This window comes from Somniosus microcephalus, chromosome 3 (genome assembly GCF_052327205.1).
Source record: "Somniosus microcephalus isolate GS21.2 chromosome 3, FLI_Smic_1.0, whole genome shotgun sequence".
In the NCBI taxonomy this organism is placed as follows: Eukaryota; Metazoa; Chordata; class Chondrichthyes; order Squaliformes; family Somniosidae; genus Somniosus; species Somniosus microcephalus.
The window spans coordinates 249,211,001-249,283,089 of NC_140989.1; the positions used below are offsets into that span (position 1 = coordinate 249,211,001).

General features: G+C 44.4%; 1 protein-coding gene across 1 annotated transcript; it reads right to left on the reverse strand.

The window, feature by feature from the left end:
- Positions 1-18,446: 18,446 nt before the first annotated feature.
- On the reverse strand, positions 18,447-56,160 carry LOC147121817 (podocin-like). The gene is made up of 8 exons (XM_085982325.1): positions 55,033-56,160; positions 47,909-48,012; positions 47,440-47,512; positions 46,380-46,462; positions 29,920-30,123; positions 24,471-24,526; positions 23,059-23,137; positions 18,447-19,024 (listed from the first exon to the last, which is right to left on the reverse strand). Exons 1-8 carry the CDS (start codon positions 55,373-55,375, stop codon positions 18,743-18,745), a joined length of 1,224 nt encoding a protein of 407 aa, XP_085838451.1. The 5' UTR covers positions 55,376-56,160; the 3' UTR covers positions 18,447-18,742.
- Positions 56,161-72,089: the final 15,929 nt, after the last annotated feature.

Consider the following 72,089-nt stretch of genomic DNA (forward strand, 5'->3'; position numbering starts at 1 on the left):
ATGTCACAAGAAGACCATCAGTTCATGGATTTGATGACAAGGTCTACACAGTTCATTGATGGCCACTATCACATTGGTTTGCCACTGAGAAGACAGACCGCGAAGATGCCGAACAATCGCTGCATAGCAGAGCAACGCGCCATCAGTCTAAAGAGAAAGCTGAACAAGAACCCTGACTTTCACGAAGACTACAAAGACTTCATGAGAAACATCATAGTGAAAGGCTATGCTGTAAAAGTGCCCGAAGAACAGTTGAACAGAGACGATGGAAGGGTCTGGTACATTCCTCATCACGGGGTGTATCACCCAAAGAAGAAAAAGATCCGTGTAGTGTTTGACTGCGCTGCCTCATTCAGAGGAACTTCACTGAATGACCAGCTGCTTCAAGGTCCTGATCTTACTAATACCCTCATTGGCGTCTTGACTAGGTTTAGACAAGAGCTCGTTGCCATGATGGCAGACATAGAATCAATGTTCTACCAAGTCAGAATCCCTGATGAAGATGCTGATCTTCTGCGTTTCCTTTGGTGGCCAGATGGCGACGTTAGTCAAGCGATGGTGGAATGTAGAATGGCCGTACACTTGTTTGGAGCCACATCATCTCCCAGCTGTGCAAGCTACGCTCTCAGAAAAACTGCAGAAGATGGCAAAGGCAAAGCACCATCAGAGGCTGTGGAGACAATCTTCAGAAACTTTTATGTCGATGACTGTCTGAAGTCCGTGTCACCAGAAGACGATGCCATCGCACTGTCAAGAGACCTTAGAACTCTGTGTTCGAATGGAGGATTCCATCTGACTAAGTGGATAAGCAACAGCAGAGCAGTTCTAGCTTCTATCCCAGAAAAGGAAAGAGCCACTGAAGTCAAAGATCTGGACCTGAGCCACGATGTCCTTCCTATCGAGAGAGCTCTTGGTGTACAATGGTGCATCGAGTCAGACACGTTCAACTTCAGGATAATGGTGAACGAAAGACCATCCACAAGACGAGGGATTCTCTCCGTGGTCAGTTCCATCTACGACCCTCTCGGATTCCTGGCACCACTCATTCTGCCGGTGAAGCTGATGCTACGAGAGCTGTGTAGAGACAAGAGAGGATGGGATGAAGATATCCCAGAAGGTCAAGCTCAGAGATGGCACAGATGGCTGACAGATTTGCAACAACTTTCTAGCTTCAACGTCAGTAGATGCATCAAGCCCGCGAGTTTTGGAGTTACAAGGACGGCTCAACTACATCATTTCTCGGACGCCAGTGAGGACGGCTATGGCACGGCTACTTACCTCTTGCTGACAAATCAACAGGGCCAGAAACATTGTGCCTTCCTCATGGGGAAATCCAGGGTGGCTCCGCTGAAGCAGGTCACCATCCCGAGACTGGAATTGACGGCAGCGGTTGTCGCAGTTAAAGTTGACCAGGTGATGCGTAAAGAGTTACAGCTCCCATTAGAAGAATCTGTCTTCTGGACGGATAGCACGACGGTGCTGAAGTATATAGAGAATGAGAAGATACGCTTCAAGACCTTCGTAGCAAACAGAATCTCATCCATTAGAGAAGCTACACAACCATCTCAATGGAGGTATGTAAACACCTCATTAAACCCAGCAGATCAAGCCTCACGGGGATTGAAGGCTGAAAACTTCACGAGGAGCAAAACTTGGATACAAGGCCCAAGTTATCTGCTGGAAACAGAGAGATCATGGCCAGAAAGACCAGATATGCCAAGTCAGATTGCTGAAGACGACGTCGAAGTCAAGAGATCAGTCACAGTAAATCTCATAAATACGAAAGAGAACTTCGACACAGTGAACAAGCTTGTTAACCATTTCTCAGGATGGCACCAGTTGAGGAAAGCAGTTGCATGGTTTCTAAGGTTGAAAGAGTTGCTGCTACACCTGAGCGGTGAGAGAAAAGAGTACCGAGCCACTATCAGTCAGTCTGAAAGTAACCCTGATAAGCAGAGAATGCTTCTACAGCAGTACATGCATCAGCACAAGACCACATTGGGCAAGAATTCATTGACCGTGGAGGATTTGGCCAAGGCTGAGAAGGAGATAGTTCGCTTCAGTCAAAGACAAAGATACCCAGAAGAAATCGAAGCTCTACAGCGAAATACTCCAATCAAGAAAGGTAGTCATATCTACAAGCTGGACCCTACACTGCAAGATGGAGTACTGACGGTGGGAGGGAGACTAAACAAATCTGCTATGCCAGAGGAGGCCAAGCATCCTGCTATCCTTTCTAAGGACCTCCGGGTTGCTACTCTCATTCTTCAGCATATACACCAGAGTATTGGACACAGTGGGAGGAATCACGTGCTTGCGAAGCTAAGACAAAGATACTGGATTCCAGGAGCTAATTCCGTAATAAGAAAAATACTCTCTGAATGCATTGTTTGCAGACGGTTACACGACCCTGGAAAGACCGATCACAAAGCTCTGCCTGCTACAAGAAGTAGCGTGAAAGGTTCCTGAACGAAAAAAGTGGACATTTATATTGTAAATATGTTGAACTCATTAGTTTATGACTCTTAAGAATGTTTGAGTAATTGATATGCTTCATGTGCCTAGTCAATTAGGGGCCGGAATGTAAGAGCCATAAAAGCTTAAGAAAATACTTTAAAATAGTGGCTAAATGGCATAATACAGTTAATTTACCTGACCGACTTATTGTATTAAGAAACCCCCTATTTTCTTGCTCCAGTAGTATAGTCCGACACCCCCTTCATTCTTGCCACAATGGAACAGTCCCTAAGCCACACATGGGTGCAGCCATTTTACAGTTTAAACTGCACGTGGTGAAAGAGGCAGAAGCTGTGAGGTTTGGAGCAGTACAGTTTTTGACCGTATTCGTTTATACGTGTTTGCTTTGTAATTCCGTTTGTTAAGTGTTATAGTAAACAGTTTAAAAGACAAAGCTACGTTTGGGAACGTTTTATTTCGACACGCGTCTACTCGTTGTTAAAGGCCCCACAGCTCAGTGGCCTGCCTGTTTGGAAACTAAGAAGCGCCACTACAACTACTCTATCTTGCAAATGCCCCACTGAGGTATGTCTGCGCTGGTGCTGGGTGCACTGAATTCTGCTGACGCTGCACCCTCAGAGGTTGCAGCTTCCTCTGAGGAGTCTGGAAGCTCAGGCTCTTCCGCCTGGACAGTGGGGACGGGGGCTTTCGATGGTCCTGTGGGGGAGTAAAGGAGTTAGAGATGTGAGGTCAAGGTTACATGCACATTGAATAGTGCAGATGATCATAAATCAATCTATTAGAGCATCAGATTCATTATCAGTGACTCATGCAATATCATTGAGAGAGATGCCAAACTATTCTGTCACCAGCTTGCTGTGATGCGCCCGTCTGTCTGTCCCCCACTTGGGAATCCTCCTCGATCCCGGCGATTTCCAGGGCCGCCTCCTCCCAGGCGGTGAGCAGGGCTACTGAGGGTGGCCCTCCTCCTGTCGTAGCTCTTTCCCTCTTATTATGGGCTCTCTTTTCCTGCAATGAGTTTGAGTGAGAATGAAGGAGTGAGTGTAGAGAATGCATAACATAGATGCTTAGAAGGAGACAAAGGGCCCTCCCTGTGTGTTGTAAGTTGTTGTTGTTGTTACATCACAGTGATAGGGAGTGTGAGGGCTACATGGTAGAATAGTTAAGTATTATGTCCATGTGTAATTGAGACACGGACTGCAGGAGTTGGTTATAACAGGTCTTTACTGAGTGGAGACAAACTGGAACTAACTATGCAAAGTTACTACACAGGCTTATATACAGGGGTGGTCACTACTGGTACTGCAGTATACAGGGGCTGCAGAATATAGTTCCTTCTGCAAAGTACATACACTACAATTCCTCCCCTTTTAGCTAAACAGTACATAACATTCGATTAATAATTAAATAACATATTTACAATTACAGTTGTCATATACATTAGCTGAAATTAAGCAATTATAAGTTCAGTCTTTGAGGAGGCTTCCTGATTCTGTCTGGATAACGCCTCTTTGGGGTATCAGGTTCTTCTGGCAGCGTTGATTCGGAATCAACGTCGTTGTTGGGTTCGTCTGCTTCCAATATTCCCGATTCTGAGGTAGATGCAATTGGTACTTCGGTTTCATCACCAGGTGTATCGGATCGTGGTGTGGAATTGACGTTTTCCAGTGACTCTAGAATCTGGTCAGCATGGCGTCTTACAATGTTCTCTCCAACGTCCACGGTATACATTAGAGGTCCTTGCTGTGTACAGATCGTTCCTGGCTGCCATTTCTCTGTGCGGTAGTCCCGGGCCAAAACTGGTTGACCTATCTTAAAACTCCTGGTCGGCCTTTCATTCATATTCTGAAACTGCCTGTTCTCCACATCTCTTCTGATGTTTGGCTTAACCAAATCCAAGTGGCATCGTAGTCTTCGATTGAAGAACATCATGGCTGGAGTTTGGTTGGTAACCGCATGTGTCGCATTCCGGTAGGCAAACAAGAAGTTATCCACCTTGTGTTGTAGGGGTATGTCTTCATTACACATTGCCTTGATAGCCTTCTTGAATGTTTGAACGAACCTCTCAGCCAATCCATTGGTGGCTGGGTGATATGGGGCGGATGTGTAATGCTTAACACCATTGTTCTTTAAGAACCTCCGGAACTCTTCAGACACAAACTGTGGTCCATTGTCGGAGCAAATCTGTTCAGGCAGCCCATTTCTGGCGAATATGGTTCATAAGACTGTGATAGTTTTTTCTGTGGTGGTTGAGGACATTTTTATTACCTCTGGCCACTTTGAATGTGCATCCACCGCAATTAAAAACATCGAGTCCATAAATGGACCAGCAAAATCAATGTGCACCCTTTGCCATGGAGATGAGGGCCACTCCCATGGATGTAGAGGGGCTTGTGGTGGGGCGTTTTGGACCTTCTGGCATCCTGTACAGCTCTTGGTCATCTCTTTGATTTCTCTATCGATTCCTGGCCACCACACAAATGCTCTGGCTAAGTTCTTCATTTTTACCCCTCCCAGATGACCCTCATGAAGCTCATTGAGCACTCTATCCTTCAATTTGGGTGGAATTACTACTCTGGATCCACACATCAAGGTTCCTCTGCACACTGACAGCTGTTCTCTTCTCGGCGAGAATGCTGGCAGCAGTGGTTCGCCATGTGCTGGCCATCCCTTCACCATTAAATCATAGACCCAGGAGAGTGTCGGGTCATTTCGTGTTTCCTTTTCTATGTTTGCATTCGTCACAGGTAGACATTCGACTATGGCCGAGTGGAATATCTCCATTGGATCCACTGCAGGTGCTTCTTCCACCATCGGCAACGGTAGGCGCGACAATCCATCAGCATTCCCATGCTGTTTAGTTCCTTTGTACTCGATGTCATATTGGTGTGCCCCTAGGAAAAGAGACCACCTCTGTAGCCGTTGTGCTGTCATTATCGGGACGCCCTTCTGAGGGTTGAAAATGGAGACAAGAGGTTGATGATCAGTTAGTAGAGTAAATTTTTGACCGTGCAGGTAGTGATTGAACTTCTTCACCCCCCACACCAGGCTGAGGGCCTCTCTGTCAATCTGGGCGTAGTTACGCTCGGCTGAAGTTAACGAGCGTGATGCAAAAGCTATCGGCCTCTCTCAACCATCAAGGAATTTATGTGACAGTACCGCTCCAATGCCGTAGGGAGACGCATCACACGCCGGTCTGATCGGTAGTGATGGGTTGTAGTGAGCCAATACTTCTCTTGAAGTGATTAGGTCTTTACTCTTCTGAAAGGCCCGCTTACATTCATTGCTCCATTTCCATGCTACTCCAGTTTGTAGTAGGGCGTTCAGTGGGTGCAGAATTGTGGACAAATTCGGCAAAAACTTACGGCAGTAATTCACCAATCCGAGGAATGACTTCAGTTGTGACACATTTTCAGGCGCTGGAGCCTTAACTACCGCTTCAATTTTGTCAGGGGACTTATGTAACCCCTCTTCATCAATCACATGGCCACAATACGATATCTGTTTCTTAAAAAACTCGCACTTGGGGCGGTTGGCTCGTAGCCCATGTTCTCTTAGTCTAGTGAGCACCTGCTCTAGGTTGGCAAGGTGTTCACTGTCATCTTCACCTGTCACTAGGATGTCGTCCAAGTAACACTGAGTCCCCGGAATCCCTTGCAGGACTTGTTCCATCGCTCTTTGCCATATCGCCGGAGCTGATGCTACTCCGAATACCAGTCGATTATACTGGTAAAGACCTTTGTGAGTGTTTATCGTGGGATACTTCCTAGAGGATTCTTCAACCTCCATCTGCAAATATGCTTGTGCTAGGTCAATTTTTGTAAAACGCTTCCCTCCAGATAGTGAGGTGAAAATATCTTCTATCCTCGGGAGAGGATATTGTATTGTGTGAAGGACTGGGTTCACCGTCACCTTGAAGTCCCCACAGATGCGAACCTTCCTTGGCTCCTTAGACTTATTGTTTAACGTTTTTTTCATGACAGGAACGATGGGTGTCGCCCACTCGCTCCAGTCTACCTTAGATAACACGCCTGCATTCTCCAGATTCTCCAGCTCTGCCTCGACGGCTGGGCGAATTGCATATGGTAGCGGTCTTGCTTTGAAAAACTTGGGAATTGCATTCTCTTCTATTTTTATCGAGGCGGTTACGCCTTTAAGAGTTCCCAGTTCTTGTTGAAATACCTCTTTGGCGTTAGCTAAGATTTTTGACAATCGTCCAGCTCTGACGTCGCCATCCTTTTTACCAGCCACCGTCAGTGCCTGAATGGAGTGCCAGTCTAAACTTATCTTTCTGATCCATTCACGTCCCAATAACGGTGGTCCACCATCCTGCAGTATGTACAGATACAATTTCTGTATTTCCTTGCCGTTGTATTCGACAGGCACCCTTATTTTCCCTCTGGGGTATACTTTTTGCCCCGTATACGTCTTCAAGACAATGGATGGCTCTTTCAAGGGTATGTGTGAGAATAGCCGCTCGTAGTCTCGTCGATTCATGACGGTCAGGGCTGATCCTGTATCCAATTCCATTTTGACTCGGGACCCTGCTATCGTGAGGGTGACCCAAATGGTTCGGTGATCCTCTTTTGCAATTACGTTGTGAAGTTTGAGACAGCTTAGTCTCTTGTTCCCGGATTCACTATCGCTCATCTGGTCTTCGGAACTACTGTCCGTCATCTTTTGTACTTTCCTGTACTGTTCCTTAGTAGCCTTTTTGTTGTCGTTAGTCTTCTTCCCAGACCTGCAAACTCGTGCAATGTGTCCCATCTTTCCGCATTGCCTGCATATTTTGTCCTTGGACCAGCAGTCCTTCTGGTCATGGGTTGTTCTGCCGCAGCGATAGCATTTTTCAAATCCCCGTGTCATTTCGTGGGTGCCGTATTCCTGTGGCTTTTGCTGTATTTCCGCAGCTCCCCTTGCTGCTGCTTCGTATGATACTGCCACGCTGAAAGCCTTATCTAGCGTCAGCTCTTTCTCTGAGAGTAACCTCTTCTGGGTTCCTTCACTCAGGAGTCCACAGACAAATTTGTCCCGTAGGGTATCAGCCAGTCCTGCTCCGAACTGGCAGTGCTTTGATAGCTTGCATAGTTCCGTAAGGTAATCAGCATTGCTCTCATCTTTATGCTGATTTCTCCTGTGGAATTTAAATCTTTCTGCTATCAGCAGCGGTGTAGGATTTAGGTGTTCCTGTGGGATATCAACAATTTCGTTAAAACTCTTCGCCATCGGTTTGGCTGGAGTAATCAGGTTCCGCAATAGGCCGTACGTTCTTGCGCCCATTAAGTTTAGTAGTACCGATGCCTTTTTCTCATCGGCTACTTCGTTTGCCTCGCAATATACTTCGACTCTTTCCACATACGTGGTCCAGTCTTCTATTGCATTATCGAAGGCAGTGATATTGCCAGTCTACGGCATCTTGGAAATCTAAGATGGCGCCTACCGTGCTTTGCCTTCTTCCCCGATTTAACAAAATGGCGCCTCCCGCGCTTTGCCTTCTTCCCCGATTTAACAAAATGGCGCCTCCCGCGCTTTCCGTCTTCTCCGCTGCTGCTAGCGCTGTTGCTGGCGTTTTATGCCTTGATGGCGACGCTCTATGGTCTTCGTGCACTTCCCCCCGCGCTGCTGCTAACGCCGCTCTCCACGGTTCCCGTGGCAAACGGCAGCTCCTCGCGGCTTTCTGCGCTTCTAATTTCTTTTATTTCCCCGTTGTCGGAGCAACCCTGCGGGACACTTTCCTCCCTGTTCTCGGGTCTGTACGCTGCCCGGCTTCGTAGCACCGGCCGCGCCCTGTGTGCTCCACCCTCTCTCTCTCCTCTTCGCAACAACGCTGCTCGGCCCCGTTGAAAAGCCACCCGATCGAGCTCTAGCCCGCCGCAGCCCAGGAAGGACCAGTGTACTATCTGCCACCAGCCCGATTAGCTGGAACACCATCGACAGGATAACCAAGCCCCGCTCTCGACAGCCTCTCCTGCAAATCTTTCACTCCGATGAATCAGAGGCGGTTACCCCACGGTCGACGCCCGTTTCTTCTGATCGTTTTATTTATTTATTTATTTTTTCTTTCTTCTGGCCTCGGCCTCTGACAACTTCGCTTCAGGGATGGATCCCCATGAGGTGGTGCAGACTGTAGGTAAGTTCGGATCTGCTCGTCGCCAGTATTATGTCCGTGTGTAATTGAGACATGGACTGTAGGAGTTGGTTATAACAGGTCTTTACTGAGTGGAGACAAACTGAAACTAACTATGCAAAGTTACTACACAGGCTTATATACAGGGGTGGTCACTACTGGTACTGCAGTATACAGGGGCTGCAGAATATAGTTCCTTCTGCAAAGTACATACACTACATTAAGTAAATAGAGAGAGAGGCAATGGGTAAGGGAACAGGGATGTAAGTGTCAAGTGGGATGTGGAGGAAGAGGTTAGCAAAGCAGAGTGCTAGTAAGGAGAGGCGATGGGGATCAGATTGAGGGAGATGGGAAAGTCATACTCACTTTTCCTGTGCAGAGATGGCCATGAAACCTCTTCCTGCATTGCAGCCAGGTTCTGCGGCTCATCGATATGGAGTTGACCTCCTGGGCCACTTGCAGCCACACAGCTTTAGTCTGCTGGGGTGGCTTTTTTCTCCCTGAGGAAGGGAAGAGCACCTCCTTATTCGATCTTGCTCCCTCCACCAGAGCTTGGAGGGAGGGCTCATCAAAGCGTGGAGCACACTTTTGCCTGCTGGTGGACATAGTCGATCAATGAATTCCTTACTACAATCACCATAAAGTTTGCAGTCTCCAGAAGAAGCGAGGCTGCTTGCAGGCCTTAAATCCAGCAGCATTGATGGTGTCATCGGAGGCGACTTTCTGTATGAAGACTCTTTGGGCCAGGGGTTCCCACACGCTGGAAATCAATTGTCCAATTAGGGGAAAATCACACTTTTTACCCACTTCACTTTGGAGTCCGGGTCCTGACACGAATGCCACCTGACACACCCCAGCCTGCCCACACTGGCAAAATCAAGCCCAAAGTTTCATTAAGCACAGCAATTAAATTAATCACTTAGAATCTTCCAGTTCAACTAGTCCATTTAACATAATGATTAGAATGTATAAATTACTCAGGATACAGTTAACAGAAGACTGGCAAATCCCCCCTGTGCAAGTACAGCTTTAATCAGCTACTAATGTTTCACATAGCAGTAACTGCAGGTAAGCTCCATTTAATGGGTGGGCATGACCATTTTTATTGCACAATGTGTGAATCATATTTGCCTTAAGAAGTTGGATATATAGGAGTATAATTTCCTGTGAGGGCGTAATCGCGAGGTCACAACAACAACAACTTGTATTTATATAGCACCTTTAACGTAGTAAAACGTCCCAAGGCGCTGCACAGGAGTATTTTAAGTCAAAAAATTTGACACTGATCCACATAAGGATAAATTAGGGCAGGTGACCAAAAGCTTGGTCAAAGAGTTGGTTTTAAGGAGCGTCTTAAAGGAGGAAAGAGAGGTAGCGAGGAGGACAGGTTTAGGCAGGGAATTCCAGAGCTTAGGGCCTAGGCCACAGAAGGCACGGCCACCAAAGGCTGAGCGATTATAATCAGGGATGCTCAAGAGGGCAGAATCAGAGGAGCGCAGATATCTCGGGGGACGGGGGGGGTGGGGGAGGGGGGTTGTTGTGGGGCTGAAGGAGATTACAGAGATAGGGAGGGGCGAGGCCACGGAGGGATTTGAAAACAAGGATGAGAATTTTGAAATCGAGGCGCTACTTAACCGGGAGCCAATGTAGGTCAGCGAGCACAGGGGTAATGGGCAAACGGGACTTGGTGCGAGTTAGGACACAGGCAGCTGAGTTTTGGATGACCTCAAGTTTACGTAGGGTGGAATGTGGGAGGCCATCCTTGGAAGTATATCGCCGTTCCTTCATTGTCGCTGGGTCAAAATCCTGGAACTCACTCCCTAACAGCACTATGGGAGTACCTTCACCACACGGACTGCAGCGGTTCAAGGCGGCGGCTCACCACAACCTTCTCGAGGGCAACTAGGGATGGGCAGTAAATGCTGGCTTGCCAGCGATGCCCAGATCCCATGAATGAATTTTTAAAAAGTTTATGCCAAATTTTGAACTCAATCTCTCCATGGATGTTGCCTGGCCTGCTGAGTGTTTCCAGCATTTTCTGTTGTTATTTCAGATTTCCAGCATCCACAGTATTTTGCTATTGTATTAGTGTTTGGTTCACTGCCACTTCTCTTCTAGGAATGCCCACCTTGAAGAAGTTCTGCTCTTCTCTCCGACGGGATTTCAGTTTATCTCTTCAACCTTGTTCATCTTCATTGCTTTCGGTTTCCCTTCTCGTGTTTGATCAGGTATCTGCCAAGACTTGTTTTCACAGCCACATCTCTTTCCTCGGCAACTTTCTCTGGTTCCGATTTATTCCACGTGGATTCCAACTGAAATTCCACCCTTCGTGTTTCGGATCCACCCAGGATTACAAATATCTCCAAGATATTCAGCATTCCTCGAACTACTGCTCTCGCCGCATCCTGAGACCCACGCTCAACGCCATGCACCGCCACATGAACACTCTTGACCTCTCTCTTCAGCAGCACCGACATACTCTATCTCAAAGCTATCCTGGTCCACAGTTCCATTTCATCTTTCGACTCATCCGGCACTTCAACAAAAAACTTTTTTTCTTCCTTTAAGATGTCAAGGATCGCAAGCTACAACAACTCTTGGACACCAATGCCCCTCCGGAACCTTCTTCCTCTTCACTTTCCTCTGACCCCATCCCCTCTTCCAATCTCACCCCCTGCCGTGTTTTCAATATACCCTCTTACCTTCCCCTCTCTGACCCCGAACGATCAGTCCTCAGCAAAGGCCTGAGCTTCATCACCTTACACCCCCATCTCAATGAATTTCGAGCTCGGCACGATGCTGAGCTCTTTTTCCATCGCCTTTGTCTCCGTGCCCACTTCTTTGGCTAGGAGTCTTCCCCCCACACGGCTGACCCTTTCTCCCGCTTTCAGAATTCTCATTCTACCTGGATCCCTTCCTCTGGCCTCTTACCCTCTCTAGATCTTTTCATTGCTAACTGCCGGCATGACATCGACCATCTCAATTTCTCTGCTCCCCTCACTCACTCCAACCTACCTCCCTCTGAACTTGCAGCACTCCGTTCTCTCCGATCCAACCCCAACATTGTCACTAAACCTGCTGACAAGGGTGGTGCTGTTGTTGTTTGGTGAACCGACCTCTACTGTGCGGAGGCTGAACGCCAACTCTCTGACACCTCCTCCTACCTCCCTCTGGCCCATGACCCTATCTCAACTCTAATTTTTCTCCCCTTGTCCAGTCTCTTCCCACCTACATTCGCGACTCTTCCGACGCCCTCCGCCACTTTAACAGTTTCCAGTTTCCTGGCCCCAGCCATCTCCTTTTCACTATGGATGTCAAATCCCTCTACACCTCCATCCCCCATCAGGATGGCCTTGAGGGCGCTCCGCTTCTTCCATGAACAGAGGCCCAACCAGTACCCATCCACCACCACCTTCCTCTACCTGGCTGAACTTGTTCTCACATTGAACAACTTCTCCTTTGACTCCACTCACTTCCTCCAAATTAAAGGTGTTGCTATGGGAACCTACATGGGCCCTAGCTATGCCTGCCTTTTCGTGGGATATGTGGAACATTCTTTGTTTCAATCCTACTCAGGTTCCCCCCTTCACCTCTTTTTCCAGTACATTGATGACTGTTGGTGCTGTTTCCTGCTCTCGCTCTGAACTAGAAAATTTCATTCACTTTGCTTCCAATTTCCACCCTTCCCTCACCTTCACATGGTCCATCTCCGACTCTTCCCTTCCCTTCCTTGACTTCTCTGTCTCCATTTCTGGTGATAGGCTATCAACAAACATCCACTACAAGCCCACTGACTCCCACAGCTACCTGGACTACACTTCCTCCCACCCCGCTTCCTGTAAGGACTCTATTCCATTCTCCCAGTTTCTCCGCCTCCGCCGCATCTGCTCTGACGATGCCACCTTCCATACCATTGCTTCCGATATGTCTTCCTTTTTCCTCAACTGAGGGTTCCCCTCTACCGTGGTTGGCATGGTCCTCGACCGTGTCCGTTCTATTTCCCGCACTTCTGCTCTCACCCCTTCCCCTCCCTCCCAGAATCACGATAGGGTACCCCTTGTCCTCACCTTTCACCCCACCAGCCTCCACATTCAACGTATCATTCTCCGCCATTTCCACCACCTCCAACGTGATCCCACCACCAAAAGCATCTTCCCCGCCCCTGTCAGCATTCCGAAGGGACCGCTCCCTCTGCAACACCCTGGTCCACTCCTCAATCACCCCCAACAGCCCCTCCCCTCCCACGGCACCTTCCCATGCAAGCGCAGGAGATGCAACACCGGCCCTTTTACCTCCTCCCTTCCCACTGTCCAGGGCCCCAAACACCCCTTCCAGGTGAAACAGCGATTTACTTGTACTTCTTGCAATTTAGTATACTGTATTCGCTGCTCACGATGTGGTCTCCTCTATATTGGGGAGACCAAATGCAGATTGGGTGACCGCTTTGCGGAACACCTCCATTCAGTCCGTAAGGGTGACCCCGAGCTTCCGGTCGCTTGTCACTTTAATTCTCCGCTCCACTCCCACTCTGACCTCTCTGTCCTCGACCTCTTGCACTGTTCCAATGAAGCTCAACGTAAGCTCGAGGAACAGCACCTCATCTTTCGATTAGGCACGTTACAGCCTTCTGGACTCAACATAGAGTTGAACAATTTCAGACCATAATTTCACAGACCTGAAACGTTAACTCTGTTTCTCTCTCCACGGATGCTGCCTGGCCTGCTGAGTGTTTCCAACATTTTCTGTTGTTATTTCAGATTGCCAGCATCCGCAATATTTTGCTATTGTAAGCTGTTATCTTGGTAGAAATTATGCGGAAACTCCAGTCCAGTATGTTTAAGAACGTGCAATCATGGAAGCTTATCAATTCTTAATGTGACTCATACTGATGCTATAAAAATGCATTCAAAGTAACAGAAAGGAAACTCCAGTCCAGTATGTTTAAGAACGTGCAATCATGGAAGCTTATCAATTCTTAATGTGACTCATACTGATGCTATAAAAATGCATTCAAAGTAACAGAAAATACAGTGCAGGTCGCAAGTAAGGAGAAATTTTAAAAATTGGAATAAAACACCAGGAAAATTTGTTTCCAGCTGTGCCTAAAGTTCTGGCCATAATTTACAGCCCTTTTGAACATAAGAACATAAGAAATAGGAGCAGGAGTAGGTCATTCAGCCCCTCGAGCCTGCTCCGCCATTTAATGAGATCATGGCTGATCCGATTTTGGCCTCAACTCCACTTCCCTGCCTGTTCCCTATAACCCTTGAATCCCCTGTTGCTCAAAAATCTGTCTATCTCAGCCTTGAATATATTCAATGACTCAGCTTCCACAGTTCTCTGGGGTAAAGAATTCCAAAGATTCACGACCCTCTCAGAGAAGAAATTCCTCCTCATCTCCATCTTTAATGGGCGACCCTTTATTCTGAGACTATGCCCCCTCGTTCTAGATTCCCCCACGAGGTGAAACATCCTTTTAGCATCTACCCTGCCCAACCCCCTCAGAACCTTATATGTTTCAATAAGATCACCTCTCATTCTTCTAGTATAGGCTCAACCTTTCCTCATAAGACAACCCCTTCATCTCAGGAATTAACCCAGTGAACCTTCTCTGAACTGCCTCCAATTCAAGTATAACCCTCCTTAAATAAGGGAACCAAAACTGTACGCAATGCTCTAGGTGTGGTCTCACCAGCATAATTTCAGGAAACTCACATGTATGTCTATTCGCCCACCATTTGCAGCCGTGCCTTCAGCGATCTAGCCCCTAACATTAAACATAATTTAATAGGACAGAGTCAGCATGGTTTTATGAGGGGGAAGTCATGTTTGACAAATTTGCTCAAATTCTTTGAGGATGTAACATACAGGGTGGATAAAGGGGAACCAGTGGATGTAGTGTATTTGGACTTCCAAAAGGCATTTGACAAGGTTCCACACAAAAGATTACTGATCAAGATAAGAAATCACGGGATTGGGGGTAATATACTGGCATGGGTGGAAGCTTGGCTATCTAACAGAAAACAAAGAGTTGGGATAAATGGTTCATTCTCGGGCTGGCAATCAGTAACTAGCGGTGTTCCGCAGAGGTCAGTGCTGGGACCCCAACTCTTTACAATCTATATTTACAATCTATATTAACGATTTGGAGAAAGGGACCGAGTGCAACATATCCAAGTTTGCTGATGATACAAAGATGGGAGGGAAAGCAGTGAGTGAGGAGGACATAAAAAACCTGCAAAAGGACATAGACAGGCTAAGTGAGTGGGCAGAAATTTGGCAGATGGAATATAATATTGGAAAGTGTGAGGTTATGCACTTTGGCAGAAAAAATCAAAGAGCAAGTTATTATCTAAATGGAGAGAAACTGCAAAGTGCTACAGTACAAAGGGATCTGGGGGTCCTGGTGCATGAAACACAAAAAGTTAGTATGCAGGTGCAGCAGGTGATCAGGAAGGCCAATGGAATCTTGGCTTTTATTGCAAGGGGGATGAAGTATAAAAACAGGGAAGTCTTGCTGCAGTTATACAGGGTATTGGTGAGGCCACACCTGGAATACTGCATGCAGTTTTGGTTTCCATATTTAAGAAAATATATACTTGCTCTCGAGGCGGTTCAGAGAAGGTTCACTCGGTTGATTCCGGAGATGAGGGGGTTGACGTATGAGGAAAGGTTGAGTAGGTTGGGACTCTACTCATTGGAGTTCAGAAGAATGAGAGGTGATCTTATCGAAACATATAAGATTGTGAGGGGGCTTGATCGGGTGGATGCGATGAGGATGTTTCCACTGATGGGTGAGACTAGAACTAGGGGGCATAATCTAAGAATAAGGGGCTGCCCTTTCAAAACTGAGATGAGGAGAAACTTCTTCACAGAGGGTAGTAAATCTATGGAATTTGCTACCCCAGAGAGCTGCGGAAGCTGCAACATTAAATAAATTTAAAATGGAGATAGGCAGTTTCCTAGCAGATAAGGGAATTAGGGGTTACGGGGAGAGGGCAGGGAAGTGGACGTGAGTCTAGATTCGGATCGGTCATGATCCTATTGAATGGCGGAGCAGGCCCGAGGGGCCGTATGGCCTACTCCTGCTCCTACTTCTTATGTTCTTATGTTCTTATAAGCCCTGGAAATCCCTCCCCAAACTTCTTCACCTCTCCTCCTTTAAGATGCTACTTAAAACCTACTTCTTTGACCAAGCATTTGGTCACCTGTCCTAATGTCTCCTTCTTTGTCTGTTTATGCTCCTGTGAAGCACCTTGGGATGTTTTACTACGCTAAAGCCACTATATAAATGCAAGTTGTTTTTACGTATTTAGTATAGAGGCATTAAATGAGCAGGGATTGATAGATCGGCATAAATGGTCAAGGAAGTTCAGGTGTAGTGTAATTATGTGCGAGTTTACTCAATCTTTCTTTCTGGGTATTTGTTTTATGCCCTGATCACAAGGAATTCCACCCTATGGAAGTTAATTAAACAAACCTAAGCATGAATTTGTAGACTCCTCAGAGGTCAAGTATTCCAGTAGTCTGAGGCCTAAAACTAAAAATGTAAGTGGGGAAAACAAATCAGTTTTATGATCTTTAAGTCTGATAGACCAGTACATTCTACAGAAAACTCTTTGGTATCCGGCACTGACGGGACAGGGATGATGCCAGTTGATTAAAAATTTCGGATGACAGAGAGGGTTATCTACCGAGGCTATTTTTAACAAACAAAAATAAAAAAATCAAGAAATGTGCAGTATACAGTAATTGGCCAAACGGAAGAGACTACCGGCAGCGCGGAAGAGTCAGACTCCTGTTATTGAGGTGTTCGGACTTCCAACAGCGCCAAGAAGCCGAGTAGTGGCAGTTTGGAGAACTACCCCCACTGACTAACTCGGCCACTGTGGGAGACTCTGACTCGGCAACATTTCCGGTTATTGAGGTGTTGTTTTCGGAGTATGAATTTTGCCGGTTAATAGAGAATTCCGGATATTTAGGTGCCATTTAAACGAGAGTTTCCTATATAATTTGATGGGGAAATATAGACTTGACTACAGTGCATGAGTACAAATGTTGTTATGCATTGATAGCAGAGATATAACCACTCTTTAAAAACAACTTTTCAATATTAAGAGTTGTGGATAAGAATTGTTGCCATTAAGCATGGGGGAAGGAGAGCATTGAAGAAAGATACAGGAAGAATTCAAGATAGATAAATATAAGTCTAATAGTAATATGACTACACAGGACCTTGTGACCTCTTGCAGCTATTGGCTTGTAGAGGATCTGTGATTTATTTTTAGTCACTATTGATTTTGGAACACAGCTCTTAAAATATTGTGCCTGAATTTGCGGTCAGAGGTTTCCCGCAGGCGGATTCCTCTGAATGGCAAAAAATCTACAACCTACCTGATGGCCCTGGATCCATGGAGACTCACGCTCCTGGGCCACTATGCATAGACATGCGTAGAGGCCCACGTATCCCAGGGGTGCAGGCGGTTCGCAAGTGCCCCATGGATCACGTGGGCTGGCCCAACCGATGAAAGAAGGGGATCCCCATTCATGCTTATGGGGATTCCGTACGATAAGCATGAATGGGGATCACATAAAACACATATTTACATATTTTTTTTTTACATATTTAAAATTAATTAAAATATAATTTAATTAAACATTTAAAACAAAAATGTAATTTTTTGAAAAATAAATTTAATTAGGGGGAAAAATTGGGTTGATTTGCACCTCTCGTTAGTGCCCCCGGAAGGCGCTAATGGGGTGTAAATCCCCTAGCGCCCGGGCGCAGCGCTGCTATCGCCTCCCACAAAATCCAACAAACTTAGGTTGCGCCCCCTGACCTATCGCCGGACAATATGTCCGACAGGGTCAGGGTGGCATTTTTGCAGCCGCGGCGGCGCTACTTAAAGGGCATGTGTCGGGCAGCCATTTTTTTTGACCGACTGCCAGCACCTGACCCCTTCCCCTTTTTTCTTTGAGGTGCCGGCTGTGATCGCTCAGCCCGACACTCTTGAGTGCCAGGCTGTTTTCACGGCACCCCGCTCCCTGGTGGTCCAGCAGGGCCCCGGTGTGTGCAGCGCTAGGCTCCTCCCCTTTAATCAGGGGAGGGAGGCCTGCAATGATGCGGTGCTACGTGCCGACGCGCCTGGCGCTGCTGCCGTAACACCACGATATTCAGTTGTAGCGCCCCAAGCAGGAGGTGGAGTGCTTCCTGCTTGGGGCGCAACAACTGAATTTCAGGCGGAGGGGCACTAATTTTTTCGGAGCGCTAAAATTAGTGCCCCAAAAGGGGCGACACTGAATTTTTCCCCTAAATGTTTTAAAGGGGCTAAAAATAACCTAATCTTATTTTACAGGTGTTTTAATGTTTAAATAATTGAAATTTTTTTATTTTTATATTCATTTAATCTCTTACGCTGGTAAAAGCAGGCCTTATGCCTGCATTTACCAGGCATAAGAATTTCACAGACATTCGCTGTGCAGTAGTTGGGCAAATAGCCCAACTCTCCACCCGCGGATGCCCTTTTCCCAAGGATGCAGATGATCTGTCAAGAAGGTTCTTGACAGTTCGCAAGTTACGGGTTTTCGCGCAGGCGCTTAGCACGTGAAAACCCGGAACTTGCAGGGCCCTTACGGGCGTGTACGCACCACATACGCATCCGTAAGCACTGGAAAATACAGGCCAGTGTTTACTCTTACCCCAGTCTCCCTGTAGACATTTATATATTGTAGCAGACATAGCATTTATGATGGTAACAAGAAAAACTTGCACTTATACAAATGAGCCAGGCATTCTAATTGATGAGATTTGATAATATTCTGTTGTAAAGGATCTGCATCTTAATGTTCCATCCTTTTCGGGTGCAAACTGATTGCTTTCTATTGCCTGACTTCACTAAGTACTAGCCCTGATTTTTTTTTAACTTCCATAAACACTGAACATTTCATGCAGAGTATTTGCAATAAAATGTTAATACATGCATTTTGTTGCCATGACTCATAATTTATTTGCAGATGATTCTTCCACAATATTGATGGCTAGCTGTGCACCTCTGTATGGTGACAAAAGTATCTACATATCTGTCAGAAAGAAATGGTATACAATTCTTGTCAACTAGAATTGAGTCATTCCCATCACTATAACATTGGAGAGTCAGTCTTGGCTTCCTGCTGCTGAGGCTCTGCCGTTTTCCGTGTTTCAGCTGCAGCAGTGGCCACTAAAGATTTCTGGCTAACAGTTGACATGATGTTAAGGAGGTCAAAAGGCAGAGGTAAGATAACGGTAGAGGTTTTCTCAGCAGCGAGTGCGTGCAGTGTGTGGAGATAGCGCAGCTGGACAGCAGCAGAAGATCCAGACAGAATGTCCGCTGCAGTTTTCAGGGCTTCTGAGGCCTCCTTCTCAGCTTCAGCCGCAATCACCTGCAATTCATTTACAAGGGTTTGAGAGTTAGGCTCACTACAAATCATTCCGTTTGCAGAAACTCATGCTTTCCTTAGATCTTAGGATGAAGGATACTTCATTAAATTGGTCCACCTGTAAGGGAAAAAGAATTCAGTCCAACTCTGATTTATACAACAGACATATTTTGTTTCTAGAGAGACAAGAAATGTCTATATAATTATTTTTTCTTTTAATACAGCTGCAAGAGGTCTTAAGGGAAAATTAGCCTGCAACCCTTTAAGCGTTATAAAGAGCAATGGGGTACTTGTTGCCATTTCTCAGTTACCATGTGTTATACTATCTTAAGGTGGCTTAGGAACAGAGAATGTTTGTACAACCCCCCAGTCAGTTATAATTGTCCCCACTGACTATCTACCCAGTTTTTCCCCAATTCCCATCTATAATAAATGGTTTGAAATGTTCTCATTTGAATCCAGTGTAGCTCTGTAATATTACCATTCTCCCATAACAAACAAATTACTCACTTACATTGGAGGATCATTTTCAAAGTACGCACTGGCAATGGGAACCCTAGGGCATTGTGCGTGCGTACATATACATGCAATTCTGTATTGAATGTGTACAATAGAACTTTCCTGATCAGTCTGTTTTCAGCTCAACAAGGAAGAAAGCAGCACTGGGCCTAGTTCTGGGGAATGAAGTGTGGCAAGTGGAGCATGTTTCAGTGGGAGAACATTTTGGGAACAGTCATCATCATATCATCAGGTTTAGAATAGTTATGGAAAAGGACAAGGTACAATCAGGTGTAAAAATACTTAACTGGAGGAGGGCTAACTTCAGTGAGTTGAAAAGGGATCTGGTGCAGGTGGATTGGAATCAAAACTGGTAGGTAAAACAGAACATTGGGAGGCCTTAAAAGAGGAAATGGTTTGGGTACAGAGGAGACACATTCTTATGAGGGGAGAAAGGAAGGGCATACAAAGTTAGAGCTCCCTGGGTGAATAAAGATATAGGGCTAAAAATTCATTATAGCCAAGAAATGGGCAGTGTTTAGACTAAAAATGGTTAAGTAGCACCAGCTGAAAATCGTCTAGACTGCATGCAAAATTCGTTCTCACTCATTAAAATGATTGCAGTCATGATTCTCATCTAAAAACCCAAGCTCATTGGCGTTACACTGAAAAGCTGGACCAATATCGGGTGTAGTCTAAACTCAAGTAATGATTGCCACCGGCTTTTTTTACTACATAAAGGGGAGGTTCATTGATGCTGCAGCACCTCATTCCCAGCATTGTTGAGTGTGGAGCTGGAAGAAGAAGAAGAAGAAGAAGAAGAAGAAGAAGAAGAAGAAGAAGAAGAAGAAGAAGAAGAAGAAGAAGAAGAAGAAGAAGAATTATTATTATTATTAATAATCCTGATGGCAGTTCGCCGTGGAAGCTTTGGAGGCATTGGTTTTAGCAGTGGAGAGAAGGCAGGCAGTCCGGTACCTGCCAACTGGCAGGAGGCCCTTGCCACAAGTCTGCCGGACTATGTGGAGGGAGGTGGCACACCACGTCATGGGCAGCACTGTGGTCCCCTGGACCCACACCCAGTGCAGGAAGAAGTTTAACGGCCTCACACGGGTGGTCAGGGTGAGTGAAGGCTTCAACAAATGCTACATACTACCATCTGTACCATGAGCTTCACACACTGCTCAATGTACCACACCCCCAACACTCACCCACAAACAATCTCTACCTAGCAACACACACACCCACATCTCACTCTGCACACAATGACAACTATTCAACTATGGCAAACACAAGGGTCATTAGTTATTAGAATTCATGTCATATGAGTGATAGGTTTATAGATAAATTTATTAAGTGTGTTTGGAATATTTTTGGTCTCTCTCATTTCACCTTTTTGCCCAGGTGGATGCTGTGATAAGCCATGAGACAGTGATTGTAGGATGGGGATCTGGGATTTCATTCATGTGAATCGGACTCTGATGAGCCGGTCACAGACTGCCCATCCAGAAGGCCAATTGTCTTGCTGCCTCCACCCTCCCTCGTGTTCCTCCTCCTCCTCCTCCTCATCCTTCTCCTCATCCTCTTCATTCTCGTCCTCTTCATTCTTGTCCTCGTCCTCTTTCTCCTCATCCTCCTCTACCTTGTCATCCTCCTGAAGTAATCCTGCGATCCTGCAGCCCCCATGACTGAGGAATTGTTGTAAGCAGAAGCCTTTAACAAATAATGAGTGACTTCTGCACTTGAATCAACACTCCCTGTCACCAGAAAAATGTGAAATAACTAAAGAAAGCTGTTTCAGTTGCAGGAAGTAGCAAACAGGCACTGAAACTGCAAAACACTGTCTGGTACAGCTAATTGGGGATGGTGCCTTTAAATATCACTGCTGCAGCCTGCTTCCTGCTGATAGATGCCAGCTCTCCCTGTTGTTGTTCTGTACTGCCATTAAGGTAAGTGGCTAAATCTAATGTTGGAGACTGGGCGTCCAGCGAGCGTTGCGCACACACTGATGTCACGATCTCCATGATGGTGAGCTCCCTGGTGATCGAGTTTACCAGCAGCACTGTCAGCAACCATATGATGTGCGGCGCTGGAACCGGCTTCAACTGTTGTTACAGCTGTCAATGACGTTTTAGCGCCACCTTGTGGTGCTAACGTGTGGTGCAAACCACATGAATTTCTAGCCCATAGAAGTTAAAATGAGACAGGAAAAAAGAGGCCTTTGGCAATTTTAAGGTTCACAATACTGTAGAGAACCAAGCTGAATATAGAAAGTACAGAGGAGATCTAAAAAAGGGAATAAGAGGTGCAAAGAGGGAACATGAGAATAGTTTAGTGGCTAACACAAAAGGGAACCCAAACGTCTTTTTATAAACACATAAATGGTAAAAAGGCAGTCAAAGAAAGGCTGGGGCCGATTAGGGTCCAAAAAAGAGACCTTCTTGTGGAGGTAGAGGGCATGGCTGAGGTACTAAGGAAGGAAAATTGGCTCATGCCCCCTATATACGAATAAATAAAAACTTAAAATGTTGCCAGTCCTCAAAGTAGAAAGGTCACCCTGTTCGGATGGGATGCATCCTAGGTTACTGAGGGAAGTGAGGGTGGAAACTGCAGAGCCACTGGCCACAATCTTCCAATGCTCCTTGGATATGATGGTGGTGCCAGAGGACTGGAGGATTGCAAATGTTACATATCTGTTCAAAAATGGGGAAAGAGATAAACCCGGCAACTACAGGCCAGCCAGTTAGTGGTGGGGAAACTTTTAGAGACAATAATCCGGGACAAAATTAATTTTCATTTGGAAAAGTATGAGCTAATAAATGAAAGTCGGCATGGATTTGTTAAAGGCAAATCATGTTTGACTAACCAGAGGCGACATGAGGAAACTTTTTTTTACGCAACGAGTTGTTGTGATCTGGAGTGCACTGCATGAAAGGGTGATGGAAACAGATTCAATAGTAACATTTAAAAGAGAATTGGATAAATACTTGAAGGGAAAAAAAATACAGATCTATGGGGAAAGAGCAGGGGAGTGGGATTAATTAAGTAGTTCTACCACAGTGCTGGCACAGGCATGATGGGTTGATTGGCCTCCTTTTGTGCTGTATGATTCTATGAATGAACAGCCATTGAATGTTTTATGTAACAAGCTGGTGTTATATTCCAAATGATGTGACAATTCGGTAGAGCTGGGTATCCCAGCCGGTAGAGCCCTAGTAGGTCCTGGGTTTAAATCTATCGTGGCTCACATCCTATCATTCTTCTGAATTATGTAAAGTAAGTGCTTGCCATGCTGTCATAGGATCTGTCTTTGGATGCTCCATGCTATTTGGAAATAGAAACAGGGACAAGTAACCTCACCCCATAGACATTTATCTGCAATGGGGATGGAGTTCCATGACTATTCTTTATCCTCTCTCTCGCTCTCTTTAGGTAATGCCTCCTAGTTTAAAATGGTTTCTCTCTGTTTATGAATTAGAAACAACTGATAAATTGACTTTAATGGTTCATGATCTTTTGTGGAAAATTCAGCATTTCCTTACCTTGGCTTTGGCCTGTCTATGTGCCTCTGCTTCCACCGCTAATGAGTGCTGAAGTTCTGCTGGCATGCGGACATCTTTACTGTGACCAGAGGTAGATAACCATTAACTGGATGTTATGCTTCACTAAATCCAGGCCTGCAATTTCACTCCAATATCAACCTCAGTTGTAACAATTGGCACAGTGAATACCGGTAATTACAATCACGCACTAAAACTATCCTACCTTCAGATGAAGCGCTACCAAAGTTTGAACATTCAGTTGATGTCATTTTTCCTGGCCCCTCTCCCTGCCATAATGGAATGTCTTTCACATTGTATCATCTAGTAACCTGGCTGAAGACAGTTGCCCAACTCCACCAAATGAGCTCAAGTGGCCATTCTTCTCAGGGTCAGTCATTATATTGAACTTTTCACAACGAAAGCTAACTTTACAAACAGTGCAGATGTAAGCCACTGCCCCTTGCTTATCATCACAAATTATAGCTCTGGGATTCACAGGAAAGCATGGGTCAGATAAGCAGCATAATGTTTACAAAGTGCTCATTCTTCACACTGACCTCTGCTGTGGTAACCTAAACTGATTCACAATGGATTGGGCCAGTTTTATTTCTTGATGTAGGGTATGTCAGTGGAGTCCAGGCATTTAACCACTCGTCCAAAGCAAAATATGGAGGAAAAATCAGACACCACTCAGGCTGCCCTTGTGAACCTCCTAGTGGTTGGCTTTGACATGACATGAGGAAGCTGAAGGTCAAGTTACCTTCATGTGTCTCAGTTGAGCTATGGTATGTACAGATTTTCAACTTAAACAAAAATGCTGGCATTTAAAACATATTTAGGGATTTAATTTTTAGAAAGGATATTTGAAGATATTGTAGGGCCTTATCCCAGAGTATTCTTTCAAGCACAAAAATCAACAGAAATTGAAAGCCACGTCTCTAAGCAAAAATATTTTTCTGCAAAAAGAAAGGCAGGTTTTCATTTATATAGAGCCTTTCATGTTCTAAGGACATCCCAATGCCCTTCACAGCCAATGAACTACTTTTTAAACTGTAGTAGTTCCATAGGCAAATTCAACAATTTACACATTGCAAGTTTCCACAAACAGCAATAAGATAAATGATCAGATAGCGAATGTTGGCCAAGACAACTCCCTGCTCTTCTTTGCAAAAGTGCTATGGAATCTTTTAGGCACATCTGAACAGACAGATGGCACCTCATTAATGCCTCCTCTAAAAATGGTACCACTGACAATGCAGCTCTCCCTCATTACTGGTCAGTTTCGATTATGTGCTTAAATCCTGGAATGGGGAGCTACCACTGAGCAAAGGCTGGCACTTGAAATTGATGATATCAATTTATGATTGATTTCTGAACATGATTCCATAGTGAATTTCCTTCTTTAAACCTACATTTCCGCATGTTCCACCTTGATTCCCCAATTGCAGGTTGCTGCATCCAGTGCTACCTGCAAAACAAAATGGAGCAGTGATTAGATTAGAATTTATAGGCCGCGATTTCCCCTACCTCGGCGGGTCCGGTGTGGCCAGGGTCGGTGGCGGATCCAAACCCCGCTGCTGGCTCTAGCCCGCTCTGTGAAATGATTTTACGCTGATTGGGCTTGTTAAGCCTGCCCAGCACGCTTCCCGGCCAAATGAAGGAAGCGGATCTGATGATGTCACTTGACGCGTCATCAGCCAGTTTACTTAAAGGGACCATGTGCGCAAATTGATTTTAACAGTTCTGCTGTCAGTATTCTACAGCACTGAGGTGCTGCAAACACTGACAAGCATTGCACAGAGTTGAACGGCTGCACCCAGGCTCTCCCAAGACTCCCTCCATATGTTTATGGAAGGAGTCACAGCATGCAGGCAGTTCCTCTTCCCTTCCCATGGGCGGAGAAGACCTCCCTAGGAGATCAACGCAGCCTGGTTGCACATTGCACAGAAGGACACAAGCAAGGATGTCGTTAGGAGGATCAGACTGCAGTGGCACAAACCTTTCAATGATCTCAGTAGATCATGAAACATTAGTACAAAGCCACACTTAACCTCATCCTGCTGTGCCACATCACATCCTCATCATTCTGCCTTCCCTACCCTACTCCTGCACATTCTTACTCACACCAACTTACCTTGCACCTCCACCCATCCCTCTCTATCTACATTATCACTTCCCCATCTCACTAGCCACCCCTCACACTTACCCTTATCCTTGTGCAATCATACCAAGTAACAACACACAAGAGTAGGCACTTGGGTGTTTTATCCAATGTTCGTGTAAAGTTTTTGTTAATGTAGTGTCAAACATTGAAATCTTTATTTTCAACACTTTGCGTTCTTGGACAGATGTGTGTGCACCTTTGCAAGTGACTTATTGAGTTGCAGTGAATGGTGAGACATAACGGTACCCCCCGCAATGGTGAGTGTGAAAGGAATGACCTGGGCATTGTAGGAATGCTTTATGGTGTTGGTGTGGGGTGGTGCCAACCTGGCGCATCATGTGGCAGCCAGGGTGTACAGCATCAAGTGAAGTAAATCTGGCTATGGTGAAGCCATCCCTGGAGTCCCGGGCAGCAATGTGGCCGGGTGCTGTTGCCCTCTGTCCTGTGCAACATCAGTTGATTCAGGAGAAGATTGGTGTTGCTGGTGCTGCTGATGTTGGGGCTGATCGTGGTGGAATTCTGAGGACCAAGGTAAGATAGTTTCAAGGGCACTGATGCTGATGGAACAGATGGCAGGTGAAGTTGAGATGACAGAAGCGATCTGCAATGGTGAGAGAGGTTGTTCCAATAAGGTGACACTGGATACAGAGTTTGCTCCAAACACTTGCAAGCTGCATAAAGCTCAATCTGGCTTCCAAATGCAGTAAGCAACAGCTTCTAACCTTGGAAAGTGAACAGCTGTGAAATGGGAGTTTTTATAGAACATTTGCAGCTGTCAAGTTAAGAAATCATCCCATGCTGACACAACTCCCAACCTCCTTACCTGACATGATCCCCAAGCAGTGGGGAAGCCGTGGGCGAATTCTTAAAATCTAAAGGTGAGTTTAAAATAGTTTTTAAGTGCCTGTTAACAAGCTCTTAATAATCTAAATTGCCTCTCCTGCCACTTGGTGTTGGGTCTGTTCTGTGATGACAGACCCAACATCTGGAAGACTAGTGTGGAGGTGGGTTGACAGCGGGTTCCCTACCCGCTGTCAAAAAAAAATTTCCCACCCGACCCGCCATCAAACGCGCCCACTGACCCCCTGAAAAATTCCTCCATAACGTATAAAATGACCAGTTTTTTATGTAAGTGTATGGGGCCAGCTGACTAGGACAGATGACTGGCAAGATCGTTTTATAATCTAGTACACTACCATGGACTGTCAAATCTAGAATTCTGATAGGGTGTGCATTTAGACTCTCTTAATTTTCATTACGGAAATGCTGCAAGCATAATATAATTACCTGGATGTACTGTAAATAATCAGTGTCCATTTAAAAGGCCATTTGACCCATCGTGCCTGTGCCAGCTCTTTGAAAGGACTATCCAATTAGTGCCACACCCTAGCTCTTTCCTCATAGCCCTGCAAATTTTTCCCTTTCATGCATCTATCCAATTCACTCTTGAAAGTTACTATTGTATCTGCTTCCACCACTCTTTCAGGACATGCATTCCAGATCATAACATCTCGCTGGCTGTGTCCTGGAGCAGCTCCTTTCATTTCAACAGGGGTTGGAACCTTGGACTGGGATTTGACCTGGAGAAGCCTACTGCTGTAAAACCACAATGTGCTGGGCACGTCTCTTGTGCCAGTCCAGAGTAAAATGTATCATCTGCTCAGAGTTCTGAACATGTAATTTCTGCACTTATTTCATGAATAAGACAATTACAGAGACATACTTGGCATAATGAGAATGGAGAAGTGCCTCTCCCAAGTCTTGTGGCTATTCAGTTGATGAAGCCTAGCTATTTTCACCTTCTCACAGATTCAGTGCCAATATGAAAAACGAAGGTTGTGATCAACTACAATAAAAGTGGCAGCTTTTCTTTCCATTCTGACATAGCTAAAAATATACTTTGAATTAATCACAGTATAAACTAATTAATTTTAGCTGCAATGAATATGCCATTATAGCAGGCAGCAGATCCTTCCACGTGTGCTCCGCTCTTAAATAACAAACTAATTTGGAACCTGACAAATGGGGAGCAATAAGCTTTCTGCACACTTGCCTCTGCAGTAGAAAAGAAGAAGATAATGCATAAACCATCATACTGTCACAAGAATTGACGTGTGAGAAAGATAATGAGCCAAATTTTGCTGTAGCAGGGCATCTAACGGCATCTGCCATTAGTTAGACTTGCACCTGCACTTTTCAGCTCAAAACATTTTTGCCCACTAAGTTGCTGAAAGTGTGAGCTGATAATGGCACAGTGAGGTAAATGGGGCATCTAGGACCTGAGAGAACAGGGCAAGCAACTGTGTATCTCCTTAACCAATGAGATTGAATGATTGAGAAATAAATAGTGGAAGGATTGAGAAGGAAGTGTAAGTTATAATGTGTGAATTCAATGTCAAATCAGGTACTGAAAGAGAAACAAAAGAGGGAAAGAAAGATAGGATTAAGAGAGAGAGAAAAAAGAGACAGAAAGGAAAAGTTAAAAAAAATTAAATATTAAATTTGATATCTTTAAAATTTCCAACAGCAATTAATACTGGAAGGAATGAGACTCCACATTTGCAATAGTTAATTTTCAGTGCCAGAGAGGTTGATTGGCAGTAATTAACATTTGTAATGAACATAGTTAAAAGGGTACTTACACTTAAAATTACAAGATTTAACTTTCTGTGGCAAGTTTAGTTCATATCTACCGTGCAAATACAGCAATTTCATGGCATCCAATGCATTTCAATGGTGAGGAAGACAGTGAAATGCCATTTTTGCGAAGCTAATGATGGAGTGGTGCAACTCAGACAGCAACTTTTGGGTATTGGGATTTAACCGCGCATCTGCCCCTCACCAGAAATTGCTGTACCTTTAATGCATAAATAATTAGCCTCACCAGTATTTTGACAGCAAAATCTGGTGCAAAGATTTGGTGGATAAGCCTAGCAGCCCTTTTAAGGAAATACATTTTTAATGCTACAGTAATGCTATTAAAATCTTATTGTACAGAAACCCATGGGGCTAAACCTATGATGACTTGCTTGCTGTACTCTAAGCCCCGTTCAACAATTAATCCCATGTATCACAAACAGACCACAGTGTCTGTATAATAATGTTACATTAACATACAATTAAATACTCTTGCATTTTATGATGCTGGCTTTAACAACAACATAAAATGCCTTTCAGAATTGTGAATTAAAATGAGTTTGGTAGGAATCCCTTCTGAGTCCAGAGGTTGCCATAAACAGTGAATCTTACCTAGAAGTTCTAGTATATTGGAGGGATGGGGAGGGTCTGCTGTATTGGAAAGCTACAGTATTAAACCAGAATGAAAAAAAGCAGAAAATCTGTAGGAGTTTATAGAGAAATCCTACCCTACCAATCTGCTCTCCCAGCTGAAGAAGGGTTTGTGAAGGCACAGGGTCAAATGGTATGATAATATCTTTCATTTATATAGTGCCTTTAATGTAGCAAACGTTAAAGGGAGAATGCACAGGATGTCAGAGTTGAAGAATTGAACAGTATAGAATGGCATGTATAGCTGGAGGAAATTGCAGAAATAGGTTGGACGAGGCTGTGGACTAACTTGTCAGTGAGGGTCATGATTTTGAATGAAATTAATTGGGTGAATGTGATAGCCAATGGAGGTTAGTGAGGACAGCAGAGATGGGCAAATGTAATTTACTGCTGGACAGGCAGCACTGATTTGGACAAGTTGGAGTTTGTATTGGATAGAGCTTTGGAGGCTGGTGAAGAGGCCATTGCAGAAGCCAAGTCTGGGGGGGGGGAGGGGGGTGGGGATAACAAAAATATGGATCAGCTTTTCAACCGTGGTGGGGGGCGGGGTAGGTAGGTGTACAGCCACATGACGTTGGAGATGGAATAGACGGTCTCGATAATGGATAGAATATGGAGTTTGAAGCACAGCTCAGGGTCAAATAAGATATCAAACTTGCACACTGTATGCTTCAGTATGAGTGATCAGCCTGAGGACAGGGATGAAGTGAAAAAAAGGGTACAGAGCTGTTGGCAGGAGGAGAATAGGATGGTTTGACCTTGGCAATGCTGAATTTGAAAAAGTTCTGGCTCACCTATGGCTTGATTTTAGACAAGCAATCTGGCAACACTGAGTTGTGAAGTTGAGGGTGGTGGAACTGCAGAGCTGGTTGTTGTTAACATATATGTGGGAGCTTACTCCAAGTCTGCAGATAATATTGTTACATGTAAATGAGAAAAAGGAGGGGGGTCCAAGGATGGAACTTTAGGGTATTCCTGAGGTGATTATGTAGGGGCAGAAGGAGAAGCAAGCATTGGTAGTTCCTTGAAGGTGGACCACACAAAAGAAGCAGTGGATTTGAATGAAGTGGTCAACTGTGTCAAACACGAGAGGTTGAGCAGGACAAGGATGGATAAGTTGCAGCCACAGAAGAGTTCATTGGCAATTCTGTGTCAGTGCTGTGGACAGAATGAAAGCTGAACTGAAGGGATTCATACAGAATATTTTAGGAGAGGTGGACATCCAGGTGGGTAGTGACAAAATATTCAAGAGAGGAAAAGGAGGTTAGATATGGGGCAGTAGCTGGAAAAGGTCACGGTGTGAGGTAGGAGTGAAAGCAGCAGTTTTGAAGGAGAGTGGAGGATAAATTGGGCGAATTCCTACACCTGGAAATGTAGCACCTTCAATTTCATATACCTTGATTTATTACCTTGATTTCATCGCCAATGCTTTTTCTTTCCAGGAGAATTTCATTGAATTTCCGATGTGCTAAGCTCCGTTTAATAATAGTTTGTACCAGCAGTGATACTGAGACAGAAGAGTTGGTGACACTTGTTAATGAGAGGGAGGCATTCTCCACCCGATAATAGCAGATGGCATTCACCTCAGCAGTCACCATGTCCTTGGATATAATCTGTAAAATAAATGCCAGCATCTTGAGTGTTACAACTTCTGCTATTGCAGTGGAGACCACTCAACATCAACTGAACACTAACTGGAACCAATCAAATCCTTCTCAATACCAACAGCTCAACATTTAGAAACTACTCTGAAGGAACAGCAACTTTATTCATAGTAGCTGATCCATAAAGACCAGGAAGGTCCCAGGTTTGATCCCCAGTTTGATTCCAGAAGGTTCCAGTTTGATCCCCAGTCATCTTAGTTGGGGGCATTCTAATTGGATTTGGGGTACAGGGTGTGGGGCAGGGGGAAATTAGGGTTCCCACTCCTTGTTGATATTCAGAGGCCCCTGCTGGACATATTCATGTATGTACGTGGGATTGAGTATGAAGGCTGTAAAGTGCCTAATTGAAAGATGAGGTGCTGTTCCTCGAGCCTACGTTGAGCTTCATTGGAACACTGAGAGGCTGAGGACGGAGAGGTCAGAGTGGGAGTGGAGTGGAGAATTAAAGTGACAAGCGAGCGGAAGCTTGGGGTCACTCTTACGGACTGAACGGAAGTGTTCCGCAAAGCAGTCACCCAATCTGCGTTTGGTCTCCCCAATGCAGAGGAGACCACATCATGAACAGCGAATACAGTATACTAAATTGCAAGTACAAGTAAATCGCTGTTTCACCTGGAAGGAGTGCTTGGGGCCCTGGACAGTGGGAAGGGAGGAGGTAAAAGGGCATGTGTTGCATCTCCTGTGCTTGTACGTAAAGGTGCCGGGTGAAGGGGAAGGGGTGTTGGGGATGATAGAGGAGTGGACCAGGGTGTCGCGGAGGGAGCAGTCTCTTTGGAATGCTGAAAGGGGAGGTGAGGGGAAGATGTGTTTGGTGGTGGGATCACACTGGAGGTGGCGGAAATGGCGGAGGATGATCCATTGAATGTGGAGGCTGGTGGTGTGAAAGGTGAGGACAAGGGGAACCCTATCGTGGTTCCAGGAGGGAGACGAAGGGGTGAGAGCAGAAGTGCAGGAAATAGAATGGACACGGTCAAAGGCCATGTCAACCACAGTAGAGGGGAATCCTCGGTTGAGGAAAAAGGAAGACATGTCGGAAGCACTGGTATGGAAGGTGGCATCGTCAGAGCAGATGCGCTGGAGACGGAGGAACTGGGAGAATGGAATAGAGTCCTTACTGGAAGCGGGGTGGGAGGATGTGTAGTCCAGGTAGCTGTGGGAGGCAGTGGGCTTATAGTAAATGTTTGTTAATAGCCTATCCTCAGAGATGGAGACAGAGAAGTCAAGGAAGGGAGAAGAGTCGGAGATGGACCATGTGAAGGTGAGGGAAGGGTGGAAATTGGAAGCAAAGTGAATGAAATTTTCTAGTTCAGGGTGAGAGCAGGAAACGGCCTGATACAGTCATCAATGTACTGGAAAAAGAGGTGTTAAGAATTGTGCAAGAGGTAACAAGCTTGGGTGAGGACACGGACTATGAGCTTGAAATTTTGAATCAGTACAGAACGGGATTCAGTAGAAAACATCAGAAATTGAAAATTGGTTTAAGGGAAAAAGGATAAATAGTTTTTGATGGAATAAAGAAGAAAAGGGAAGATCATGGGGGGAAAATTCGGTTGGTTTGCACCTCCCTAAGAGGGCGCTAATGGGGTGCAAATCAACTAGCGCCCGGGCACGGCAATGTTTGTGCCACTCATGAAATTAACTAGAGTTTTTGTGGCGACGCAAAAGTTTACCGCCCCGATCTCCTGCGCCTGCAGATCGTGACGTCAGTCAAGCGTGCAACGCCCTGGTGGCGCCTTGGACTGGATATTGAGTGGCACCCCCCTCCTTTCTGCCTGGCACAAGCAACGACAGGGTGACTGAAATGTTTCCCAGTCAGTGTGGGGCTGGGGGGGGGCGCTATTTAAAGGTGCCCTCTTCCTGGCTTTTTCTGTGGTAGACATTTTTGCACCACTCATTCTGACAGAGAGAGAGATTCTGGGAGAGAGATAGAGAGACTTCTGCATAGAGTCAACACTGTGTGAAGTAGTTTTGGCTACTGAGCATCACTTTGCAGGTACTTTTGGATTTGACCTTCATTACTTCGATTGCCAAGAGACTATGGGGGCTGCACTGATTCGGGGCATTGTCCTGCGCCTGCAGAATCGGAGGCAACAGAGATGCAGAGAGAGTGGCAATCATGGCCAGACGGAAGGGGGCCAACAGGCCTCTGCACAGGAGACCTTACCCTCACAGGGTATTCTGAGAACAATTCTCCTACATTAATTTGTCTGAGGTGCAGTGTTTGCGCAGGCTACACTTCAGCAAGGAGGTGGTCACTGAGCTCTGCCACCTGCTGCAGCCAGACCTGCAGCCTCAACTGAGGACCAGGACGTCTCTGTCAGTGGCAGTGAAGGTCACAGTGGCTTTGAATTTTTATACCACCGGCTCCTTTTCAAGCAGCTACTGGGGACATCGGCAATATCTCCCAGTTCGCGGTCCATTGCTGTATCCGTCCGGTCACAAATACCCTCTATAAAAGGAGATGCCAGTACATCTCTTTCCCTATGACCTGGGCCAAATAGCATGAACGCACATTGGGCTTTGCGAGGATAGCGGGCTTCCCCATGGTGCAGGGCACCATTGAATGCATGCATGTGGCATTGCGGGCACCGCATGAGAATGCAGAGGTTTTTTGAAACCGCAAGGGGTTCCACTCCTTAAACGTCCAGTTGGTCTGTGACCACAGACAGCTGATACTCGCTGTCAATGCCTGCTATCCTGGCAGCAGCCACGATGCTTTCATTCTGCGCCAGACTGGTGTGCCAGAACTTTTCCAGGCACCACATCAGCCAAGTGGCTGGCTCCTCGGGGACAAGGGTTATCCACTCTGCACCTGGCTGATGACACCGCTCCATAACTCCAACACGCCTGCTGAGCTGCGGTACAATGAGAGCCATATCGCCACCAGGAACATCATTGAGCAGACGATTGGCATGCTCAAACAACGGTTCCGCTGTCTGGACCACTCGGGAGGAGCCCTGTAGTACTCGCCTGAGCGAGTCTCCCTCTTCATGGTTGTGTGCTGCATTCTTCATAACCTGGTAATCCTCAGGACCCAGCCAATGCCACTAGGCCTTGGAGCACCACTGGAGGAAGAGGAAGAGGAGGAGGATGATCAGCAGCAGCACCAAGGCGGGAGGGAGGCCCACAGTGTTGAAACTCCAAGGGACGTCCGTCAATGACTGATAACAAGCCACTTCTAGGCCCCTACTGAGGAAATGGCTTCTGGCATTGAGAACAACATGAATGAAAGCAACCCGCAACCCCAAAGCCGGCCAAGGCAGCAATGATTCCAAAGACCAAGCCTGTACATTTTGAATACAAAAACATTTTTATTTTACAAACTCTGTGTGTGTCATTTCTTCATGACAAACTAATAGAAACAAACACAAAAAATCATTAATTAACATAACTGGTTCTCACAACCTGGAGATAATGTCCAAAACACTAAACAAAAGTTTGAACACGAACTTCAGCCTTTAATAAAAAAATTCCCAACATTCCGTCACACCGCCTACTTTTTGCCCTTCGAGGGTGATCTCTTTCCCTTGCGTACTTCCCCCTTCCACTCTACTGCTCCTCCGTAATGGGGCCCCAGTGACTGCAGCAAGGCCGGTGGAAGGCTGTTGATTGTCAGAACCAGAGACTACAGATGCCCTTGAAGGACGGCCTCGACCAGCTCTGGGCCTGGAGGGCCCGGCTGCAGACTGCACCAACTCCACATGGGCGGCAGCAGTCTGGGCTACAGGCGGTGGCAAATGCAATGGGGAAGTGACAGTGGTGGCAGCAGGAATGCTGTCATCTTGAGAGAGGACAGCAACTCCCTGCTTGACCAACACACTGGCACTCCCATGGGGCAGCACCTCAGCATCCAGAGCAATCTGCTGGAGCACAGATTGCTGGCCTGCTACAGCACGGTGAGAGCCCCGGGGAAATGTGTCTGAACCAGCGACAATGGCAGCAGTCAGTGCTTGCGAGGCCTCATTCTGAGTCTGCATGAGACCAGTCTGAGATTGGATCACGGCAGCCAGTGACTGAATTGCAGCACTAAGCATTTGCGAGGCATCCGCCTGTGCTACAGCGAAGTGCTCCACACTCCTTGCTAGTGCTTCAGTGCATTCGGGCACCCTTCCCACTGCACCCATGAGCTGAGTGTGCATGTCCACCACCTGGATGTTCATTTCAGCGGTGAGCCGCTCCTCCTCTGTGTCCAGTGCAGCAGGACTCGCTGGCCTACTCTCCCTCAGGGGAGAAGGCCCCCGAGCTTCCCTAGCCACATCATGTTGCTGCAGCCCACTGGGTCCCAGAGCTTCACCCTCATCAGACCCTTCCTGCTCCCCTCCAGGAAAGATGTGGTCCCAGTGTGGGCATGGGCTTCCTCAGGAGAGGGTGGCGCTGATGCTCCAGCTTCCTCTTCCTCCTCACCTGCAGCTTCGCTCCCACTGGCAGCTTGAGGGCCCGTCTCCTCAGCTGGTGAATCACCATTTGAAAGCAGGGAGGTACAAGAGTGGCTTTAGCGTCAGGACAGGGGGCCAGTAAGGGAGGAAGGAGTGGAGCGATTTAGTAAGTTGGATTGAAAGTGTCAAAGGCTGGTGTTGTGAGGGACAGGTGGAATGAGAGAGGAGAGAAAGCTGATGACCTTACCAAACGGGGTCGACCTCTCCAGGGGCGATGGGACCAATCACCTGGCTTGCCACAATCCTGTAGACATGCGCCTCAAGATCGCTGAGGGGTTGCAGCTGAGGCCGCCCTTCACCTGTCCGTTGCTGCTGTCTCCTGTTATGAGATAGCTTGGCCTGCAAGAAAAAGGACGGCGTCTAAGTAAATATACAGCCATGGTCTTGCCTGATGTGCCTCCCATAATTGAATAGCCCTTACTGTATGCAGCCATGGTCTTGCCTGATGTGCTTCCCATAGTTGAATAGCCCTTACTGTATGCAAAGTGTGGAATGTGCATGTGTGTTTCATGAGAGGGCCATAGGTGTTGGATAAGTGTTGGGCATTGGGGTTTTAAGACCCTCTGACCATAGAGTGAGGTTGAAATGGAGGGATAGAGATGTATTGAAAAAAAGCCACTCACCCTGACGACCCGAGTGAGGTCGTTGAACTTTTTTCGACATTGAGTATAGGTCCTGGGCACCATGCTCCCGGAGGAGACGTTCTGAGCCACTTCCCGCCACACTCTTCTGTACTCGCGTGGCAAAGGCCTCCTGCCACTCTCAGGGTAGAATATAGATCTTCTGCGCTCCAACGCACCAACCAGAGCCTCCAAGGCCCGCACGCTGAAGCGCTGAGCTCATTCTCTTCCCCTCTCCATAGTCCTTGGCTGGAAATGTAGTCACAGGTCTCTCCAGGCCGAGATTCAAGGCTCCAATGAGCAGGGTGTGGCTGGAGAGCAAGATCGACCCTCCCCTTTAAGAACTGGCTGGCACCAGTGTGTCTGTGTTCCATCGCTAACTGACATCACCTGCGCTGCACCCGAGCTCTGAGTTAGCGCCTCGCTCCTTGGCCTTTGTGCCTTAAGACAGATGTGCAGCACCTGATTTAGCGCTCCAATCACCTCCAGGGGCGATAAAAGCCAAGTTTGCAGTCAGAGGCGATAATTGGCGCCACGCGCTAAACTTTGCGCCCGTCCGATAATTGCGCCCCAAACGGAACGATACCGAATTTCTCCCCCCATGTTTCGTTTCTACTGATCTGCAGGTTTTTAAAGCTGCAAGAATTTGTGTAACACAATTCAATTCAAATCACTTTATTGGCATGACAAGTTACATCTTATGTTGCCAAAGCATCGAAAAACATTCATGTTTGTTCACAAAAATACAGATCTATCCATACAGTGTATAAACAGATATTTCCCATAGTGTATAAATATACTTTCATATAATTTATATATACTCTTTTCTTATATTTAGTGGTTGTCCCTCTGTTTATGGCAAGCTGTAACATAGTGTGCCGCTAGTGTTACACAATTTCTCTCTTCCCCTAGTAGGTATGGGAGTTTTTGGTCGTCATTCAAATTTCTGAATTCCGGGCATATTTTTGTGAATTTTGGGTAGAAATTCTCCCTTATGCCCTGATATTTTCTACAAGCTGTGAGGAAGTGCATCTCTGTCTCCACCACTCCCTGACTGCAGTGAGAGCATATCCTGTCCTCTCTTGGTAGCCGGGTCTGCCTGTGTCTACCTTTTTCGATCACCAGGTTATGTTCACTAAGTCTGTACATTCTCAAAGTTTTTCTCAGTTTGCTATTTAATCCCTTTCCCGCCTCCAGGAGACAGGACCCGAAGCAGCACATCTTCCCGCCTCCTGGCAAAAGGGCACGGAGGCGGGATGGGGGCGGCTTTGCCATCCGCCCCCACTTTCTGCTACTTTACCAGCAGTCCCGCCTCCATGCCCGCCTCCTCAGGGCTGAGAAAATCCAGCCCATGGCCTTTCCAATGCTATGTTCCAAGACACATTGCTCAAGGGGGACGATAAACGACTTGCATCCAAACACAATTACAACTATTTTTGTCTCTTTCATTAAATCATGAACCTGGACATAATTTTATTATGAAATTAAAATCGATTCGATAAATTGATGTGAATTGCTGTTTAAACACTTGGGAAGGGAAATTTACCTGAAATTTAAGGGGATAATCAAATTTTATTTTTCAAAAGGTCCAGTCCAAACTGTGTATTAAGAAAGATTTTTTGGGGGAGACTGTTGTGTTAAAGATAACTAACACCCCATCTTGCAGACTGAATTGCTCTCTGGCAAATTTTGGGGAATAAAAGGTCCAATAAGAGTTTAAACAGAATGAAAAAAAATGTGTTGATAACTTAGATTAATTTGGAAACTTTTGTTAAGTGGCAATGATCATATTGTATTGGATGGTAAAGTTTCTCCAGGGCTCCTGAATGAGATGAAATCGTTATATAATGGTAATTTTTCTAAAATCATTTTCCTAGGTGATTATGAATGAATTTCAGAAACTTGGGTAATATTACACATCATGATACAAACAAAGAATATCATAATACATACATACAGGAAAAGATGTGTGAGTGCCAGACAGCCAGACAGAGTGAATACACACGCTGAAGATGGGCTGCTGAATTTTTAGTGTTTTTAGTGTTTAAAGTGGGGAAAAAAAAGGTTCATTTCAAGTTTAAAAAGGTTTTAAAGTTAAATTTAGTTCTAGTTAAGTTAGTTTAGTTTGTTTAGTTAAGTTTAAGTTTAGTTTAGTCTAGATTAAGTAAGGAAGGAAAAGACCACCAAAGGAAAAAAAACCAGAGGAAACTAGAAAAAAAAAGCCAAAGAAAAAAAAAAGAAATAAGGGAAAAAAAAAACAAACGGGGCCACAGCAGCAGCAGAAGCAAGGTGACTCGGCCGCATCGGGAACCGAGGCGCGAAGGCCGCACGGAGACGCAGCGGCAGCCGGAGCGAGGAGACTCGGGGAGGCCGCTTCGGGAAACGAGGCGAATCGGGGAGGCCGCACGGAGACGCAGCGGCAGCCGGAACGAGGTGACTCGGGGAGCCCGAGCGGCGAACGAGACACGGCCCGATCGGCGGCCGCAGTCCAGCACCCGAGCGACGACCGCAGTCCAGCACCCGAGCGACGGCCGCAGTCCAGCACCCGAGCGACGACCGCAGTCCAGCACCCGAACGGCGAACGAGGCACAACCCGAGCGGCGGCTGGGCTAGAAAGCCCGGGAAAGGCCCGAGGAGCCAGGCCCAGAGACCTCTGAGGAGAAGGGGAGCAACCAGAAGGCTTCCAGAAGCAAACCAAGACTGTGAGTACAGGGCCCAGGGAGGGAGACTGAAGCCAGGGAAAGGCCCGAGGAGCCAGGCCGAGACAGAGGCACAGAGGCCTCTGAGGGGGAGGGGAACAGCCCGAAGGCACCGGGAAACAGCGGCTCACAGACCCAGACCTGAGAAGGGTGAACCCAGAAGCCGAGGCCCAGGGACCACGGGGTCGGAGAGGGGGACCGGGAAAGCTCGCGAACAGGGAGAGGGAAACACCAAACCCGGGGCCCCAGAAAAGCTTATTCTAAGATCAACAATACTTTACCAAAAATGAGCGAATCAGAAGATCCACAACAGCCCCGCTTCCAGATTCCCCCCAACACTGCAAAAAAAGCTATAAAAGCGATCAAGCATAAGCAGATGAGAGAAAAACCAGAAACACTTTTTGCTGACTGTTACAACAATGGGACAAAAAGTAACCTCATTTTCTACTCAGATCAGCCAGTGGCTTGGATCACAGCAATAAAATCACACTATACCAATGTTAAGCTAGAAAATACCGCAAATGGGTCCATAATGAAAATTAACACACCAGGAGACAGTTCAACTACGACGGTCAACGCGTACAATACCGGGACAATATTAGTGCAAGGCAACCTCGACAAATTTGCAACGGCCTTCAGGACACTGAAAAAATTAACTAAGGGGGGAAGGAACAGCCCCAGAGTGGCCCGCACTCCCCCCAACATTGACAACTTACCAGGAGAAAATCTGCCTGGTCAGGAGGTGAACGAGCCACACAGTTCAAACCAGACACTAACCCCGGGGAACCACAGCCACACGATACAACTGACAAACACCAGCATAACTACCAGGGAGGAAGCCACACATAGTCCCCCTACCATTCCCAGCTCACCAAGAGAAGAGCAGCATAGCCGGGAAGTGAGTGAGCCCTCCAGGGCCGACCAGCCTAGCCAGGAAGTGAGTGAGCCTACCAGGGCCGACCAGACACATACCCCGGGATCACACAGCCAGATACAACCAAAAGATAAATTTAATCAATTAGAGATAGAGATGGTTAAACTTAGAGAGGACTTCCTCAAAATGAATGACAATCAAAATCAGGAGAGGGAGAGACACAAGAGAGAGCTGAAGCTACTTGAGAACCAGGTGAATCTACTTAGGAATCAGGTGAAAGAGCTGCAGGAAAAAGAAGAGAGCCATAGAGGAGAGAAAACACCATTAGACCAGCAACCAGAGGCTAGAGATAAGACAAGACAGAGCCGGACGGAACGGCTGCACTCCCACACGGAACAAAAGCAACAGACACACAATACAAGGGGTGCCACACAGACCGACCAGCATACTGATTCGCAATCTTCCCCCACCACCGTGGAACCACAAGCGGGCCGCTCACAAGAGGTACGCACACACCAGGCACCCCAGCCCAGCACACACACTATGAGTCCAAGCGAAAGCCACCAGACAGTAAACACAAACAAGGCTGACGTCGTAATACTCATAGACTCAAATGGGAAATTTCTATGGGAGAAAAAGCTATTCCCTAGAAGTAAAGTAGAAAAGATCTGGTGCCCAACAACAAACAGAGCCATGGGATGGCTGACCAAAGCCAGATTAGGCTCCCCCCAACACATAATAATACACACGGGCACAAATGACCTAAAGACCCAACAGAAAGAAGTAGCAACATCGCTCAGAGCAATGATTAGGAAAGCAAGCAGTACATTTCCAAACACTAGAATCACTGTTTCCACAATATTGCCGAGAACAGACTTCAACAACAACACAATTCATGAGATAAATGCCAGCATAGCAAGAGACTGCGAATCAAACCACAACGTACACCTGGCCCAACACCCCACCCTCGATGAGGAATGTCTTTACGACCACGTCCACATCCAAAGGCAAAGAATATCGATCCTTGCTAAAGCCCTGAAGGACGTCGCTTTTAACCGGGTCCATACCCAGACTCCAAGAGGACCCCCCCCCCGACCACCAGAGATCAGCGGGGTACATATCAGGAACACTACAAGGACCACCAACACACCAACCGAGACCAGAGAGGATCCCCATGCAAAACAACAATGTCAGACCTGCACCACTCCTGTCCCACAGGGGAATAGGACTGCTCCCAGCCAGACAGAGGGAGAGATGCACAGGACGTACGCAATACCTCAGACAGAAACAATCCATTAAGAGACAATAAGCAGATGTGCAGCAGCATCTACTTCCGCCTTATGGATCAAGGACTAATTAATAGAAAGAACTGTAACCAAATTGTATTAACTTTTGTAGACAACTGATGTGATCTTTTTTTTCCCACACTTAGACACGACAAACACGTACCACTCTTTAACCTATCATAGTAAAAGATCAAACTTAACATGAAATCCTTATATATTTCGACCTGGAATATCCAAGGTCTACGCTCTTCACTGCGAGAAGTGAAAAGTAGGACCCCAGAGTTCATAGATGAAACTAAAGACCTAGATATTATCATTTTACAGGAAACTTGGTATAAAGGAAAAGGACACACTGGCTGTCCCCAAGGGTACACTGAGCTGGTGGTGCCCTCCAATAAATTACCAAGTGTAACCCAAGGCAGAGACTCCGGAGGCATACTGATCTGGTTTAAAACAGAACTTAAGAATTACATCAAATTTATAAAAAAGGGCGAAAACCATATGTGGCTCAAACTTGAGAGGGAGATTATCTCAAACACCCAAGATGTTTACATTTGCGCACTTTATATCCCTCCAATCGATTCCCCGTACTTTAAAGAGGACACCTTCTCCAACATGGAGGGGGAAATTATCCAATACCAGGCCCAGGGGAACGTGTTGATCTGTGGGGACCTCAATTCAAGAACGGGCGAAGAACCAGACTTCACCAATAATCAGGGAAACAATTATGTTTTCGGGAATAACCACTTTGACATCCCTTCCCTTCCATACAGGCATAACTGCGACAAGCAGTCAAATACCAACGGAAAACAGCTACTACAGCTCTGTCGAAACCTGGGTCTGTACATTGTCAATGGTAGGTTCATAGGAGACCTCCTAGGAAGATCGACCTATTGCTCACCTCTTGGCTGCAGCACAGTAGACTATATGATTACAGACTTAGACCCATCCTCTTTCAGAGCATTCACAGTCAAACCACAAACAACACTGTCAGATCACAGTCAAATTACTATGTTCCTCAAAAAGACAGAAACAAACAACATAGAAACACAACCCAGTAAACTGTACAACACCAAAAAATCGTACAGATGGGCCAAAAACGACACGGAAAAATACCAGAAAACAATTAGCAATGCATCAACTCAAGCTCTCTTAGACACCTTTCTGGATAACATATACACTCACAATAAAGAAGGCGTAAACCGGGCAGTTAGTAAACTAAACAATATTTTTGATAATTTGGCAACAAATGCAAACTTGAAAGCTCGCAAGAACAAACCCAAAACAAAAAACTATGAAAAATGGTTTGACCGAGATTGCCATAACATGAGGAAAAAACTTAGAAAAATATCAAACCAAAAACACAGACATCCAGAAAACGAGGAACTACGCCTTACTTATTGTCAGACACTAACACAATACAGAAACACACTCAGAACCAAAAAAGAGCAATATATTAAGAATACACTCAGCTCCATGGAGGAATCCATTGACTCCAATTGTTTCTGGGAAAACTTGAAAACACTACACAAAAAACAACACGACGATTTGGCCATTCAAAATGGGGACACATGGGTAAACCACTTTGAAAAATTATACCAGAAAAACACACTAAGACCAGAGCAACACCAAATATGCAAAAAACTGGAAAAGCTAGAAATGGCCATAAAAGATAACCAAAACCCGCTGGACGCCATAATAACAGAAAAAGAACTTCTTGAAAAACTCAAGGACCTGCGACCAGGAAAAGCCTGCGGGACAGACGGCATACTAAACGAGATGATTAAACACACAGACAACAAAATGAAACTGGCTATCCTAAAACTCTTCAACTTGGTTCTGAGTGTCGGTTATTTCCCTGATATCTGGAACAAAGGACTCATAACGCCCATATACAAAAGTGGGGACAAAATCGACCCAAACAACTATCGAGGCATCTGTGTAAACAGTAACCTGGGGAAGGTATTCTGTAGCATCATAAACAAAAGACTTATAAACTTCCTTGAGGAGCACAATGTCTTGAGTAAAAGCCAAATTGGATTCCTGCCAAACTATAGAACATCCGATCATATCTTCACCCTACAGACCCTAATTGACAAACACGTTCACCATAACAAAAGCAAAATCTACGCATGCTTTGTAGATTTCCAGAAGGCTTTCGACTCCATCTGGCATGACGGTTTATTCCTGAAACTTATCGAAAGTGGGGTAGGAGGGAAAACATATGATGTAATTAAATCAATGTATACAAACAACAAATGTGCAGTTAAAATTGGAGACAAACAAACAAAATACTTCCCACAGGGGCGGGGGGTGACGCAGGGCTCGCCAATCTCACCGACACTCTTTAATATTTACATAAATGGATTGGCAAAACTACTTGAACAATCTACAGCACCCGGCCTCACCCTATATGAATCCAAGGTTAAATTCCTCCTCTATGCAGACGACCTGGTTCTGCTGTCACCTACTAAAGAGGGGCTACAGCAAAACCTGGACCTGCTGGAGTCGTACTGCCAGACTTGGGCCCTGACAATAAATCCCCAAAAAACCAAAGTCCTTGTGTTCCAGCAAAGATCCAAACATCAGGGACCCAAAATAAATTTCACAGTAGGAACAACCAAAATTGAACAAACCACTAACTACACATACTTGGGCTTAAAAATCAGTTCTACGGGAAACTTCAAACTGGCTGTGAATGAACTGAAAGAGAAAGCAAGAAGGGCTTTCTATGCCATCAAAAAATCAATCCAAATAGAAATCCCAATTAGCATTTGGCTCAAAATTTTCAAATCAGTAATTGAACCAATTGCACTCTATGGCAGTGAGGTATGGGGACCGCTAACTCAACAAGAATTTGCAAAATGGGACAAACACCCAATTGAGATCCTACATGCAGAATTCTGTAAAAGTATCCTCCGGACTCAAAGGAAAACAGTAAACAATGCATGCAGGGCGGAACTAGGCCAATATCCATTAATAATCACTATCCAAAAAAGAGCCACCAAATTTTGGAATCACCTACAAATGAGCAATCCCCAATGCTATCACTACGACGCCCTGAAATGCCAAGAGCTGACCATAAAGAAGAATACCCTCAGTCAATTAGTCCTGGGACTCAGTGAAGTAACTACTAACAATACTAACAATAACCAGCCCCAGGACAGTGACAGGGTAACACAAAGAATTCGACCCAACACAATCGTCGCTAAGCAAAAGGAAAAATATCTGACATATTGGGCAGAAACAACAAAAACCCAAAGCAAACTCAATTGCTACTTGGCCCTAAACAGACAATACAACATAGCTGATTACCTGACCATGGTAAAGGATAACAAACTGAGAAGAACCTTGACAAGGTACAGACTTAGCGAACATAGCCTAGCGATCGAAAAAGGCAGACACAGGCAGACCAGGCTGCCAAGAGAGGACAGGATATGCTCTCACTGCAGTCAGGGAGTGGTGGAGACAGAGATGCACTTCCTCACAGCTTGTGGAAAATATCAGGGCATCAGGGAGAATTTCTACCAAAAATTCTCACAAATATGCCCTGATTTCAGAAATCTGAATGACAACCAAAAACTCCCATTCCTACTGGGAGAGGAGAGAAGCTGTATAACACTGGCGGCGCACTATGTTACAGCTTGCCATGAACAGAGGGACAACCAGTAAACTAAGAAAAAAATATATATAAACAATGCGAATGTATATTTATACACTCAGGGATATACCTGTTTATACACTGTATGAATAGAACTGCGTTTATGTGCTAAACCATAAATGTATTTTGATGCTTTGGCAACATAAGATGTAACTTATCATGCCAATAAAGCGATTTAAATTGTAAATTGTAAATTGAGTGCATCTCTGAGTAACATGATACCTGAAAAGATTTCAATTTGGTATCAATGTAAATTCTATTGAAAGCCAGGAAAGTGTAGGTGAGAAACATTAATTGAAAGGTTTCTCTTTGCGATGTTTGTGTCTTTGCCTATACTGAAAACTGAAAAAATGTATTTGATAGCCTGGCCACTACCCTAGACATTGGGACTGTGCAGGAAGAGATGTGAAGAGACCTCCAATCTTTTCATAAGATAACTTAAAAGCCCAGGAATGGCTTGTATCTGATGTCAATTGTGGTATGATATCGGGATACTGTGTGCAAATGTGATATGTTGCGCATGAGGCAACTAGCATTTGGAAATGCATAGTGAAGATGCACTGAAGAACGGGTCTCAGACATGCTCAGTTATTTGACAATAGCACGACATGAAACGGTTAATGTGGCTCAGGGGAGCGAGGCAACTTTTAAAGGCACTGACACATATTCCATAGCGAAACTGAACTTTTAATGAGACAATATAGAACTGAACGCACTGGTACCTATCAGAGGGATTGAAATTAAAGTAAAGAGGGACATAGATCTTTGATTTCTAAAATTCAGGGTGGAGATCACAATGGAATTGGAATAACTGAAGGTTAGTGGGAAATTATATTTAGCAAGAATATCCACAAGATGCATAATTGTAAAAGAAGAGCTGGAGACTTCTTTTAAGTCCATGATTACTTGATCTGTAATGTTCCGTACATAGAATCATAGAAATTTACAGCACAGAAGGAGGCCATTCGGCCCACCTTGTCCGTGCCGTCTGACAAAGAGCTAGCCAGCCTAATCCCACCTTCCAGCACTTGGTCCGTACAATGTATTATGATATTCTTTGTTTCTTTCATGAGGTGTAATATTACCCAAGTTAAACTTAGACAAAACTTCTGTAGTTTAAAAACCTAACATGAAATGACTGACAGTGTATATGATATGATGTAATGCTAATGTTGAAAAGGGGACATCTACCCTCGGAAATCATGAATGGTGGGTGAAAGTTTAAAATAAAGTTCAGCACCTATGGACTAGAAATATACTGTATAAACAGTCTACCTCATTATATGAGCATGCATTAGAAGAAATAAAAAGTGGTGAATATGTTAGACATCCTGGAGAGATGTATGTTGGACATCTTGGGGAGTTAAGGGTTAACAGTCAAACTTCTTTATATCTTAAAGCAACAGGTTTCCCTGGTTTTCCAAGATATAAATAGGGTGACATTTTAGTGTTGTAAAAGGAATGCATTGTCAGGCTTTCCGATATAAAAAGGATGACATTGAAGTGTCGTGAGGAAAGGCCTTGCTTGTTTTCTGAAATGTAAAGTGCTTGTGTAAGAGAATAAGTGTTAGTAATGACATCACCCATGAATGGTTAATGTTTGGTTTTAGGGTAATAAACATGGGAAGTAGATATCTGTTAGATACAGATTGGTCAAAGATGCTAGAAAATGTTATGTCAGGAAGTGTTGTTTAAGGGAAGTGGTTCTGAGGTAAACAATTGCAAACTATTTACATAGATATTCTGTTTTCAAAGGATTTGGGAAATAGATATGTCATTTTGACATTTTCCTTTGATGTAGTCAAAATATGGTGTATAAAAGGTCATGGTTTTCAATAGTATCTCAGAGTGTACTCTAAAGATACAGAACCGGTAAAGTCATTCTCTGTATACAGTTAAATACCGATCACCTTTGCAGTGTATCAATAAAGTCTGTTCCGTATACTCCACTATGAAGTCTCATGCTTACTCGAAATGTGTTGTTGTGAACCAGTTGAGAAAGGAGGTTGACTGCTTAACATCACTGAGCCCAAGATAATATTTATTGTAGACCCATGATACTTGTTAACAGCAGACTGTTCGTATATTTTAATGTAGCTCTCACCTGCTTCAGACTGCTGCTTCCTGCCCCTGTATTTTCTTCTACCAGAAATGCTTGCAATGCATAAAGTGGGCAGACACCTGATGTAAAATTGGGTGAATGCAAGTGGAAAATCCGTACTCTTCTGTAAATAGATTATTCTTTACCAGGAGAATCTGATTAAATGCAATTTGTTTAATTGCACCAGTGTTCCAGTTATCAAGCTGCAGTTTGCTTGGAGAAGTACATGAACATAATATGTTAGATAAGAAAATAACTACTGGTCCATTTAGCCTGTCCAACCAATTATTCTCTCATGTCCCTGTAAAAAATCTCTATATCATTTTCATGTAATAACCATGAATCCCTTCAGATGCCAGGAACTTGTCTGTTTCCTTTTTGAAACCTCTTAAAGTTCCTTGTTCAACCACTTGCACTGACAAGTTTGTTCCAGATGTTGATAGCTCTTCAGGTTGGCTACATGCATTGCCTGGGGCTTGTGCTTTATTCATTGCATTTTTAACATCTCATTGCCTTTTGGCGACTTACTTCATGAAATGGGATCTCCAAGGTTTTGACACGTAGATCCACTTTGTGGTAAGTGTCCAGACACGGCATGAAGAAGAAGAGACCTATAATGAGAACCAATGAACGACCACTTATATAATAAAAATCTTACCCTCTTTCACTGATCTTTTGTATCAGTAGCGGAGCACTTTCTGACTGCTTTAAGAGAAACCCAAGTAATATTGCTAAGACATCTTAGAATAAATTTACTGATCCCACTCTCTTAGTAGGGTGTCACCTTCAAAGGAGCTGTAGATTGAAAATACAGCTATAACATTGTAGCAACAAGTGTCCAACCTGCACGCCCTTCAAGTGCAATCACCTGCTGGGAGCATGGGATCAGTGAAATTACCCTTTTATCTAATGGATTGTCAGTCATTGAGAAACATTACAGCAACATTACAACTTCCTTTACATTGGCCCTCCCTCAGTTCCCTAAATTCTGGGGTGCTCTTCCCTAAAGTAGGAGGGCCTTGTTGATTGTCTCATGGTATTAGTCTTTGCTAAATCCTACTAAAACTGGGTCTGTTTAAAATAATATCACTTCCACTTATCTATGCCTATTAAAAATCTAAATGTCCACTCAAAGTCCAGAGATAAATTGATACTATCCAAATGCATCTTGGTGGACACCTAAGATTGGCAAGTTGCAATGCACTGTGTAGTAATGCTACATCCTACGGGCCCACTGTATTATGTGCATCTAACTAGTTCAATCTAATCCCTGGGTTTCTTAATATTTGTTTTTGGATGTGGGTGTTATTGCCTATCCCTGGTTGCCCTGAGAGAATGGTAGTGGGCCTTTTCCTTGAAACACTGCAGCCCTTGTAGTGATGATGCTTCCACAATGATGATATATAAGTCAAAATTCTTATACACTGAAACTGAGGTTCTGGCTGATAATTCACTGAGTGATATTTTCTCTTTTAAAAGCCAGTATCATCAAGGCAAAATGCCTAAACTTCATCTTGTTTAGAAACAAAATATGATTGACAGCAATGTGCCACCAACGTAATGTGTCACTGAAAGTACAGACACCTACCTGGCCCCCTGGCTCTCCCTGGTAGCAGTCGTCCCAGTCTGAATATCACCGCACGCTCGTATTCTTGGACTATCTGCACCACAAAAGAAAGGATGATTATCACACTGGTGAGCATTAGTTACAGGCATATAATCCAGCCATTTCCTGTTTAGTAAATCACAAGATTTACACAATATTCCTTTTAGATACTGACTGCCTTGCGATGCAATTATAATGTTTTCTGTTTTTATGTCAGTTTTCTTCTGTCTGGGATGGTAATGTTTCTTTTATGTGTAGCACTCCGTAATGTGACATACTGCTGAGAAATTACTGAATGCGCCCAGCTCAGTAAATGATGGCCACCACCTAGACTTAAACACACGACCTACTAGTTGAGAGTCAAGTATTAAACCCTGAGAGATACCTCATACCCACTGAACCAATTCTCCCAAAAATGCATTTTGCAGCCCTTTGATAGCAATATACTTGCCTTAACACAGAACCAGACCGAGACTGGGAATAAGAGAAGAACCAGTAGCAAAGAGAGGAATGTGAGAATACACTCACAGATCCCTGGACTTTGGTGCTTGATACCTGATTAAAAAGAGCAGACAGGCATATTAGATTAATTTCACTACAGTCTGTTTCTATTAAGGTGAAACTATACCGTGCTTAAACATAATCCAAGAACTATCTGCCAGGTTTCCTGTATTATGCTCTACTTGTCCTTTCCCCACACCCCCACAAATTTTGTTCTCTCAGAAGGCTGACTTCAACAGGATGAGACAGAGACTGTCCACAGTAAACCGGGCAAATCTGTTAATGGGTAAAACGACAGAAGATCAGTGGGAGGTGTTCAAAAAAATAATTTAACGTGATACAGAACCAGTTTATACCCCTAAGGGCAAGGGCTCTGCTTGCCAAACAAACACTAAAGAGGTAAGGGACAGCATAAAACTAAAGGAAAAAGCATACAAGAATGCAAAAGATAGCATAGATCCTGGCAACTGGGAGACATACAAAGAACAGCAAAGGGTGACAAAACAGATAGTAAGAGCTACAAAATGGGAGTACGAAAAGAAATTTGCAAGGGATATCAAAATCAACACAAAAAACTTTTACAATTATATGAGGAAAAACAGGGTGGTTAAGAGTAATATGAGCCCCTTAAAAACTGATGACCGTGATATTATAAATGAAAATAAGGAAATGACAGACATGTTAAATAATTACTTTGCGTCAGTATTTACAGTAGAGGAAGATGATAGCATGCCGGATATCCCAAGGAAACTAATATTGACTCAGGGATGGGGACTCACCAAAATTAACGTAAGCAAATTAACAGTAATGAAGAAAATAATGGCACTAAAGAGTGACAAATCCCCAAGACCAGATGGTTTCCATCCCAGGGTTTTAAAGAAACGGTTCCTGAATCGAGAGAACATTGAAGTTGCCCTATCTATGATCTTCCAAAGTTCTCTTGGTTCAGGAACCGTTCCTTTAGATTGGAAAATTGCACATGTCACTTCGCTATTTAAGAAAGGTGAGAGAGAGTAACCAGGGAATTATAAACCAGTTATCCTAACATTTGTTGTCGGGAAATGACTAGAGTCTATAATTAAGAATGGAGTGACTAAACACTGTGAAAATTTTCAGCTGATCAGCGAGAGCTAGCATGGATTTGTAAAGGGTAGGTCATGCCTGATGAACCTGATCGGCCCCGGGACGTCGGTACCACGGCGGCTGAAGATTGTCGGGCAGGAGTGCGGGAAAGGCGGAGTGAGGCGAGAGTGGACCTTATTGTGATGGCGCCGATGAAGATGGCTGCCGTCCTTGCGGGCTCCGTGCGTACCAGGCAGCTAAGTGTCCTTTGTTGCTTGGTGCACTTGGCTCGTTAAGAAAAAAGCATTTCACTAACTGGATTTCACTTGTTGTATTTGGTTATGTGACAAATAAAATTGAAATTGAATTGAAAAATTGAATTGAATTGATTGAATTTTTTGAAGTGGTGACTAAAGTAGTGGACAACAACAACAACAACTTGTATTTATATAGCTGAATGTCTATGCATGTTAATTATATGGACTTCCAGAAGTAATTTCATAAAGTCCCTCATAAGAAACTGTTAGATAAAGTTGAAGTTGAAGTCCTAAACTAATGAAGGGGGTGGGGAAGGATTCAGGAAAGAGTAAATTTAAAAGCAACAAGGGAAATGTCAAGGCTCTAGAGCAGAGCAAAGTTTAGGGTAAAAATAAACAGAATAGGTCAGGAAGGGACAGAGAGAGTAACAAAGGTAATAGGGCATCAGTGACTAAGATGACATCAGGGAAAAATAGAAAAAAGTCAAGCTAAAGGCACTATATCTGAATTTGCAAAGCATTCGCAACAAAATAAATGATTTACTAGCGCAGATAGAAATTAATAGGTTTGATCTAATAGCCATTACGGAGACGTGGTTGCAAATGACCAAGGTTGTGAACTAAATATTCCAGGATACTTAACTTTTAGAAGAGATAGGCAAAATGGAAAAGGAGGAGGGGTAATAAAGGATGGGATAAAGACAGTAGAAAGAAAGGATCTTGGCTCTGAAAATCAAGAAATCAAATCAGTTTGGGTGGAGCTAAGAAACAGCAAGGGGCAGAAAACATTGGTGGGAGTTGTTGATTGGCCCCCAAATAGTCGCCGTAATGTAGGGCAGAGTATCAATCAGGAAATAGGAGACGCATGTAACAAGGATACTACAGTAATCATGGGAGACTTTAATCTACATATAGACTGGGCAAACCAAATTTGCAGTAATAGTGTGGGGGATGAGTTCATGAAATGTATACAAGATAGTTTTCTAGATCAGTATGTTGAGGAACCAACTAGGGAACAGGCTATTTTAGATCTAGTATGAGAAAGGGTTAATTAATAACCTTGTAGTAAAGGGGCCTTTAGGGAAGAGTGACCATAACATCTTAGAATTTTATATTGAGTTTGAAAGTGATTTTAGTTAAGTCTGAAACTAGGGTTTAAAATCTAAACAAAGCAAACTACGTGGGTATGAGGGATGAGTTGGCTAAGGTAGATTGGGAAACTACATTAAAAGGTATGACGGTAGACATCAATGGATAGCAGTTAAAGAATTAATACATAAATATATACATTCCGTAAAGGCACAAAAATCCCTCAGGAAAAGTGGTCCAACCGTGAATAACAAGAAAAGTTAAAGATAGTATTAGATCAAAGGAAGAGGCTTATAATATTGCCAAAAAAGCGTAGTAAGCCTGAGGATTGGGAGGGTTATAGAATTCAGCAAAGGAGGACCAAAAAATTGATAAGGAAAGAGAAAAAAGAAAATGTGAGTAAATTAGCACGAGACATAATATCAGATTGTAAATGTTTCTATAGGTATATAAATATGAAGAGATTAGTGAAAGTAAATGTGGGCCCATTGGAGGCAGAGACAGGAGAAATTATAATGGGCAATAAGGAAATGGCAGAGACATTAAACAAATACTTCGTATCTGGCTTCATGGTAGAAGACACAAAAAACATTTCAGAAATAATGGGGAACCAAGGGTCTAGAGAGAATGAGGAACTTAAAGAAATCAGTATAAGTAAAGACATAGTACTGGAGAAATGAATGGGACTAAGTGGCGACAAATCCCCTGGACCTGAAGACCTGCATCCTAGGGTTTTAAAAGAGGTAGCTGCAGAGATGGTGGATGCACTGGTATTAATCTTCCAGAATTCCCTAGACTCTAGAACAGTCCCCAAGGATTGGAAGGTAGCAAACATAACCCCGCTATTTAAGAAAGGAGGAAGAGAAAAATCGCGGAACAATAGGCCAGTTAGCCTGACATCAGTAGTAGGCAAAATGCTAGAATCTATTATTAGGGAAGTGGTAACAGGGCACTTGGAAAATCGTAATATGATTAGACAGAGTCAACATGGTTTTATGAAAGGGAAATCGTGTTTGACAAATCTGTTGGAGAGTTTTTTGAAGATGTAACTAGTAGGATGGATAATGGGGAACCAATGGATGTAGTGTATTAGGATTTTCAAAAAGCATTCGATAAGGTGCCACACAAGAGATTATTACACAAAATTAGGACTCATGGGATTGGGGTTAATATTTCAGCATGGATTGAGGATTGGTTAATGGACAGAAAACAGAGAGTAGGAATAAACGGGACTTTTTTGGGTTGGCAGGCTGTAACTAGCGGGGTACCGCAAGGATCAGTGCTTGGGCCTCAGCTATTTACAATCTATATTACTGACTTAGATGAAGGGACTGAGTATAATGTATCCAAGCTTGCTAATGATACAAAGTTAGATGGGAAAGTAAGCTGTGAGGAGGACGCAAAGAGGCTGCAGAGAGATAAAGACATGTTGACTGAGTGGGCAAGAACATGGCAACTGGAATACAATGTGGGGAAGGGTGAAGTAATCCACTTTGGTAGGAAAAACAAAAAAGCAAAATATTTTTTGAATAGTGAGAGACTGGGAAATGTTTGCATTCAGCGGGACCTGGGTGTCCTTGTACATGAATCACAGAAAGTTAACATGCAGGTACAGCAAGCAATATGGAAAGCTAATGGTATGTTAGCTTTTCTTACAAAGGGATTAGAGTATAAGAGTAAAGAAGTCTTACTACAATTATACAGGGCATTGGTGAGACCACACCTGGAGTATTGTGTACAGTTTTGGTCTCCTTACCTAAGGAAAGACATACTTGCCTTAGACAAAGGTTCACTAGACTGATTCCCGGGATGGGGGGATTGTCCTATGAGGAGAGATTGAGTAGACTAGGCCTATATTCCCTAGGGTTTAGAAGAATGAGAGGTAATCTAATTGAAACATATAAAATTCTTAAGGGGCTTGACAGGGTTAATGCTGAGAAAATGTTTCCCTTGGCTGGAACACGGGGTCACAGTCTCAGAATGAGGGGTTGGCCATTTAGGACTGAGATGAGGAGAAATTTCTTCACTCAAAAGGTTGTGAATCTTTGGAATTCTCTACCCCAGAGAGCTGTAGATGCTCAGTCATTGAGTATATTTAGGACAGAGGTCGATAAATTTTCTGGGAACTAAGGGAATTATGGGATATGGGGATAGTGCGGGAAGGTGGAGTTGAAGAGGTAGAAGATCAGCCATGATCTTGTTGAATGGCAGAGCAGGCTCAAAGGGCCAAATCGCATACTTCAGCTCCTATTTCCTATGTTCTTATGTTCATGAGGGCAAATTATTCAGGAGATTGGCTGAGCGGCAGGAGACAGAAAGTAGGGATAATGGGCATGTACTCTAATTAGCATGGTATGACTAGTGACATCCCACAGGGATTTGTGTTGGGGTCTCAACTATTCATTGTATTTATTAATGACTTAGATGATGGGACAAAGAGCCACATATCCAAGTTTGCCGATGACTCAAAGATAGGCGGCATTGTAAGCAATGTAGATGGAAGCATAAAATTATAAAGAGACATTACTAGATTAAGTGAATGGGCAAAACTGTGGCATAATGGATTTCAATATAGGCAAGTGTGAGGTCATTCACTTTGGACCTAAAACGGATAGATCAGAGTACTTTCTAAATGGTAAAAAGCTAGAAACGGTGGAGGTCGAAAGAGACTTAGGGGGGTCCATGTTCATAGATCATTAAAATGTCATGGATGGGTACAAAAAATAATGAAAAAGGCTAATGGATTGCTGACCTTTATATCTAGAGGACTAGAATACAAGGGGTTAGAAGTCATGCTATAGCTATACAAAGCCCTGGCTAGACCACACCTGGAGTACTGTGAGCAGTTCTGGGCACCACACCTTAGGAAGGATATATTGCCCTTGGAGGGAGTGCAGCGTAGATTTACCAGAATGATACCTGGACTCCCAACTGTTGCATTACGAGGAGAGATTACATAAACTAGTGTTGTATTCCCTGGAATTTAGAAGATTAAGGGGTGATTTGATCAAAGTTTTCAAGATATTAAAAGGGAACTGATAGGGTAGATAGAGTGAAACTATTTCTGCTGGTTGGGGAGTCTAGGACTCGGAGACATAGCCTAAAAATTAGAGTCAGATCTTTCAGGAGTGAAGTTAGGGTGGTAGAAGATGGGAACTCTCTACTGCAAACGGCAGTTGATGCTAGGTCAATTGTTAATTTTATATCTGAAATTGATAGATTTCTATTAACCAAAGGTTTTAAGGGATATGGGGCATATGGAGTTAGGTCGCAGATCAGCTATGATCTCATTGAATGGCAGAAGAGGCTTGAGGGGATAAATAGCCTACTCCTGTTCCTATAACAACAGTTGCGGCACTCCAAAATAATTAATTGTATACAAAGTGTGAGAGACATACCTGAAATTATGGGGAACCAAGGGTCTAATGAGAGTGAGGAACTTAAAGTAATTAATATTATCATACTATGATTCTATGAATGTACTAGGGAGCAGTCTGCAAGAATGTGAGTCAGAACCTAACCTATATCCTTACATTATTTCCTCATTTAAAGGAAAAAGGGAAAAAAAATTATATAGGGCTAGAAATTCGGCTGCTTTGCGCCTCCCATTAGCACCTGCGGGGGTGGGGGCAGTAATGGGGTGCTAAGGGGTTAGCAACCGGGCGCGGTGAATTCAGCTACGCCCGCGAATTTCTCTGGCGGTTTTGCGCTGGCGCTAACACTTACCGCCTCGGTCTCTAGCGCCCCGTAGATCGTGATGTCATCAAGTGCGCAGTGCCCCGTTACTACCCCGGACGTGAAATTCGCTCCAGCCCTCTGCTGCATCGCTGGGCGTCAACAACAGCAGCAACAGGGGGCGTTGTCACCTCAGCTGGTCGCTTGGGAAACGATAATTAAAGGCAGTGGTGGTCAGATATGCCAAACTTTATTCTTCACACCAGTCTGGATCCTGCACTGCACATTCTCCAGCGCTCTGCCGCTACTGCTCCTCTCACACACTTTAGCGCCCTAAGAGAAGTGGTTAGCGCTTGATTTAGCGCTCCACTTCCCTCTTGGAGTGCTAAAACTGAATTTTGTGGGAGGCGAGAATGATTAGCACCTGGTGCTAAGTTTTCAACGTTTAAAGTTTTAGCGGCCCGAGCGGGGCTATACTGAATTTCTCTCATATGTCTTCACACATATAATGGGAAGTCATTGTACATATTCATGTTATTCTCGTACAGACTTTGGAACATGCTCCCTCTCCTAGGAGACCAAAAAGAGAGGAATTAAATTTAAATAATCAATCTTCATGAGCCAGGCTGTTGAGCATTAAAGAGAGTAATCAGGTAATTTATATTTTTATACAATATTTTTAAAAAAACTACTTTTTACCATAAGGTGCCCTTTTCAGCAGTTGGATGATACCTAAATGGTTTATCATTGAAAGCTGCAGAGTTGCACCATTTGATAATAACTATGTTTAATTCTTGCATTAGTCAACCATTCTCAATTTGAATCTGATGCAAGAGCCTTGTGGACTCGTAGTGAAAAGGATTGAAAATAGCACGTAAAGGGCAAGCATCTTTTGTTGGGGGAAGGGGAAAGACACAAAATCTGATTCCAACCCAACAATTTTTTAGTTATTTTTGAAGTGCAGTCCATTGCTCTCCCCCTGCTCCCTTACCTTCCTCTGGTGTTTCCATTTCAATCTGGGCAATGTGCTCCACATTCTCATCCTCGCCTGAGCTCACTACATTGTCCACGTCCACTACAGTGGAGCTCGTCACCTTGCCATCAGCACTGAGGGAGCTTTCCAGCTGTATCTTCTCATTTCTCTCTGTTTTCCTCTTTGAGTCCTGTCTCGCTGTGTTTCTCGTTTGGATAGTTTTGCCCTTGTTCATACTGGAGCTCCTACTGCCGCTTTTCATGTTATTGTTTTGTACGCCTTTTTCCCCAGTGGAAAAATCTTTTTGTCTTTTTTGTGAATTCTTTGAAGAACGGGATAAAGTCCTGGAGTTCCTTTCCATTGTTCTTACAGATCCACTGGTTGAAAGCTTACCCTCAGTGCAAATTAAAGATGTCCTTGCTATTTATACTTGTGGGCTGTTTATTTTTCATAGGCAGCTCGGACTCTCCTCCCTGAACTGGAAAGATGCCAAGAGTCATATTTGATTAACTAAATACCCAGGTTCGCGTTTTTCTAAACATTTTACTGTTGTGAAAGGGAGTGACTGTCTCCTCAGATTTAATTAAAGTCACCCTTATGAGATAGTGGGCCTCCACTGCTGCACTAAAAAAGTGCTGGATGACTGAAATAATCATGGATAGTTGGGCTGTGTTACTACATTGTATATGAATCTGAGTGTAGATTGGGCTGATGTGTGCCTGACCAGAGCAACTGCTATATAAAAGAAGTATATTTAACTGGGTTGCCAAATAATGTCATAATGCACACTTTTGGGTACAGCTTTGAGCCTGTGCTTTATCCTTTAAAACCACTCAATGGCTCCCCGATGGCTTAGTGGATGAAGGCACTATCTTGTGTGGTACTAAGTCGTGCACATCAAAAGGTGCCAGCTTCAATGCCTGATTTCTGCTGAGCTTTTGTGTGCCCTCTGCTCTTTCAATACTGACCTCCTGTGCAACTCCCACTCCTTCTGTTCCATGATTTATGGCACGGCGTTCATCTATCTTGACCCTACATTTTGAAACTGTCTGCCTAAAACCTTCTGCCTTGATATCTGTCCACCTTCAAAAACCTCCTGAGAATGATCCCTTCAACCATGCCTTCGGTAAGAAGTCACACAACACCAGGTTATAGTCCAACAGTTTTATTTGAAATCACAAGCTTTCGGAGCGCTGCTCCTTCATCAGGTGAAGTGGAGAGATGCCTATAGACACAGATGATATAGTCAGAGAATAATGCCAGATGATTACAGGTAATCTTTCTAACTGCCATTTATCACACCTCGGCAGAGAGATAATCACAGCAATCAAAAGTGTGAATGGTGTCCTGACAAAGGAGCAGCGCTCCAAAAGCTTGTGATTTCAAATAAAACTGTTGGACTATAACCTGGTGTTGTGTGACTTCTTACATTTGTCCACCCCAGTCCAACACTGGCATCTCCACACCATGCCTTCGGTGACCTCATCTAATTTCATCTTCTACTACTGCTAAACATTCATTTCTACCATAGAAATTCCTCAATTGCCCTGCGACATTTATTATGTTATGGGCACTATATAATTGCAAGCTGTTGGTGAGCTATCCAGGATAATAGTTGGAACACTACAATAATGCCCTTGGGCTATGGATGGAAAAATCAGCTTGTGCTCCTGTTCCTAACTAGATTGCTATCTAATGTTCCCTGCTAGAAAGTGCAAAGGTTAGATTTACTGACTGGTTCTCCAATCATATATTAGTCAGGCAGTGTGTTATTAGCAATAAAAGCAGAAAATGCTGTAAATACTCAGCAGGTCAGGCAGCATCTGTGAAGAGAGAGACAGAGTTAATGTTTCAGGTCGATGACCTTTTGTCAGAACTGAAAAAAATTAGAGATGCAACAGATTTTAAGTAAGTGCAGGGGCAGGGAAAGGGGGAGGGGAGGAAAGAACAAAAGGGAAGGTCTGTGATAGGCTGAAAAGCAGGATAGATTAAATGACAAAAGGTATGATAGTACAAAGCAAAAGGAGATGGTAATGGGACAAGTAATGAAACAAAAGATGAGTCTAGATGAGGTGTAAATGGGAATGGCAGAATCAACAACAGCTGCCATGTGAAAAAATAGGGGCAGAAGTTATGGCCTGAAATTGTTGAACTCGATGTTGAGTCCAGAAGGCTGTAAAGTGCCTAATCAAAAGATGAGGTGCTGTTCCTCGAGCTTACGTTGAGCTTCGTTGGAACAGTGTAAAAGGCAGAGGACAGAGAGGTCAGAGTGGGAGTGGAGCGGAGAATTAAAGTGACAGGCGACCGGAAACTCAGAGTCATGCTTACAGACTGAATGGAGGTGTTCCACAAAGTAGTCACCCAATCTGCATTTGGTCTCCCCAATGTAGAGTAGACTGCATCATGAGCAGCAAATACAGTATACTAAATTGCAAGAAGTACAAGTAAATCGCTGTTTCACCTGGAAGGAGTGTTTGGGGCCCTGGACAGTGGGAAAGGAGGCGGTAAAAGGGCAGGTTGCATTGGAAGGTGCCGTGGGAAGGGGAGTGGGTGTTAGGGGTGATTGAGGAGTGGATCAGGGTGTCGCGGAGGAGGCGGTCGCTTCAGAATTCTGAAAGGGGAGGGGAGGGGAAGATGTGTTTGGTGGTGGGATCATGCTGGAGGTGGCAGAAATGGTGGAGGATGATCCGTTGAATGTGGAGGCTGGTGTGGTGAAAGGTGAGGACAAGGGGAACCCCATCATGGTTCTGGGAGGGGAGGGAAGGAAAGGGGTGAGAGCAGAAATGCGGGAAATGGAACGGACATGGTCGAGGGCCATGTCAACCACGGTAGGGGGGAATCCTCGGTTGAGGAAAATGGAAGACATGCCGGAAGCACTGGTATGGAAGGTGGCATCGTCAGAATAGGTGCGGCAGAGATGGAGAAACTGGGAGAATGGAATAGAGTCCTTACAGGAAGCGGGGTGGGAGGAAGTGTAGTCCAGGTAGCTGTGGAAGTCAGTGGGCTTGTAGTGGATGCTTGTCGATAGCCTATCCCCAGAGATGGAGACAGAGAAGCCGAGGAAGGGAAGTGAAGAGTCGGAGATGGACCATGTGAAGGCGAGGGAAGGGTGGAAATTGGAAGCAACGTGAAATTGGAAGCAAAGTGTGTTATTAGCACCTGGCTGACCATTTATGTGCTGGTCATGCCAGATTTTACAGGGTTAGCATCACTTACATACTGTGAGAGAAACAGGAAAGAAAGACTTGCACTTATATAGTGCCTTTCATAACCCTGGGATGTGCCAAAGTGCTTTACAACCAATGAAGTACTTTTTTTTGAAGTGTACTTGCTGTTGTAATGTAGGAAAAGCAGCAGTCATTTTGCACACAGCAAAGACTCACAAATGACCATGAGATGATGACCAGATAATTTGTTTTAGCGGTGTTGGTTAAGGGATAAATGTTGGCCAGTACACGAGGGATAACTCCCCTGCTCTTCTTCGAACTAGTGCCATGGGATCTTTTATGTCCACCTGAGAGGGCACATGGGGCCTCGGTTTAACATCTCTTCCAAAAGACACTCCTTCAGTACTGCACTGGAGTGTCAGCTTAGATTTGGTGCTCAAGTCCCTGCAGTGGGATTTGAACCCACATCCTTCTGACAGAGGCTACAAGCTGACACTGTGGATGAGCTTTTAGCCTATATTGGGACTGGCATAGGGATCTCAAAATAGTGGGATGAGAAATTTCCTGCAATCAGCCCAGCGCTGCCTACAAGGGATGCTGGGTTAATTGGGTAACAGCTGCCTGTCAATATTCTGGAAATCAGTATGAAGGTCTGAGTGTGGAGGTCCTGTAAACAATGCAAATCTTTTCAAAATATACTTACTGCTGCCAGTTTATGATTGGAGCGATAAACAGCATATCCCACTGTTGGAAATGAATTACTGGTGCTTGTTCATTGATGAGAAAATCTAACTCTATCAAGTCGGTGGCACCATGGGTGTTTCCTACCTTTTGCAAAAGCCCAAACCAAATCTTGGATGTAACAGTACCTGGGCAGGAGGCAGGGTCACAGCTTAAATTTTGATTGATGATGAGCATTCAACAAAAAACCCGAAGAACTAAAACCATATCATTAGGCGTAGATAAGTGGAAAGAATACATTTTTATTTTAAAAACCATATTTTGGAAGGCCAATTTTACAAAACTCCTGGATTGCATTTAGCTCTTTGACCAAGCTTTTGGTCACCTATCCTAATATGTCCTTGTGTGGCTCAGTTTCAAATTTTGTTAGCTAACACACCTGTGAGGCGCCTTGGGATGTTTAACTACGTTAAAGGTGCTATATAAATGCAAGTTGTTGTTGATAATGATAGTTACAGGTCAGAAAATTGGCCTCCAGATCTCGTGCATCGGATTTCCAGTGAGCACAATTTTGGGGGCACAAACGAGGTAGCGCTGGAGGCAAAACAAGCCCACACACATACCTAAGTTATTGAAATGAGGTTTCATGTTGAATATTTTGCGACTTTGGGTACAACTCCACCCATCCATCCAACATGAGTTTATGACACTAAAATGGGCCTGGCCTGCTGTGGACTAACTTTCAAACCAAGGTTGTCACATTTTGGAATTTTTGTTGTCTATTTTTTCCACAGTAAGTATTTGGAAATTAGTTACATTTAAGTGTTGTGTTTTACATTAATGTGAGTTCAAGCAGGTTTAAAATTCTGCTTACAGTAATGTGCTGCAGCAGCTGAGTCAATAGGGAGTTTATATGTTAACGTGCCAAGCATTGAATATGTGTTTACACAATGACTAAGGATAATAATTAATTAATTATCTCGCTTCAGATAAGAGGGAGGGAGAAACCAGGAATTATAGACCTGTCAGTTTAACGTCAGTTGTGGGAAAGTTACTGGAATCTATTGTCGGCGGCAGAGTGACTGAGCATTTCAACAATTTAAAAAAAAAAAAATTCCTGGGATGTGGGCATCGCTGGCAAGGCCAGCATTTATTGCCCATCCCTAGTTGCCCTTGAGAAGGTGGTGGTGAGCCATCTTCTTGAACCGCTGCAGACTGTGTGATGAAGGTACTCCCACAGTGCTGTTAGGAAGGGAGTTCCTGGATTTTGACCCAGCGACGATGAAGGAACAGCGATATATTTCCAAGTCAGGATGGTGTGTGACTTGGTGGGGAACTTAGAGGTGGTGGTGTTCCCATGCGCCTGCTGCCCTTGTCCTTGTAAGTGGTAGAGGTCGCGGGTTTGGGCGATGCTGTCGAAGAAGCCTTGGCGAGTTGCTGCAGTGCATCTTGTAGATGGTACACACTGCAGCCATGGTGCGCTGGTGGTGGAGGGAGTGTATGTTTAAGGTGGTGGATGGGGTGCTAATCAAGCTGGATGCTTTGTCCTGGATGGTGTTGAGTTTCTTGAGTGTTGTTGGAGCTGCACTCATCCAGGTAAGTGGAGCGTATTCCATCACACTCCTGACTTGTGCCTTATAGATGGTGAAAAAGCTTTGGAGAGTCAGGAGGTGAGCCACACGCTGCAGAATACCTAGCCTCTGACCAGCTCTTGTAGCCACAATGTTTATGTGGCTCGTCCAGTTAAGATTCGATGATATTAATGCCATTGAATGTCAAGCGGAGGTGGTTATTTTCTTTCTTGTTGGAGATGATCATTGCCTGGATGACGAAAGAAATAGAGAGTAAGATGAAGCTGAAAAAAAGTGCATATGACAGATGTCATGTTGAGAATACAAGTGAGAATCAGGCTGAATAAGAGGGACAAAGAGAGAGAATGTGAATAGATTGGCAGCTAACATAAAAGGGGAATTCAAGTGTCTTCTATAGGCATATAAATAGTAAATGGGTAGTAAGAGGATGGAGGGGTGGTGGCGATTAGGGACCAAAAAGGAGACCTAAGCATGTAGGCAGAGGGCATGACTGAGGTAATAAATGAGTATTTTGCATCGGTCTTCACCAAGGAAGAAGATGCTATCAAAGTCATAGTGAAAGAGAAGGTAGTGGAGATACTGGATGGGTTAAATATTGATAAAGAGGAGGTATTAAAAAGGCTGCCTGCACTTAAAGTAGATAAGTCACTAGGATGCTTCCTAGGATGGTCATATTCTTCCAATCCTCCTTAGATACAGGAGTGGTGCCAGAGGACTAGAGAATTGCAAATGTTACACCCTTGTTCAAAAAAGGGTGTAAGGATAAACCCAGCAACTACAGGCCAGTTAGTTTATCCTCGGTAGTGGGGAAGCTTTTAGAAACGATAATCGGAAAAAATTATCAGTCACTTGGACAAGTATGGATTAATTAAGGAAAGCCAGCTTGGATTTGTTAAAGGCAAATTGTGTTTAACTAACTTGATTGAGTTTTTGATGAGGTAACAGAAAGGGTTGATGAGGGCAATGTGGTTGATGTGGTGTACATGAACTTCCAAAAGGCATTTGATAAAGTGCCACATAATAGGCTTTCCAGCAAAGTTGAAGCCCATGGAATAAAAGGGACAGTGGCAGCATGGATACGAAATTAGCTAAGTGACAGGAAACAGAGAGTAGTGGTGAACGGTTGTTTTTCAGACTGGAGGCAGGTGTACAGTGGTGTTCCCCAGGGTTTGGTACTAGGACCACTACTTTTCTTGATATATATTAATGACTTGGATTTGGGAGTACAGGGCACAATTTCAAAATTTGCAGATGAACTTGGAAGTATAGTATAGGAGGATAGTGATAGACTTCAAGAAGACATAAAGTAAAAGGTTCAATTCTAGAGGGGGTGCATGACCTGTAAGACCTGGGGGTATATGTGCACAAATCGTTGAAGGTGGCAGGGCAGGTTGAGAAAGCGGTTAAAAAAGCATACGGGATCCTGGGCTTCATAAGACAGACTAGATGCTGGAAGGATGTTCCCGATGGTCGGGGAGTCCAGAACCAGGGGTCATAGTCTAAGGATAAGGGGTAGGACATTTAGGACTGAAATGAGGAGGAATTTCTTCACCCAGAAAGTGGTGAACCTGTGGAACTCTCTGCCACAGAGGGCGGTGGAAGCCAGTTCATTAAATATATTCAAGAAAGAGTTGGATATATTTCTTGAGGCTAAAGGGATCAAGGGATATGGGGAGAAGGCAGGGACAGGGTACTGAATTTGAATGATCAGCCATGATCTCATTGAATGGCGCAGCAGGCTCGAAGGGCCGAATGGCCTACTCCTGCTCCTATCTTCTATGTTTCTATGTTTCTATAAATAGAGGCAGGGGGCTTGATTTTAATTGGGCTGTTGAGGCGGGATTGGAGGCGTGTGGGGGATTAAAATCGCGAAATCGGGGAGCACGAACCCATCCCGCCCCCAACCCACCTCCATGCTAGTTTCAAAGGAGGTGGATACCCGACCTGTGCTGGGACCCGCCTCCCCGAGGTGGGAAGGGGATTAGTGCCAATTAACTGCCTGTTAACAGGTAGATAACAGGCAGTTTTTTAGCCTAATCCTTATTTTTATCCCTGAAGTGTGGGATTCCCGATGGCTCCAAACCACTCCAAGTTAGCGAGGCGGACCGTCGGGCTGAAGGGCTTGGAGGGTTCGAGATGTCCGGTGTTCAGGTGAGTGATGTGTGCATGAGTGCAGAGGTAAGTGTGTTTGGTGTGTGTAAAGTGTTTAAAGAAGTTTTACTTACCTTTACAGCCTTCCTTTCTTCAGGTCTCGGGAGTCCCTCATCTCACCGGCACAGAAAGCAGAATGGCCGCGATCTGTCAAAAGTTGCAGCATTCAGCTTTCTGTTCTGGAGAGATCTCTAAATCAGCTTGAGAGGAAGGAATTAACTTAGTGTACAGATTGTCAGTGTTTGACAGCTTCAAAGAGCTGTCAAACGCTGATATTTCATCGGTCAAAAGCTCTTGATAGATGAAATGTCAATCTGTGATGTCACCTGTTGCCGGGTGGCCCTTAATTGGCCTGCTGAGCCCGCTGGGCGGGCTCAACAAGGTCAATCAAGTGAAAATCGCGTGGGTTGGCCGCAACTCGATGGAGGTGGGACTACAACCCCAAAAGTTGTAGTCCTGCCTCCTACACGCCTCCAGTATCAAAATCCAGCCCATAGAGTACAAAAGCAAGGAAGTTATGATTAACATTTATAAAACACTGGTTCGGCCTCAACTGGAGTATTGTGTCCAATTCTGGGCACCGCACTTTAGGAAGGATGTGAAGGCCTTAGAGAGGGTGCAGAAAAGATTTACGAGAATGGTTCCAGTGATGAGAGACTTCAGTTATGTGGATAGACTAGAGAAGCTAGGGTTGTTCTCCTTGGAGCAGAGAAGGTTGAGAGGAGATTTGATAGAGGTGTTCAAAATTGTGGTGGGTCTCGTCAGTGTAGCTAGAGAGAAACTGTTCACATTGGTGGAAGGGTCAAGAACCACAGGACACAGATTTAAGGTGATTGGCAAAAGAACCAAAGGCGACATGAGGACAAACTTTTTTACGCAGCGAGTAGTTTGAATCTGGAATGCACTCCCTGAAAGGGTGGTAGAGGCAAACTCAATCATGGCTTTCACAATGGAATTGGATAAGTAACTGAAGGAAAAAAAATAACAGGGCCACAGGGAAAGGGTGGGGGAGTGGGACTAGCTGAAGTGCTCTTGCAGAGAGCTGGCATGGGCTCGACGAGCCGAATGGCCTCCTTCTGTTCTGTAACCATTCTGTGAGTCTATTGTGTGGTGCTAATGTTACTTACCACATATCAGCCCAAGCCTGGATGTTGTCCAGGTCTTGCTGCATGCGGGCACTGACTGCTTCATTATCTGAGGAATTGTGAATGGAAACGTCTCCACTTCTGACCTTATGTTGGAGGGGAGGTCATTGATGAAGCGGCTGAAGATGGTTGGGCCTAGGACACTACCCTGAGGAACTCCTGCAGTGATGTCCAGGGGCTGAGATGATTGGCCTTCAACAACCACAACCATCTTCCCTTGTAGTTGCTATGATTCCAGCCAGTGGGGAGTTTTCCCTTGATTTGCATTGACTTCAATTTTACTAGGGCTCCTTGATGGGACAGTCGGTCAAATAAAAAAAAAAAATAGTTCCTGGGATGTGGGTGTCGTTGGCAAAGCCAGCATTTATTTCCCCTCCCTAATTGCCCTTAAAGGGGCTGCGCAGGGCCAAGAAAAATTACAGGAAACATAGGTGATGAGTTGATTTCGTGATGTCACATTGGATGGATAGATGTATAAAGTTGGATTGGAAAGTTTGCTTTGTGGTGGCTTTTATTTCAGCATCATGGCCAAGAGGATGTTGTGATGGTCAGTAACAGATGGAAGGTAAGGTGTGGGACTAATGTTGAAAGGGGAATTGGGGTTGTGGTCACTGGTACCACAGGCAGATGATTCCATCATGGATATCCCGGGCACAAAGTGGCTGTCTGGGATGCAACCTTCCTTCTGCTTCCTCCTCTTCTGCTTCCTCTTCTTCTGCTTTTTCCTCTTCCCTCTGCGAGCGGATGCTGTAAATCTGAATTGCCGGCATAAAATGCTGGAAATACTCAGCTGGCCAGGAAGCATCTCGACCTGAGACGTGATTTCTGTTTTTCTCTCCATGGATGTTGCCTGACCTGCTGAGTATTTGTGCATTTTCTCTCTTCTCAAAAGCCTTCATTTACCATCTGAGCCCTTGCAAGAGTACAGCAGCATTCCCTACATACTTAAAAAACTTTTAACATCTATTGCAGCAAGCCACCACTTCAATAAAATCCAAAAAACCCAGTCCAAAAGCTTAAATACAAACTTACCTGAAAGATGTGTGTTAACCTGGCATGCTTAGAACCTAGCACTTAATCCAGCGCTAGGGTTGAAATTTGCATTTGTGACATTAAGTCGGTGTTGCACACCGATTGACATCACAATGTCACAATGTTGTCCAGCATGGCACTGCCAGTTACTGGCAGTAAAAGGTAAGGACCAAAATGGGGGCCGCCGCAGGACTGGCCAGCAGCTGACGAAAAAGTAGTGGCCAGCGTTTTAGCGCCATTTAATGGCACTACCGAGTGGCACTCAGGCCGCAAATTTCTTGCTCATAAACTCTCATTCATTAAATAAATATATCAAGGTTATATAGGGATGGCAGTACAGGTAGTGTGCTGCAACTACAGCATGTGGGAGTTTGTGGAGCGCATCACGATCCCAGATGACCACATCTGCGGTAAATATCTGCATCTCGAGGAACTTCAGCTCAGAGTTTTTGAGCTGGAGTCTGAGGTGCAGACAATGCAGGGCATCAGGGAGAGGGAGAGTTACCTGGACACTTTGATCCAGGAGGCATTCACACCCTTTAGGTTAAGTAGTGGAACAGGTCTGGTTAGTGGTCAGGGACAGGAGAGTGTGACTGCAAATCAGGCAGTTAAGTGGACCCCAGGCGCAGTGCTGGAGGAACCTCGGCTTTTGTCCTTATCCAACAGGTATGAGCTTCTTGCTGCCTGTGTGGATGAAGGCAAAGTCTGCATGGTGGATGAGCAAACTGACCATGGCACCGAGGTACAGGAGAGGGGGAGTGAAAAGGAATATTATAGTGGTAGGGGACAGTATAGTACAGGGGATAGATACTGTTCTCTGCAGCCACGCCTAGGAGTTCTGAAGATGGTGTTGCCTGCCCGGTGCCAGGCTTAAGGATATCTCCTTGTGGCTGGAGAAGAATTTGGAGTGGGCGGGGGGAGGGGGGGCGGCGGCAGCGGGGGGGTGGAGGATTGAACTATGATTGAGGTTCTGCTGAGTGAGTTTGAGGAGCTGGGGTCCAAATTAAAATGCAAAACCTTAAAGGTAATAATCTCGAGATTGTTACCTGAGCCACACGCAAATTAGCATAGGGCCAAGCAGATCAGAGAATTAAATGTGTGGCTCAAAGAGTGGTGTGGGAGGAAGGGGATTTGATTCATGGGGCATTGTCATCAGTACTGGGGAAAGAGGGAGCTGTTCCATTGAGATAGGCTCCACTTAAACTGGGCTGGGACCAATGTCCTGGCAAATTAAACAACTATGGCTGTAGATAAGGCTTTAAACTAAAAAAGGTGGGGGGAGGGATCAGGTGAGAGGAAATTTAGATATCTGAAGAGAATAGTCATGGCAATGGAGCAGTATAGCAATTTGGGTAAAGATAAGCAGAGTGTGACAGGAATGGACAGTGAGTTTAACAGTAATAGTGCATCAGCGAATAAGGTAAAAGCAGGGAATAATGGTAAAACGTTAAAATTAAAGGCTCTTTATCTGAATGCATGAAGCATTCATAACAAGATAGACAAATTAGTGGCACAAATAAAGATAAATGGCCATTACAGAGATGTGGTTGCAAGGTGACGCAGGTTGGGAACTAAATATTCCAGAGTACATGATGTTTCGAAAAGACAGGCAGAATGGAAAAGGAGGTGAGGTAGCCCTGATAATAAAGGATGACATAAGGACAGTAGTGAGAAAGGATCTTGGCTCAGAAGATCAGGAAGTAGAATCAGTATGGGTGGAGATAAGCAATAACAATGGGCAGAAAACATTGGCAGGAGTAGTTTATAGGCCCCCAAACAGTAGCTAGACCATTGGACAGAGTATTAATCAATAAATAATAGGAGCGTGTAACAAAGATAATACAATAATCGTGGGGGATTTTAATCTTCATATAGACTGTGCAAATCAAATTGGCAAAGGTAGTCTGGAGGCTGAGTTTCTGGAATGTATTTGAGACAGTTTCCTAGAACAATACGTCATGGAAGCAACCATGGAACAGGCTATTTTAGATCTTGTATTGTGTAACGAGACAGGGTTAATTAGCAATCTCAAGGTAAAGGATCCTCTGGGCAAAAGTGATCATAATGATAGAATTTCACATTGGGTTTGAGAGTGAAATACTTAAATCCAAAACTAGAGTCTTAAACTTAAATAAACCCAATTACATAGGTATGAGGGGTGAGTTGGCTAAGGTAGATTAGGAAATTAGATTAAAAGGTGTGATGGTAGATAAGCAGTGGCAAACATTTAAAGAAAGATTCCAAAATTCTCAACGATTATACATTCCATTGAGAAATAAAAACTCCACAGGAAAAGTGATCTATCTGTGGCTAACTAAAGAAGTTAAGGATAGTATTATAATATTGCAAAGATTAGGAGTAAGCCTGAGGATTGGGACAGCTTTAGAAACCAGCAAAGGATGACCAAAAAATTGATAAAAAGGGAGAAAATAGAATATGAGAGTACACTAGCAAGAAACATAAAAAAATTGTAGGAGCTTTTACAAGTATGTAAAAAGGACGAGAGTAGCAAAAGCAAGCGTTGGTCCTTTAGAAGCTGAGAAAGGAGAAATTATAATGGGAAATAAGGAAATGGCAGGAACTTTAAACAAATATTTGGTATCTGTCTTCACAGTAGAAGACACAAATAGCATACCAAAAATAGTGGGGAACCAAGGGGCCAATGAAAGTGAGGAACTTAATGTAATTAATAGCAGTAGAGAAAAAGTACTTGAGAAACTAATGGGACTAAAAGCCGACAAATCCCCATGACCTGATGGCCTACATCCCAGGGTTCTAAAAGAAGTGGCTGCAGAGATAGTAGATGCATTGTTTGTGATCTTGCAAAATTCCCTAGATTCTGGAACAGTCCCAGCGGATTGGAAGGTAGCAAATGTAACCCCGCTATTCAATAAACAAGGGAGAGAGAAAGCAGGGAACTACAGGCCAGTTAGCCTGACATCAGTCGTCGGGAAAATACTGCAATTCATTATTAAGGAAGTGGTAACAGGGCACTTAAATAAACATGATATGATTAGGCAGAGTCAACATGGTTTTATGAAAGGGAAATCATGTTTAACAAATTTATTAGAGTTTTTTGAGGATGTAACTAACAGGGTAGATAAAGGGGAACCACTGGATGTAGTCTGTTTGGATTTCCAAAAGGCATTCAATAAGGTGCCACATAAAAGGTTGGTACGCAGGCTAAGGGCTCATGGGGTTGGGAGTAATATATTAGTATGGTTAGAAGATTGGTTAATGGACAGAAAACAGAGAGTAGGGATAAATGGATCATTTTCAGGTTGGCAGGCTGTAACTAGTGGGGTACCACCAGGATCAGTGCTCAGGCCTCAGCTATTTATAATCTATATTAATGACTTAGATGAATGGACCAAGTGTAATGTATCCAAGTTTGTTGACGATACAAAGCTAGGTGGGAAAGTAAGCTGTGTGGAGGACGCAAAGAGCCTTAAAAGGGATATAGACAGGTTAAATGAGTGGGCAATAAGGTGGCAGATGGTGTATGATGTGGGGAAATGTGAGGTTATTCACTTTGGTAGGAAGAATAGAAAAACAGAATATTTTTTAAATGGTGAGAAACTTTCAAATGTTGGTGTTCAGAGAGATTTAGGTATCCTGGTACAAGAAACACAGAGAGTTAGTATGCAGATACAGCAAGCAATTAGGAAGGCAAATGGCATGTTGGCCTTTATTGCACGGGGATTGGAGTACAAGGGAAAGGAAGTCTTGCTACAATTGTACAGGGCTTTGGTGAGACCATACCTGGAGTACTGTGCACAGTTTTGGTATCCTTATCTGAGGAAGGATATACTTGCCTTAGAGGTGGTGCAACGAAGGTTCACTAGATTGATTCCTGGGATGAGAGGGTTGTCCTATGAGGAGAGATTGAGTAGATTGGGTCTATACTCTCTGGAGTTTAGAAGAATGAGAGGTGATCTAATTGAAACATATAAGATTCTGAGGGGGATTGACAGGGTAGATGCTGAGAGGTTGCTTCCCCTGGCTGGAGAGTCTAGAACCAGGGGGCATATTCTCAGGATAAGGGGTTGGCCATTTAAGACTGAGATGAGGAGGATTTTTTTCACTCAGAGGGTTGTGAATATTTGGAATTCTCTACCATAAAGGGCTGTGGATGCTGAATCATTGAGTATATTCAAAGCTGAGATAGATAGATTTTTGGACTCTAGGGGAATCAAGGGATATGGCGATCTGGCAGGAAAGTGGAGTTGAGGTTGAAGATCAGCCATGATCTTATTGAATGGCGGAGCAGGCCCAGAGGGCCATATGGCCTACTCCTGCTTCTAATTCTTATGTTCTTATGTTCCTAAGTACTGCATTCAGCTCTGGGCATCACACCTCAGGAAGGATATATTGGCCTTGGAGGAGCACAGTGCAGGTTTACCAGAATGATACTGGGGCATAAAGTGTTAAGTTATGAGGCGAGCTTTTATAAATTTGGGTTGTATTCCCTTAAGTTTAGAAGGTTGAGGGTTGATATAATTGAGGTGTTTAAAATGATAAAGGGATTCAGAGAAACTATTTCCTCTGGTGGGGGAATCCAGGACAAGGCAACACAAATTAGAGCTAGGCCATTTAGGAGTGAGATCAGGAAGCACTTTTTGCACACTAAGGCCAGTGAAACTGTGTAATTTACTTCCTTCAAAAGGCTGTGTAATGAGAGAAATGTTGACCAAGCCGATGTAAGCCTTGGTTTGTTTCATTGCTAAGATGTGAAAATAAGTGTGTTTAGCCCACTGATTGAGACAGGACTGCAGGATTTATTGGCCCGGATTTTACGAGGTCTATGTGACATCGCCGTAAGTGCCCCGCAAGTTCCAGGTTTCTGCATGCATGAAAACCTGGAACTTGCGATCTGTCAAGTTTCAGCTCGACAGATCATCCGCATGTGCAGGAAATGGACATTCGTTGGCGGAGAGTTGGCCTTTTGCCCAACTACTGCCCAGCGAATGCCCACAAAACACTTATGCCTGGTAACATTTTTTATATCAATTAAATATTCAAAAATCTTTAAAATTAGTTTAGGTTATTTTTGGCCCCTTTAAAAATGTTTACATTTATTTTTCAAAAAATTAAATGTTTGTTTTAAATGTTGAATTAAACTGTATTTTTATTAATTTTAAACATGTGGTGATTTATTTTTATTTAGCTTGTGTGAAAGTGTGTTTTTTATGTCATTCCTATTCATGCTTCTGGGGATTCTGAACGTAAATGGAATCCCCATAAGCATGATAGGAATCCTCCCTTTTGATTGGTTGGACCGGCCCACGTGATCCCAGGGACGCTTGCGAACCGCATGCTCCCCTGGGATATGTGGGCCTTTACGCAGGCGACGCCTGTAGGCCCAGGACTGCAAGAGTCCGAGGATAAGGAGGCTTCAGGTAAGTGCGTACTTTTCTTGTGGATCGGAGGCATTCGCCCACGGGAAGCCTCCGACCGCAATTTCAGGTCCATTTTTCTTATACATGAAGAAGGGTTTGAAGTTAAGTGAAGTATGTGAGTTTTGATTATAACTGTTATTCTGCATGCTCACTTGCTGTCTGTAAAATAAAGCAGCTGAATGATTTGTATCTGGCCTTGTCTTACTAAAGTGTTATTAGTCTGCCTACTAAAAGATTGGAGAAATGCATATGAGGGCATGTGCAAAAGACACAATATCCAGTTCAGATCACAAGTGAGTACTATTGCTATGCCTTGGGTTATACTGCCATATAAGTAGATATTGGGCAGTATGGACAAACTCCTGAATGCAATATGCAGGGATTACTGACAGGAGTGACCAGCACCACTGAATCAAAAAGAATATCCAAGGTAGACTGAAAATTTGTAACATTGGTGTCTGTTAGTGTTGAAGTGTGTTTTTTTTTTACAAGTTAGCATTATCCACTTCTGCACTTTTGCACTTCTTGCAAATTTTCTCCCCTTTCTGTACTTGTGCCTTTACTACCCTGAACCTCTTGTCCTGCTGCCTTGATGTATCTGAAGGTTTTGTTCCAAGTTTACTTTTTCATTACCTGTTAAGTATTTTGTATAACTCTATTAACGTCCCCTCAGAGACTTGCAATGCTGTGTTTTGATGGATATTGTTTAGTTGAGTTGGCCTCTCTGTTTTAATAAGTAATGCAGATGACCTGTTGACCTGTGTTAAATTGGTTTTGCATACCATCCAATGATGAATGACTAGCTCATTCATTCAATGCGCTCAGTTTACACAACAGCAAATCTTCAAAAGAAAACTTAACCAAGTGAAAGAAGTAAAAGAAGCCTAAGAAATGAAACACGATGTGTAGTGTATGTACTTTGCAGAAGGAACTATATTCTGCAGCCCCTGTATACTGCAGTACCAGTAGTGACCACCCCTGTATATAAGCCTGTGTAGTAACATTTGCATAGTAGTTCCAGGTTGCCTCCATTCAGTAAAGACCTGTTATAACCAACTCCAGCAGTCCGTGTCTCAATTATACACGGACATAATACGATGGGAAAAGGGAAGGATGATGTTTACAGCATAGTTCTACTGTGCTTCTGGCACATTATCTACAACAACAACTTGTATTTATATAGCACCTTTAACATAGCACCTTAAACATCTTCGGTGCTGCACAGGAGTTTAATCAGACAAACACTGACACCGAGTCAAAGAAGGAGATATTAGGACAAGGCTTGGTCAAAGAGGTAGGTTTTAAGGAACAGCTTAAAGGAGGTGGAGAGGCAGAGAGATTTGAGGAGAGAATTCCAGAGTTTAAGACCTAGATGACTGAAGGTATGACCGTCAAAGGTGGGGCGAAGGGGGTGGGGGGTGTGGGATGTACAAGAGACCAGAGTTGGAGGAACGCAGAGATCTTGGAAGATTGTTACTGCATTTAAACCTTCACCATCAATGTTTTCACAGAATCACAGAATCACAGAAACCCCACAGTGCAGATAGAGGCCATTTCGGCCCATCGAGCCTGCACCGACACATATCCCACCCGATCCCCGTAACCCCTACACCAACACATATCCCACCCTACCCCCGTAACCCCACGTATTTAATCCCCCTAACACTAAGGGTCAATTTATCATAGCCAATCATCCTAACCCGCACATCTTTGGACTGTGGGAGGAAACCGGAGCACCCGGAGGAAACCCACGCAAACACGGGGAGAATGTGCAAACTCCACAGAGACAGTCACCCGAGGCCGGATTCGAACCCGGGTTTTGTTTTGTAATGGGGTAGAGAGGGGGAAAACTCTCCACTGGCTGGAGTCATACCTAGCACAAAGGAAGATAGTCATGGTTGTTGGATG

Bases quoted from the DNA above. Each gene is read 5' to 3' on its own strand.
- LOC147121817 (XM_085982325.1), bottom strand. From the start codon at position 55,375: ATGGAAAGGAACTCCAGGACTTTATCCCGTTCTTCAAAGAATTCACAA. The intron at 47,513-47,908 runs GCAAGTATATTG...TTTGTGGTGCAG, and splicing joins CGGTCTGGTTCTGTGTTAAG to ATAGTCCAAGAATACGAGCG. The intron at 30,124-46,379 runs GTAAGTCGCCAA...TTTATTTTACAG, and splicing joins TGGAGATCCCATTTCATGAA to ATTATATCCAAGGACATGGT.